General features: G+C 38.1%; 2 protein-coding genes and 3 long non-coding RNA genes across 5 annotated transcripts; 3 read left to right on the plus strand and 2 right to left on the minus strand.

Annotated features, from left to right (window-relative positions):
- Window positions 1-9249: 9249 nt before the first annotated feature.
- On the minus strand, window positions 9250-14277 carry LOC131605210 (uncharacterized; the record flags this gene model as incomplete). The annotated part of the gene is made up of 6 exons (XM_058877594.1): window positions 13511-14277; window positions 13075-13078; window positions 10962-12438; window positions 10194-10886; window positions 9761-10106; window positions 9250-9652 (listed from the first exon to the last, which is right to left on the minus strand). Coding segments are annotated over exons 1-6 (3357 nt in total), but the record flags the coding sequence as incomplete, so codon positions are not given.
- A 2218-nt stretch (window positions 14278-16495) lies between these two features.
- On the minus strand, window positions 16496-18468 carry LOC131605211 (uncharacterized). The gene is made up of 2 exons (XM_058877595.1): window positions 16985-18468; window positions 16496-16592 (listed from the first exon to the last, which is right to left on the minus strand). Exons 1-2 carry the CDS (start codon window positions 18466-18468, stop codon window positions 16496-16498), a joined length of 1581 nt encoding a protein of 526 aa, XP_058733578.1.
- Window positions 18469-26134: 7666 nt separating this feature from the next.
- LOC131602102 (uncharacterized) lies at window positions 26135-27241 on the plus strand. Its single transcript, XR_009283933.1, has 3 exons — window positions 26135-26423; window positions 26539-26602; window positions 26905-27241. It is a non-coding gene; the product is annotated as an uncharacterized LOC131602102 (long non-coding RNA).
- Window positions 27242-37669: 10428 nt separating this feature from the next.
- Window positions 37670-38716, plus strand: LOC131602100 (uncharacterized). Its single transcript, XR_009283931.1, has 3 exons — window positions 37670-37898; window positions 38014-38077; window positions 38380-38716. It is a non-coding gene; the product is annotated as an uncharacterized LOC131602100 (long non-coding RNA).
- Window positions 38717-49195: 10479 nt separating this feature from the next.
- On the plus strand, window positions 49196-50413 carry LOC131602101 (uncharacterized). Its single transcript, XR_009283932.1, has 3 exons — window positions 49196-49684; window positions 49794-50060; window positions 50140-50413. It is a non-coding gene; the product is annotated as an uncharacterized LOC131602101 (long non-coding RNA).
- The last annotated feature ends 21676 nt before the right edge of the window (window positions 50414-72089 follow it).

Here is a 72089-nt window from a genome sequence, read left to right on the forward strand (position 1 = left end):
ATGTTGAGGCCTTCCTATTTACTTATGTTTTCATAATATTTTATGTAGTGGATGTTAAATATCCTTTCTTTGTGGATGAACTTTTTTACCATGCTCATATGACTACTATCAACCACAATTATTGTTGTCTTGTTAATAGAAAAAATTGTCATCCAAAGTCGTGCACTCAAACAACTAATAAAGAAGAGGGTGAATTTCTAGTTCAAGAAGAATCAAGATGCATATGAAATTACGGTAGAAGATCCTAATGTTGAAGACACCGTGGCTGTAAACTTTGTTGCAAATGCAGTTGCGACCAACTCAGGGGTTGTTGCCAACGCAACTATCAATGAAGCAAACTCAGAAAGAAATGCAATTCATGATAGCATCAACATCGAAGTTTTTGTTTCTAGAGCTGGAACTCACGCTATTGCTTTAGAAAATCACATATTTGTTTTGGCATATCACACAATAGAATCTTCAGCATTTGCGATAAAGGCAATATACACTACAAACATAGGCACAAAGTTCTGAAAATTCTTTTGTTCAAGCCATCCTCAATGCTGTGGCATTCCTATTTATTTATGTTTGCATAATATTTTATGTAATTAATGTTAAAGGCCTCTTCTTTATGGTTGGTTTTCTTTACCCTGTTCATATGGTTGTGGCTACTGTCAACCAGGATTGTTATTGTCTTGTGCTTAGAAAAAATTGTCATCCAAATTCCTGCAATCAACCCGCTAATAAAGAAGAGGGTGTATTTCTTGTTCAAGAAGAACCATGATGCGAGTGAAATTATGGCGGAAGATCCAAATGTGAAAGATGTTGTGGCTGCAGCCTTAGTCGTAGGTGCAACTGCGGCCTACTTGTTGGGGTTACTGCCAACACAACAGTCAACAGAGGTAACTCTAAAAGAAACATAGTTCATGCTAGCCGCGGCAGTGACGCTTCTATTAGTAGAGCTGAAAACCACTATATTGCTTTAGAAAATCATGCAATTGTTACGACAAAACACACAGTAGAATCTCTAGCGTCTACGACAGAGGCAACAAAAGTTGCAAAGTCAATCGCAAGTTCTAAAAATTCAGCTTTTCAAGCTAGCCTCAACGCAAAGGCATTCCAATTTAGTTATTGTCGCACGCTCGCGAAAATGTACAGAGTCGCCACCAATATATTTATCCCATAAGGGAAAGGAATACCAGGAAACCTAACAAAGGAAGGAACAGGGTCTTGCGACCAGAGAATCAAGGTACGGGAGTCGGTTACGCGAGGGGAAGGTATTAGCACCCCTCACGCCCATCGTACTCGATGGTATCCACCTATGTTTGTTTCTATCTAAAGGGTGTAAAACTATGTCTATGTCTAAATGCGAAATGAATGCAAAATGTGGGGAAAATAAAGAATTGTACTCGCACGGGCCCTACCCCGCTGCCTACGTATCCTTTTCAGGAATCAGAGTTACCGTAGCTCGGCTTACGATTTCTGTTTGTTTTTGTGTTTTTTATTTGGGCGGAGTCAACGCTCGCGTTCTTGCACAAGGGGACAGCCTAGGATGCAATGGAACGGAGATAACGACGCCCTTAAGAAGAAGAAAGAGATTGGTTTGTGTCTTTTAGGGTAGATGAGTGATGAACAGTTCCCAATACCGGGCCACTCACCGCTTTCTCTACTTTGCTTTAGTCTGAACCAAGTTCCCAATACCGGGCCACTCACCGCTTTCTCTACTTTGCTTTAGTCTGAACCATTGTTAGATGTTTTGAAGTGTTTTTGTTTGGGTGTTTTTTTTAAGGGAAATTAATCTGCGATTCGAATCACATAAAATGTATAATGATCGAGAAGCAGATTAGGGAATGAATCCCACTCACTTCCATCCCATTATGTAATGTTTGAGAAACAGATTAGAGAATGAATCTCACTCATTTCTCTCCCATTAATTAATGTTTGAGAAACAGATTAGGGAATGAATCCCACTCGTTTCTCTCCCATTAAGTAGTGACCGAGAAACAGATTAGGGAATGAATCCCACTCGTTTCTATGCCACTAAGCGATTGAGAAATAGATTAGGGAATGAATCCCACTCACTTCTCTATCACTCTCTTAATGTGATTCGCATCTTCCGTTTTATTAACGTTTTAAAGAGTTGAAACGAAAAAGAATGCAATAGGGAACTAGATCTAACATTCTAATCTATGTTATTCTAATCTACAAATGGCCCTAAGGTCAAGGATACCTATCCTATCTCAATTCCTCTTAACAAAGAAGGAAGAGTCCAAGGGAACATGGCAAACAATAGTAAGGAATAAGCAACATTAAAGCAAGGAATGAGAGGCTAAGCATGGAAACAAGAGAGGAAAGCCCCAAGTCAGTAGCAAAACAAGGGATTGAATGTCCCAAATCAAATACAAAAGCATCACGGTATCACACAAGAGTATCCACAAGAAGTTACCAAAGTATCGCATGAATCGTTACTTACCAATTAGCGAACAAGCATCATTTAATCGAAGCAAAAAGCAAGTGAACACATGGTCTAAGCTTGAAGTCAGTAGCAAACTCATTCATTTAGTTCCAATACCCTATGTTAATCTATATTAGTTGTCGCACGCTCGCGAAAAATGAACAGAGTCGCCACCAATATATTTATCCCATAAGGGAAAGGAATACCAGGAAACCTAACAAAGGAAGGAACAGGGTCTTGCGACCAGAGAATCAAGGTACGGGAGTCGGTTACGCGAGGGGAAGGTATTAGCACCCCTCACGCCCATCGTACTCGATGGTATCCACCTATGTTTGTTTCTATCTAAAGGGTGTGTACTATGTCTATGTCTATATGCGAAATGAATGCAGAATGTAGGGAAAATAAAGAATTGTACTCGCACGGGCCCTACCCCGCTGCCTACGTATCCTTTTCAGGAATCAGAGTTACCGTAGCTCGGCTCACGATTTTCTGTTTGTTTTTGTGTTTTTTAGTTGGGCGGCGTTAACGCTCACACTCTTGCACAAGGGGACAGCCTAGGATGCAATGGAGCGGAGATAACATGCCCTTAGAAAGGAGAAAAAGAGAGATTGGTTTGTATCTTTTAGGGTAATTCCATGATGACGAGAACCCACTACAAGGTCTCGCATCACTTCCTTACTTTTGTTTTAAGTCTGAACATTTATTAGGTTTTTTTGAAGTGTTTTTGGTTGGTGTTTTTTATGGGGATTTAATTTTGTGACTTAGATCATACCAAAAGAGTTTTGTTTTGCATATTTAGAGAACGCACATCGAGGCCTACGCCACAATCGTTTCTCTAAATGGCGGTTAAGAAATACATTGAGGCTTCACACCTCAATCATTTCTTCTCCGCTAAGTAAAGGAAATACAAAAAGAAGTTTTTTAATGAATATTTAGAGAATGCACATCGAGGCCTACGCCACAATCGTTTCTCTAAATAACGGTTAAGAAATACATCGAGGCCTCACACCTCAACCATTTCTTCTCCGCTAAGTAGGAAAGAACATACATCGAGGCCTACGCCTCAATCATTTCCTTCCTACCATGAAATAAAGCAACGGTATGATCTTCATCGATTTTTATTAAGTATTTTAAAAGTTGAAAAGAAAAAGAATGAAAGGGAACTAGCCTATTTTCTAATCTAAGTTGTGAATTATTCTAAAAAATCTATTCAAGCATTCCACAATAAAGGAAAATATTCACAAAAATAAAAGGAACAAAATTTGAACTATTCATGAAAATATTCACAAGCAATTATATTTTTTATTCATGTGAGAAACCAATTTTGAATCATCAAAGAAACAACTATTTATTTATTATGGTTTATCAACCAATCAAAATTCAAGGAATCACCCATTAAAAATCTAATGAAACAATGTTCCTAAAATTCTAATTAGTCAAAAACCATTTTTTATCAGTTTTATTTAGGGAGGAAAACAATTAATGTGCAACAAAGGACACAAAGAAAATCAATTTATTTGTTTTTATTAACAGCCTGGGGGTGAAGTAGTAAAAACTAAATGAACTAATATTATGTATAAGCAGAGCTGGGCCCAGGATAGGGGTATGCGAAGAGCAGTAGCGCTCAGAGGCCCAATCCAGAATGGTGGTGCATTAGAAACGAAGGGGTGTGATTCAGAAAAGTTTCCAGGCCCAGTCATATGCGGCCCAACACTCCTATTTTATTCACCTATATTTATTCTATTTCCATTTCCAGCATGTGCATTTATTTTTATCATTACTCAGATTTTATCAGCATGTCATATTGGTGAGGACTATTATATAACGTGACATACACATGCAAGGAAATAGACATCAATTGGTCATGGTATCCTTTAAATGAATAAGACAAACATGAGTCCCTGACCAATCAGAACATGCCTTGTAGAGTCTCAATGATTATAATAAAACAAAGATCAATCAAAGGCTTAAGAAAGAACCAACCGTGATTCTCCACCTAATATGGACAAAACGTACTCTGCATGAAACCTCGCCGGAGCCGGAGATGCTCCGGTCACCGTCTTCCTTTGGCGCCACCGTCGGTTCGCCGTCAAAGCTCTCAGAAATGAAAACAAATCACGTATTCCGGCTCGGTTTTCGCCGCTAATCACCGATCCGGCCTCGGATTCTACTAATTTCTCCTCTAACTCCCTAACCGAAACGCTTCTCAAAGCCCTAACCTATAAGAACTTCACCAAACGCACATCTAAGCCTAACAGCGTGCACATGTTCACGAGTTGAGTTCACACATTAGATTAAACACATGTATCAGCAAGCATTTTATCCGAAAATGAAGTCACATAATCACAAGATGCATGATGTTTCGTTTACGGCTTATAGTGACGAAAGAGACTCAAGGAGCTTACCTGATCAAGCTTTGAACGCAGATGTATGCCTCAAGTCGCGCGCTCCGCGTTGCTATCGAAAATCTTGGAGTAGGTCTTCGAATCTTTAGCTTCAACTTTGAGAGGTAGCTTCAAAGTGTAGTATGCATATCGTAGAGGAGCAAAGCTTCAAGATGACGCCATGACTGCAGAGCAAGGGTTGGGAACGAGGTGTGAAAGTGTGGATGATGTGTAGCGGCCGGAGTTGGTTGAGATTGTCAGTTACGGTGGCCGGAGTTAGTTGTGAGGTTGGTTGCGGTGGTGGAAAGGGTTGCCGGAGTGAGGAAAGAGTGAGAGGGTGGGTAAGAATGAGGAGAGAAAGAGTGTGAAATGTGAGTGAGAGAGAGGAGAGTGTGTGAGTTTTTTGTGGATCGTGTGTGTAGGAGAGAATGAATAGTGTGTGTGTGGTTGTTTATATAGTGCAAGTGTGAGGTGAATGAGATGCTTTTTCTGAATGTGGAGCTTGGGCTATGCAATTACAGAAACTTTATTTCTTTTCTCAATGTGGGACACTTAGCTTGCAGCATGATTCTTTTGGTTTTTCTTTAGTGTGGGACTTGGTTTGATGTGTATTGTAGTGCAATGCTTAGTGAACAAGTATACCTCATGGAGTAAGTCTTATGCGTGCTTTTGTAAGCTGAATCTTTGCATGGCTATGTGTGGCAATGTGTTGGTGTTGTGGAATTTATGCTGCAGCAAGAATGTACATGCATGCCCATGATCATAATACTTCATGCACCTCACTTTGAGGGTTGATATCTCTCTCCATGTGTGATCAAATGATGCAAGGTTGGTATCATGGCAAAGAGGGCATGGAGGGAAGCAAGGTTGGTGTTGGAGGTATCTCAAAATGAGGCCTAGAAGTGTGAGAAAAATGATCATGAACACATGTAATCCCCACTGCCCCAGCCTTTGCGCGCAGACAACCTTGCTCTAGCCCGTGACCTTCAGCATGTAGTTTGGTAGGAGCACGACTTTAAGGGCTTATATCTGGATCAATGCATGTCCAAAACTAGTTACACCGGGCTCAATAGATAGGGGGCATGTCAAGGAACAATTCAACATCAAGCTTGTTCAAGATGGTGGCTTGTGGGAGAAGAAAAGTACATTTAAAATGGGCACACCATGTGTTTGACAAAAGGCCACGCGCGTGCCCTAAAAATCTGCCCAGCCAGACATGCCATCGTGACTTGGTGAGGGTACAACTTTGAAGACTTGCCCTTGACTCAATATTTGCTCAATTGTCCCAATTCTTGTTTCAATGGATAGAGGGGATGGCAAGGAAGAGATACATACCAAGTTTGCATTTATGGCACTTTTGTAGAGCTCTAAAAATGGCTGGAGATTTGGCATGCCATGTGTTTGTGAGAATGCCAGGTCATGACCTGACTTGTGACCTGGAATGTGACTTGATTCAAACGAGTTTCCAGCAACTTCACACCTCCTTAACTCTTCATGCAAGCTTCAAATGAAAAAGTGTCCAACTACAAAGTTATTCTCCTCCATGAGAGGAGCAACTTTGATGTTGGAATTTTCTTCAAAACGTGTCATCTGCCACGTGTAATCCAGTGCTGAAGTGGACTGCCCATCCTGATTCAAAGGATCAAAAATTTTTCTAAGTGTTGAAAAGTTTCCATTTTTGTCTTTTTTCCATTTTTGGAAACTTTTTATCAAACTCCCGATTTTATCCATTTTTCGACTTTTCTTGATTAATTTTCCACCAAAAGTCAATATTTGGATAATTTTCCCGATTTTGACCCAAAAGTCAACCGTTCCGATTTTTCCGACTATTAATGAAATTCCCGACTAAATCTCTTCCACTCACATCCAGTCAAACAAACACATCCACCGTCAGTATGAGAAGTTTTCCACACATAGAAGCCACTTCTGATTAAATGTTGACCAGAAAGTCAACTGGTTGACTTTGGTCAACGAAACCCTGATTTAAAGAACCAGATGATTTGCAAGCTTGTACCCTCTAATCGATGCCCTGATTTGAAGCAGAGAGACACCCCAATCCAGGAGCTTCCATGAACATAGCACCACATGATTGTACCTCAGTCTTCTTATTTTCTGATCAACAATTCTTTGCAATAAAGCTCCTCCTTGTTAATCTTTGAATAGTACCAATGGTGTGAATGCATGCGTGTGAGTTATGACCTAGGTGATGTATGTACATGAATGTAAAGCCTAAGCCAGTTAGGAGTTAAAGGGTAGGACAAATTTAGGGTATGACAGCTGCCCCTATTTAATCGTCTTAAACCTGAAGGTGAGATTGGCGCTAGCCTTTCGAACATTCGAGGTAGAAGAAGATTAAATATCCAAGTGCCAGAAATTTGTCCTGAAGAAAAGGTGGTGTGAGTGTTATTTTTGTTTGATATCTGCTGGGGAAAGAGATTTTTGTTTTATAGTGGGTAATGAGTTTGAATGGAGATAGCTTATAACGTGGTAGTGGTGCCGACACGGGGTTTTCAAAGAGAATGGTTGTATGGAACAATGACCGAAAGGAATAGACCTCGTGGCGATCTACGACTCCACATCGAGAAGATCTCGTGGCGATCCACTCGTCAACAGAAGAAAAGGGAACAAGATCTCGTGGCGATCTATGACTCAACATCGAAAGAAAATCTCGTGCGATTTTCTACACTTTGGAAAGGAATAAGATCTCGTGGCGATCTATGACTCAACATCGAAGGAAGATCTCGTGCGACCTTCCACACTTTGGAAAGGAATAAGATCTCGTGGCGATCTATGACTCAACATCGAAGGAAGATCTCGTGCGATTTTCCACACTTTGGAAAGGAATAAGATCTCGTGGCGATCTATGACTCAACATCGAAGGAAGATCTCGTGCGACCTTCCACACTTTGGAAAGGAATAAGATCTCGTGGCGATCTATGACTCAACATCGAAGGAAGATCTCGTGCGACCTTCCACACTTTGGAAAGGAATAAGATCTCGTGGCGATCTATGACTCAACATCGAAGGAAGATCTCGTGCGACCTTCCACACTTTAGGGGGGATAAGATCTCGTGGCGATCTATGACTCAACATCGACTCGACATCAGGGGACAAAAGAAGACATTGTGTCGGACGTTCATCAGAAACCGGGGGAACCTCGTATCGGCACCGTGGTTTGGGAATGTTTGTGATGTGGCAGCAGATACCAATCGGAGTTTGGTAAGGACCACCTTTTATGTGGGGTTGTCTTGATTGAGGGATGATTTGTACTGACTGGCTTATGCTTTGTATGCATGTTTGAGTTTTTCATGGCGTAATGATCCGCTTTGACGGATATGCTACGCTTTTGAGGATGCAACATGAATGCAATGAATACTATATGCAAGGTGCCAAATAAAGGCTTCGGTGAGGCGGAGGAATGGGATCACTGGGGTCCGTTGCTTGTGATCTTGAACCATCATCGAGAGTTGATATCGAAACCCTACAGTACCAAAGATTATTGGTAACTGCGTTGAGGGTTGGAACATAGCCCTGCTGGGGATGAAATGATCTTGCTCGACTTTCCTTACATCCTAAGCTGCTTGGGGAATCACGAGTCTTGAGAGACCGCTCTTCATCTGTCATGTGGAAGAGGGATATGGACCTTTTTCAGGTGCCCCATGCTCACCAGTACTGATGAATTATACTCTGGAATTTTCACGTGGGATGATGATGACCTTGGTGACACATCATGAGCCAAGAAGATGGCTAGAACCTGCAACCTGCACAGAAAACAACGTTTGGATGCAAATGGTGCCCCTTAGAGCACTTTTATGTTTATGCAACATCATGTTTCGTTTTGATTTTTGTGATTATTGCCCCCACGCTTTCAATGCAATGTTTAATAACGAATTAAATCACGTCTCGCATGCGAAAAAGAAAGGGAGAAAGCTTTTGCCTCAAAAGATCATTTTATTGATGGAATGCCTGTGAATAGGCTTCTGTACAAGGAAGCAACTCCTCAATGAGGTAGTTGCGAAAAAGAAAATAAAATGCAAAGAGTGAAATGGCAAAGAGAAATGCTCGGATTTCCATTAAAACTGATATTGCTACAGTTCCCATATCCTCGATCCTCTCAATGCTTTGCTTCAGAAGGGTAATGGTTGGATTGATCCATCCGTTCTGCCAAGGGCGTATAGTGGTCTTTGTGAAAGATATTCAGACTGCAGCCTCTCGCTTTTGATCCCTAACTTTTGCCTGGATCGCCCTTTCGGGTTTTCAATCCAGCGGGATGCCCTTTTTTTGCCTAAGTCGCCCTTTCGGGTTTTCAACTTAGCGGGTTATTCTCTTTTTTTGTTTTATCCCTAATTTTTGCCCAAACCCTTTTGGTTTGCCGGGATGCCCTTATTTTTGCCTAGGTACGTCGACCTAGCGGGTCTTTTATGCGTAGTATTTTTTGACTGAGTCTGAATTGACTGGAAGCGGAACGTCTTCCCCATCCATCTTCGTCAGGATTAAAGCACCACCTGAAAATGATTTCTTCACAATGTATGGTCCCTCATAGTTGGGGGTCCATTTGCCCCTTGGATCTGTGTGAATTGGCAAGATCTTCCTTACAACTAGGTCACCTGTGTGGAATTCTCGAGGCCGAATCTTCTTGTCATACGCTTTCTTGATCCTCTTTTGGTACAACTGGCCATGGCAGATAGCAGATAAGCGTTTCTCCTCAATTAGATTGAGATGATCAAGCCTCGTTTGAACCCATTCCGTTTCATCGAGTTTGGCGTCCATCAAGACTCTCAATGAAGGGATTTCCACTTCGACAGGTAGTACGGCCTCCATACCGTAGACAAGAGAGAAGGGAGTTGCCCCAGTCGAAGTACGAACCGAAGTTCTATAGCCATGCAAAGCATACGGTAACATTTCATGCCAGTCTTTGTATGTTCTAACCATTTTCTGGACAATCTTCTTTATATTCTTGTTAGCAGCTTCAACTGCGCCATTCATCTTTGGCCGATAGGGTGATGAATTGTGATGTTCAATCTTGAACTCTTCACACAACTCCGCCATCATCTTGTTATTAAGATTGGACCCATTATCAGTGATGATCTTGTTTGGAACCCCATATCGGCACATGATCTCTTTCTTGATGAAGCGAGTAACGACTTGCTTGGTTACATTCTTGTAAGAAGCAGCTTCAACCCATTTGGTGAAGTAGTCGATAGCAACAAGAATAAATCTGTGTCCATTCGAAGCTTGCGGCTCTATCCGTCCGATCATGTCTATGCCCCACATAGCAAAGGGCCAAGGTGATGTCAGAACATTCAAAGGAGTTGGAGGGACATGGATTCTGTCAGCATACACTTGACATTTGTGACATTTCTTCACATACACATAACAATCACTTTCGATTGTCATCCAATAATACCCTGCTCGTAAGATCTTTTTTGCCATAGAATGTCCATTGGAGTGAGTGCCAAAAGATCCTTCATGAATTTCCCGCATGATCAATTCCGCTTCGTGTCTATCCACGCATCTGAGCAAAACTGAATCATAGTTTCTTTTGTACAGGACGTCTCCTGACAAGAAGAACTTGGATGCTAACCTTCGAAGCGTTCGCTTATCACCAATCGTAGCATCTTCGGGATACTCTTGCTTCTCAACATACCTCTTGATGTCGTAATACCATGGCTTTTCATCATACACATCTTCAGTAGTGAGACAATGAGCAGGGAATACATGGGCAGGTTCCTTGTAACGGAGGATCGTTATGTCTGGTACTTCTTTAGGGGAGCTAACTCTGAACATAGCCGCCAAAGTAGCCAAAGCATCTGCCAATTGATTTTCCTCTCGGGGGATGTGATTGAAAGTGATTTCCTCGAAAGCGGGCAACAACTCCAAGATATAGTCCCTATAAGGAACTAAATTGGGATGTCGTGTTTCCCAATCACCTCTCACTTGATGTATAACCAAGGCAGAATCCCCATACACCTCAAGGATCTTGATCCTCATATCAATGGCCGCTTCGAGACCCATTATGCAAGCTTCGTATTCTGCGACATTGTTTGTGCAATCAAAGCATATTCTAGCTGTGAAAGGGATGTGAGTTTGACGAGGAGAAGTCAAAACTGCCCCAATACCATGGCCCATAGCATTTGATGCACCATCGAACGTGAGAGTCCATCGCTCTCCTGGTTCGGGTCCTTCGTTATCATCCAGTCTCATGATATCTTCATCAGGAAAGTCAAACTTCATTGACTGATACTCTTCTAATGGCTGATGAGCAAGATGATCTGCAAGGACACTTCCTTTGATGGCCTTCCGTGTGACATACTGGATGTCGTATTCTGATAAAAGCATTTGCCATCGGGCTAGTCTCCCTGTAAGAGCCGGCTTTTCAAAGATGTACTTTATCGGGTCCATTTTGGAGATCAATAGAGTGGTGTGAGTCAACATATACTGCCTCAGTCGGCGAGCAGCCCATACCAAAGCACAGCAAGTTTTCTCGAGTAGTGAGTAGCGGGATTCACAATCGGTAAACTTTTTGCTCAGGTAATAAATGGCGCACTCTTTTCGACCAGACTCGTCATGTTGGCCCAGCACACACCCCATAGATCCTTCAAGCACAGTTAAGTACATAAGAAGAGGCCTCCCAGGAACCGGAGGCATGAGAATTGGCGGCTCTTGGAGATACTGTTTAATCTTCTCAAAAGCTTCTTGACAATGATCATCCCAACTGATATCCTGATTCTTGCGCAGCAGTTTGAAGATGGGTTCACAAGTATCAGTGAGATGAGAAATGAACCTGGCTATGTAATTCAATCTTCCAAGGAACCCTCGAACTTCTTTTTCATTCTTTGGTGCTGGCATATTCTGTATTGCTCTTACTTTGTCAGGGTCGACCTCAATCCCTTGCTGGCTCACAATGAATCCAAGTAATTTCCCAGATCGCACTCCGAAAGTGCACTTGTTTGGATTAAGCCTCAACTTGAATTTACGCAAACGAGCAAACAGTTTCTCAAGATATATCAAATGTTCCTCCTCAGTTTGGGATTTTGCAATCATATCGTCGACATACACCTCAATCTCCTTATGGATCATATCATGGAAAAGGGTCACCATAGCTCGTTGATATGTTGCACCAGCATTCTTAAGACCAAAAGGCATCACCTTATAACAATACGTACCCCACGGAGTGGTAAAAGTAGTCTTGGTCATATCTTCAGGAGCCATTTTTATTTGATTATAGCCAGAAAAACCATCCATGAAGGAGAACACCGAATACTGAGCAGTGTTGTCGACTAGCACATCAATATGAGGCAGAGGGAAATCATCCTTCGGACTTGCCCTATTCAAATCTCGGTAGTCAACACACATGCGTACCTTTCCGTCCTTCTTAGGAACGGGTACTATGTTTGCAATCCAAGGAGGATACTCACACACAGATAAGAAACCAGCCTTCAACTGTTTTTCAACTTCTTCCTTGATTTTCAAAGCCATATCAGGTCGAGTTCTTCGTGGTTTTTGCTTTACAGGCGGACATTCTGGTTTGAGCGGTAACCTGTGCATGACTATGTCCGTGTCTAAACCAGGCATGTCTTCGTATGACCAGGCGAAGATGTCAACATACTCTCGAAGCAACTCAATCAACCTTCTCTTTACATCACTTTCCAAAGCGGCACCTATCTTGACTTCTCTCTTTGCTTCTTCTGAACCGAGGTTGACGATTTCTATGGCTTCCTGATGTGGCTGAATAGATTTCTCCTCTTGTCTCAAAAGTCTTGCCAATTCCTCAGGGACTTCACAATCTTCCCCACTATCCTCATCAGCTTGGTCAATTGGATTCTCAAGGATACTAAGACGTGGAACTGTAACATTATCATTTTTGATGGAATTCGAGCCAGATCTGCACGATGGATGATTTATGCCTTAGAATGCAACACATAAAAAGAAAAGGGAAAAGAAAAGCTTTGCCATTTTTGAAAAAGTTTTTAAAGTAAAAAACAAAATGAAAGAAATGGAACAGTAATTGCATGCGAAGATATGATTTTCATTCAATATTAAACAAATTTGAAACAACATGGGGGCCCTTCTTTATACAGGCGGTCAAAATGCTTAGGGCGAAGCATATGACTTATCGAAACAAGAAAATTACATCTCCATAAAAGTGACTCTGGGGACGTCCAAGATAGTCCAATTGTTGAGCTCCTGTCCAGGCGCAGTATGGCAAATGAATCTGGAGAGATCTTTTTCATCATCCTCATCCACGGCGAGAACCTGACTTCCAGAATTGGTGCTTGCACTGACGAACACTTGAGAAATGGGGGGAATCACCTTCTTTCCAGGAATTATGCTGAGCTGAGTAGAGGAAGGTGGTTGATACCCAAGGCCATATTTGTCTCGCTTCTCATGAACATCAATCAGCTTGCCCCAGGCGCCATGGGGAGTACCAGCTTCTAAGAAGGCCTTAGCATCATTCAGAGACGAGAGGGGTGCTCCGAGTTCTTTCTTATTTTCAACCACGGGGAGCTTATCAACCGACACAATCTCTAAGGCCTGAAAAGGTGTCTCTTGTATCTCTCCCTCCACTTCAACATAACGGTATGACGCCAGATTATTGACGATCAAATCCTCTTCACCAGTGATCACAACAATCTTGTCACTCACAACAAATTTCAAACACTGATGGAGGGTAGATGTCACAGCCCCAGCAGCATGGATCCAAGGACGACCCAAGAGGCAAGTGTATGAAGGACTTATATCCATGACATAGAAGGCAATATAGAACATGTGAGGGCCAATCAAAACAGGCAGATCAATTTCCCCTTCTACGGACCTTCTGGAGCCATCAAACGCTCTGACACTCATGGTGCATGGTCTCATCATAATCCCATCCATACTCAGCTTAAACAAAGTAGTCTTGGGCATCACATTAAGAGAAGAACCAGTATCAATCAGAACTCGAGACAACACAGCATCCAGACACTTGACGGAGATATGCAACGCTTTGTTGTGTGCTCTACCCTCAGGTGGAAGCTCATCATCAGAAAAACCCAAACAATTACCAGCAGCAATGTTGGTCACAACCCCTTCAAACTGAGGCACGGTAATGTCTTGAGTTACGTGAGCGGAAGCCAGAACTTTCATCAGAGCATCACGATGAGCTTCAGAATGTACCAAGAGAGACAAGATGGAGATCTTGGCTTGAGTCTGATCAAGTTGGTCAATCACTTTGTAATCACTTTTCTTAATGATTTTCAAGAGTTGCTCGGCATCTTGTGCATTACGTGTCACAGGAGGATCAACAGCAACTTGCTTTCCTTTTGCTTGTGTACTAGCCTCTTTATTGGTCTCTTTAGGAAGCGGAGGAGGGGCAGCAAAGATCCGACCACTACGGGTAATGCCACTAGTGCCAGTAATATTAGTGATGCTCGAATTACCCACTGGAGGACAATCATATTTCTTCCCTCGAATATACACGGCATTATAACTCCAAGGGACAGCCTTAGAATCATTCACAGGAGAGGGAACAATAGACGAGGTTGAAGGAATCGAAGGAACATTTGGAACCTGAATAACCAATGGAGTCCTCGGAGCTTGAACGACCAAAGGAGTACTCGGAGCATGAATGACCAAAGAAGTGCCCTGAGTCTTTGATATCTCAGCAGGGTAGTAAGGGATCTCTAAAGTAGCCACACTTTCGACAGGAACGACCCTTTCCACTCTAAGAACACCTTCATCCATTAGTTTCTGGATTTCCTCTCTCAACCTAGTGCATTCCTCAGGATTAGAAGAACATTGCAAACAGTAGTCATGTAGTTCACACAAAACCTTTTGTTGCATAAGATACTCTCTGACAACTGCTAGCGGCATCCTAACCTCATTAACATCATTAACCAGGATCTGATCCTCACATAACTCAATAGCATTGGTCGTACCAGCATGAGGAGGCATGGGATTATTCTGCACATTAGGACCAGTAGGAGCGAACGAGATAAGTTTGTCGTCAAGGAGATCCTGAACCTTCAACTGAACGCTCTACACTTTTCAATAGTATGGCCTGGGGCCCCTGAATGAAATTCACATCGAGCATTAACATCATAACCGGGAGGGAGAGGACTAGGTGGAGGTCCAAGTTCACGGAGTTGTACCAACTGACCAGCAAGCAACTGAGGGAGAAGCTGAGCATATGACATCGGAACCGGATCGATACGCCTATCTTGGAATCTTGTTCTTTGTGGGCCCCTCTGACCTTGAGGCCTAGGGTTCTGTTGACGATTCTGAGGAGCGGCGGCTTGTTGTTGTGGTACGAAAGGCTGTTGTGGTGCCATCCATGGTTGTGGAAGAGCAGCAGCATATGCCTGAGGGACATATGGACCAGGAACAGCATAAGGCATCGGATAATAAGGAGGCGGAACAGCAGAATATGCAGGAGCTCGGCTTTGGTCAACAGAAGCGGTGCTAGTCTCACCTTCCTTCTTCTTCACAAACCCAGAATACGGCTTCTTACCATTACCACTTGAGTTGCTAGGATTAGTAACTCCTTGAATGGTACCAGCTTTGACACAGTTCTCAACCCTCTCACCAATGATGACCACATCCGAAAAGGAAGGAGAAGTATTACTAACCATGTGCTGAAGATACGGCCCTTTCAGAGTTCCCATAAACAGATCAATCAATTCTCGGTCCAATAAGGGGGGTTGAACTCGAGCAGCAAGTTCACGCCATCTCTGGGCGTATTCCTTAAAGGACTCTTCAGATTTCTGTGACATATTCTGCAGCTGGGCACGGCTAGGAGCCATAGCAGTATTGTAGTGGTATTGTTTCAAGAAGGCATCAACAAGTTCTCCCCAAGTACTAACATTAGACCTCTCGAGTTTCATATACCACTCCAACGGAGCTCCAGTGAGACTATCCTGGAAGAAATGCATAAGCAGAGGTTCGTTCTCAGCATGGGCGGCCATCTTACGGCAGTAAGAACGAATGTGAGTCTCTGGGCAGGTAACTCCCTTGTACTTATCAAAATCTGGCACCTTGAACTTCGGGGGAATAACAATCCCAGGTACCAAGCACATAGCGGCGGTGTCGAAGCTTGAAGTTTTAGCAACCTCGACGGCCTTAAGACGTTCTTCAAGGGCTTGGTACATCTTAGCAGTCTCGGTCAACTCAGCAGTGAGATCGTGTTCAAGATCAATAACCTCATGGTGGTCGTCCACCACTTTAAGTGTCTCATTAATAGGAGTCTCTTTAGTTTTCACCCCTCCGTCAGCAGAATTGGTAGGAGTATCTTTGACCAAACTAGCGACACTCTTTCTGAGTTCATCCTGTCCTTGAACAACGGCATGGAGAGTCTCCATAAGTTGGGCCATTCTTTCCCTCATAACATCCATATCCCTACGGAGGGCAGCTTGATTCTGTTCAAATTGTTCCATGATTCTCTCGTTACTCCTGGTGCGGTAAGGATGTAAGAAAGTCAGCTTCGTCGTCGGGAAAGAAATCTGTTGCTGATCAGGACCCCAATTAGTTTCTTGTATAACAACCTGAAAAATGCAATGTGACAATGTGAATGTATGAGTGCATGTGTGCATATGATGTGTCGTGTCATTTTCAGGGTATCCAAAGTAAGATTGATAGTCAAGAACAAATAACAACGTGACGAGAGAGATATCAAGTGAAAACGGAAAGCAATTCATTTCATTCATAATAGCCCCCTAAGGCGAGTAGGTTCAAACATACATAACAATGTTTCAATACGAAGAGCAATAGAGACCCCATCCAACAAATCTGGTGGTGATCTACAAACAAATTCAGTTATCAATTCATCTCAATGTAGAACAAAGGCCCTCCTTGTCTGAAATGGGCGTCACTCCATTTCTTTGTTTCGTCAAATAGCTTCTTAGTCGTCTCCCGATCTCTTCCTTTGACAAGGCTTTGGATCACTTCATCTTTTCGGAATAACTGTGTGTCTAGATTCTTGCAGCAATCCCTAAGTTCTTCACACCCTTTGCATTCTGGGATATAGGTCTTCTCAAGTGCATTTGCTTCACTCATCATTCGATCTCTGAGCTTGACATTCTCTTCAGCTAGTCGGGCGGTGCGGAGGTGACTTCCTTTTAGTTGGGTCTCAACTGCTATTCTCTGAGTGGTCTCTTCTTCCAGTTTCTTTTTCATGGCCCTCAACTCATACTTGGTTTCTTTCTCCAGTCGGAGCTTGTGGGCTTTCAGGTCTTCTTGATACTCTCGTCTGAGCTTCTCTCTTTCTTCCTTTATAGCCTTTTCTATAACCTTTTGAGGATCTTCAGCAGGAGCGACAACAGCTTTTCCGTCCTTTTCAGTTCTAACCCTCTTCCTGGCTTGAGAAGACTCTCCTTTGAGAATTTTAAGTTCACGGGCCAGTTCATTCTTTGTCTGTTTAAGGAAATAGCGCTTCAAATCCATATCCCTATCTTTCTCTTTCAGTCTCAAATTGGCGACGCGGACCTGGTCAAAACGTTCCCTTGATACCATAGTTTCCGATATCTTCGGAGGTTGTGCATACAAGAGAGGGACCCTCGGGAATGGTAACAGAAGCGTCTTGACTCTCTCCTTAACCCAATCGGTATAGGGCTCCATAGCAATGGCATTCTTGGCTCCCAGAGTGGATCTCTCACCTATATGAATGTTATTCCAGGCCTTCCTGATTTCCTCAAGCGCTATAGGGTCAGCTCCTTTCTCAAAGTATACGGATTGGTAAATCTCCCTATCCGAAGGCCCACTCTTCATGGTATAGCCCAACTGACGAAGAGCTAGAACTGGGTTGTAGTTAATACATCCTCTTGTCCCAATGAGCGGGACGTTACCAAAGTTTCCGCACCTGATAATGACTTCAGATATGCCTATTCGGAATTGATACCATACGATGTCGTTTGCAGTAAGTCCCATGATTCTCTGAGACCATTTCTGAGTAGAGGTAACAAACGGACCACTAGCAGGCAAGTGAGATTTGAACCATTTATATAACAGCGGCAAGCAACCTCGAATAGCCCCTCTTTTACCATGCCGAGAGTGAATGGAATAATATGTGTCAGCCAATAGGGTGGGTATTGGATTCTTGTCCATAAAAAGACATATAGCAGCCAAATCAACGAACTTGTGAATGTTGGGAAACATCACAATTCCATAGATCAGAGCGGCCAAAATAGCATTGAAAGCCTCCCAAATTCCTTTGTCGGCAAATTCTTGAGCTTTTTCAACCAGGAAACTCATGTAGAAGCCATGAGTATCACCCTTCTTCTTCCAGTTATCATGAACATCCCCCAAGCTCAAATAAAGAGCGTTGGCAATGTAATCCAACCTAGGTTTCTCTGGGACACAAACAAAAGGCACTCTGTGTTGAATCTTGATGTTGAGGAGGTAAGAGTACTCTTCGAGAGTGGGAGCTAGCTGATAATCTGAAAATGTGAAACAACGGATATCTGGGTCGTAGAACTGAAGAAGAGTAGATAAGGCCCATTCGTCGACACGCGAATACAGAAGGGATAATATGTTGCCATAATTGTCACTGAACACTGTTTCATTATGACCAGTGACCAATTCACCCAATTGTCCCAATTGAACCATACCCTCGCGATGGAAAGTATAAGTGTGTGTGCTCCTCGTAGTTTCTCGGTTGGTGGTCACGTTGTTATCCATTCTTGACGGAAATTGATATTTTCTGGATACCCTGAAAAAATGACATGCAAATGAGAATTAACTTTTTTCTTTTCTTTCTTTTCTTTCTTTTTTCTTCTTTCTTTCTTTTTCTTTCTTTTTTTTTTTTTTGAAATGTAAACATGCTATGATGAAAATGATGCAGATTGGGTCCTCACGACATAGAGGGATCAAGGCAATAATTCCGAGCAAGAAGATGTCATAGGATCAAAGGTCCGGCATAGGTCAGAGAACCAGAAGAACCATAATCATCAATAGAACCAAATAGTCACCCACAGAACCAAATAGTCACCAACGGTACCTGTCATGTATATCCCTCCCCACTCACGGGTGTAGTCTAGGTCAGGGTAGGTCAAAATGGCAACCAGCGTTATCAGTCCTCCTGAGGCACCAATGTTGTTGCATCTACATGCCAACAATGATACCCCATTTGGACCTCGACTGGGCGTGGGTCTCATGATCGCACTAGACAAGACCTGACATCTCATCGGCGTCATGACTATCCACTCTATCCTAGGTATCCTATGTGTCACTCTGGCCTGGGTATTGGGCCTTTTACCTCATAGAACATCCCACCCAACCTGCAAAACAGAACAGAAGACCCCAAGGAACACAGAATATAATCCATATGCATGATGTGCAAACAGAAATAAACATGATATGCAAGCAGAAAAATAAACATGCAAACATATATACAAGGTATAGACATAAAAACAAATAAACACCCAGTAAATAAACAAACAAACGCAGGCTAGGATCGACTCGCTAAGGATGGACCAGCAACAGGTCTAGCAACTTCCCCAGCAGAGTCGCCAGCTGTCGCATGCTCGCGAAAAATGAACAGAGTCGCCACCAATATATTTATCCCATAAGGGAAAGGAATACCAGGAAACCTAACAAAGGAAGGAACAGGGTCTTGCGACCAGAGAATCAAGGTACGGGAGTCGGTTACGCGAGGGGAAGGTATTAGCACCCCTCACGCCCATCGTACTCGATGGTATCCACCTATGTTTGTTTCTATCTAAAGGGTGTGTACTATGTCTATGTCTATATGCGAAATGAATGCAGAATGTAGGGAAAATAAAGAATTGTACTCGCACGGGCCCTACCCCGCTGCCTACGTATCCTTTTCAGGAATCAGAGTTACCGTAGCTCGGCTCACGATTTTCTGTTTGTTTTTGTGTTTTTTAGTTGGGCGGCGTTAACGCTCACACTCTTGCACAAGGGGACAGCCTAGGATGCAATGGAGCGGAGATAACATGCCCTTAGAAAGGAGAAAAAGAGAGATTGGTTTGTATCTTTTAGGGTAATTCCATGATGACGAGAACCCACTACAAGGTCTCGCATCACTTCCTTACTTTTGTTTTAAGTCTGAACATTTATTAGGTTTTTTTGAAGTGTTTTTGGTTGGTGTTTTTTATGGGGATTTAATTTTGTGACTTAGATCATACCAAAAGAGTTTTGTTTTGCATATTTAGAGAACGCACATCGAGGCCTACGCCACAATCGTTTCTCTAAATGGCGGTTAAGAAATACATTGAGGCTTCACACCTCAATCATTTCTTCTCCGCTAAGTAAAGGAAATACAAAAAGAAGTTTTTTAATGAATATTTAGAGAATGCACATCGAGGCCTACGCCACAATCGTTTCTCTAAATAACGGTTAAGAAATACATCGAGGCCTCACACCTCAACCATTTCTTCTCCGCTAAGTAGGAAAGAACATACATCGAGGCCTACGCCTCAATCATTTCCTTCCTACCATGAAATAAAGCAACGGTATGATCTTCATCGATTTTTATTAAGTATTTTAAAAGTTGAAAAGAAAAAGAATGAAAGGGAACTAGCCTATTTTCTAATCTAAGTTGTGAATTATTCTAAAAAATCTATTCAAGCATTCCACAATAAAGGAAAATATTCACAAAAATAAAAGGAACAAAATTTGAACTATTCATGAAAATATTCACAAGCAATTATATTTTTTATTCATGTGAGAAACCAATTTTGAATCATCAAAGAAACAACTATTTATTTATTATGGTTTATCAACCAATCAAAATTCAAGGAATCACCCATTAAAAATCTAATGAAACAATGTTCCTAAAATTCTAATTAGTCAAAAACCATTTTTTATCAGTTTTATTTAGGGAGGAAAACAATTAATGTGCAACAAAGGACACAAAGAAAATCAATTTATTTGTTTTTATTAACAGCCTGGGGGTGAAGTAGTAAAAACTAAATGAACTAATATTATGTATAAGCAGAGCTGGGCCCAGGATAGGGGTATGCGAAGAGCAGTAGCGCTCAGAGGCCCAATCCAGAATGGTGGTGCATTAGAAACGAAGGGGTGTGATTCAGAAAAGTTTCCAGGCCCAGTCATATGCGGCCCAACACTCCTATTTTATTCACCTATATTTATTCTATTTCCATTTCCAGCATGTGCATTTATTTTTATCATTACTCAGATTTTATCAGCATGTCATATTGGTGAGGACTATTATATAACGTGACATACACATGCAAGGAAATAGGCATCAATTGGTCATGGTATCCTTTAAATGAATAAGACAAACATGAGTCCCTGACCAATCAGAACATGCCTTGTAGAGTCTCAATGATTATAATAAAACAAAGATCAATCAAAGGCTTAAGAAAGAACCAACCGTGATTCTCCACCTAATATGGACAAAACGTACTCTGCATGAAACCTCGCCGGAGCCGGAGATGCTCCGGTCACCGTCTTCCTTTGGCGCCACCGTCGGTTCGCCGTCAAAGCTCTCAGAAATGAAAACAAATCACGTATTCCGGCTCGGTTTTCGCCGCTAATCACCGATCCGGCCTCGGATTCTACTAATTTCTCCTCTAACTCCCTAACCGAAACGCTTCTCAAAGCCCTAACCTATAAGAACTTCACCAAACGCACATCTAAGCCTAACAGCGTGCACATGTTCACGAGTTGAGTTCACACATTAGATTAAACACATGTATCAGCAAGCATTTTATCCGAAAATGAAGTCACATAATCACAAGATGCATGATGTTTCGTTTACGGCTTATAGTGACGAAAGAGACTCAAGGAGCTTACCTGATCAAGCTTTGAACGCAGATGTATGCCTCAAGTCGCGCGCTCCGCGTTGCTATCGAAAATCTTGGAGTAGGTCTTCGAATCTTTAGCTTCAACTTTGAGAGGTAGCTTCAAAGTGTAGTATGCATATCGTAGAGGAGCAAAGCTTCAAGATGACGCCATGACTGCAGAGCAAGGGTTGGGAACGAGGTGTGAAAGTGTGGATGATGTGTAGCGGCCGGAGTTGGTTGAGATTGTCAGTTACGGTGGCCGGAGTTAGTTGTGAGGTTGGTTGCGGTGGTGGAAAGGGTTGCCGGAGTGAGGAAAGAGTGAGAGGGTGGGTAAGAATGAGGAGAGAAAGAGTGTGAAATGTGAGTGAGAGAGAGGAGAGTGTGTGAGTTTTTTGTGGATCGTGTGTGTAGGAGAGAATGAATAGTGTGTGTGTGGTTGTTTATATAGTGCAAGTGTGAGGTGAATGAGATGCTTTTTCTGAATGTGGAGCTTGGGCTATGCAATTACAGAAACTTTATTTCTTTTCTCAATGTGGGACACTTAGCTTGCAGCATGATTCTTTTGGTTTTTCTTTAGTGTGGGACTTGGTTTGATGTGTATTGTAGTGCAATGCTTAGTGAACAAGTATACCTCATGGAGTAAGTCTTATGCGTGCTTTTGTAAGCTGAATCTTTGCATGGCTATGTGTGGCAATGTGTTGGTGTTGTGGAATTTATGCTGCAGCAAGAATGTACATGCATGCCCATGATCATAATACTTCATGCACCTCACTTTGAGGGTTGATATCTCTCTCCATGTGTGATCAAATGATGCAAGGTTGGTATCATGGCAAAGAGGGCATGGAGGGAAGCAAGGTTGGTGTTGGAGGTATCTCAAAATGAGGCCTAGAAGTGTGAGAAAAATGATCATGAACACATGTAATCCCCACTGCCCCAGCCTTTGCGCGCAGACAACCTTGCTCTAGCCCGTGACCTTCAGCATGTAGTTTGGTAGGAGCACGACTTTAAGGGCTTATATCTGGATCAATGCATGTCCAAAACTAGTTACACCGGGCTCAATAGATAGGGGGCATGTCAAGGAACAATTCAACATCAAGCTTGTTCAAGATGGTGGCTTGTGGGAGAAGAAAAGTACATTTAAAATGGGCACACCATGTGTTTGACAAAAGGCCACGCGCGTGCCCTAAAAATCTGCCCAGCCAGACATGCCATCGTGACTTGGTGAGGGTACAACTTTGAAGACTTGCCCTTGACTCAATATTTGCTCAATTGTCCCAATTCTTGTTTCAATGGATAGAGGGGATGGCAAGGAAGAGATACATACCAAGTTTGCATTTATGGCACTTTTGTAGAGCTCTAAAAATGGCTGGAGATTTGGCATGCCATGTGTTTGTGAGAATGCCAGGTCATGACCTGACTTGTGACCTGGAATGTGACTTGATTCAAACGAGTTTCCAGCAACTTCACACCTCCTTAACTCTTCATGCAAGCTTCAAATGAAAAAGTGTCCAACTACAAAGTTATTCTCCTCCATGAGAGGAGCAACTTTGATGTTGGAATTTTCTTCAAAACGTGTCATCTGCCACGTGTAATCCAGTGCTGAAGTGGACTGCCCATCCTGATTCAAAGGATCAAAAATTTTTCTAAGTGTTGAAAAGTTTCCATTTTTGTCTTTTTTCCATTTTTGGAAACTTTTTATCAAACTCCCGATTTTATCCATTTTTCGACTTTTCTTGATTAATTTTCCACCAAAAGTCAATATTTGGATAATTTTCCCGATTTTGACCCAAAAGTCAACCGTTCCGATTTTTCCGACTATTAATGAAATTCCCGACTAAATCTCTTCCACTCACATCCAGTCAAACAAACACATCCACCGTCAGTATGAGAAGTTTTCCACACATAGAAGCCACTTCTGATTAAATGTTGACCAGAAAGTCAACTGGTTGACTTTGGTCAACGAAACCCTGATTTAAAGAACCAGATGATTTGCAAGCTTGTACCCTCTAATCGATGCCCTGATTTGAAGCAGAGAGACACCCCAATCCAGGAGCTTCCATGAACATAGCACCACATGATTGTACCTCAGTCTTCTTATTTTCTGATCAACAATTCTTTGCAATAAAGCTCCTCCTTGTTAATCTTTGAATAGTACCAATGGTGTGAATGCATGCGTGTGAGTTATGACCTAGGTGATGTATGTACATGAATGTAAAGCCTAAGCCAGTTAGGAGTTAAAGGGTAGGACAAATTTAGGGTATGACATTAGTCAATTAGCATGAAACAATACAAAACTCTAACCAAAACTAGACAACATTAGGTCAATACTAGCTAAACGGTTTCAAATTGTGAATGAAGTTAGAAACATGCAATCAAATGGTACAAATTAGTAGCAAATAGCCTATACTAGATGCCTAAACAACCACAAAGTCATGCCAAGAAGTTTCACACAAAATTACGGGTCATTTGTACAAGTTACGGTGCAATCGTCGACCAAAAACAAGTTATTTACATGTGATAAAGAAAAATCGGGTAAAATAGGAAAACATGATCTAAAATTTTCAATTCCAGGTCTTAGGACCTCTAGACATCCCTAATTATATGGACAAAAAGGAACCAACATTATTGCATGAATGCATTTCAATTTGAGAGCACAAACGTCACAAACGTCTATTAGGAACGCATGTTAATCAAGTCAAACAACACTAACCAAATACCAATCAAAACAAAGAATTAGGAGTTCATTTTTTATGTACATTATGATGGATTAGTCTACAGCAACCATACAAAAATTGGTGGTTAAATTCTGATCCTAAGGTATTAAAAAAAATCACTTTGCGAAATTTATCAAAACCGAAAGAAACATGAACATACCAAAGTAAATGATTTACTAAAAATGCACAACTAATTTCTAAAAATCTAAAAAAAAAAAACCAAAAACATATACACACATATATCTATCTAAAACCTATTTTTATTGATTTTTTATTGCGTGGAAAAACGAGTAACCAAACAAAAGTTAGAAGGGAAACAAATTGCACAAGGAGAAAAATCTAACCACACAAGGGGGTGCAGAAGCAAAAAAAGAAAAGCATTGGATCTACACTAGGGCGCGTTTTGGGCCTTGTCCTGGGGGTGGAAATAGAAATTTCGTGACAAGCCCAATGAACTGATCCATATCTTTATTCATCAGATTTCTTTAAGTTAATTAATCATATTAAATCCAATTAATGCTCAGACTTTATGCCAATTTAATTTATTCAGATTTGATCAAAACCTTATGTTAATTTATTTAAATTAAAAGAAATAATAGAGAAGGAGATTTAGGGTTACCCTTCAATGTGACCCTTCAGCTGCTCGTACCCCTTCCTCTCGAGCTTCGAAACGGCGCCGGCGAATTCACTCCGTCCGGCGGGATTGCGGCGAGCACCACCGCAAACCTCCTCTCTTCGTTTTCGATCATCTCCTCTCAGTCTGAAACTCTCGGCTCACTCTCATCTCAGATTCTCTCCGATCACATCAACTCTCAACCTTACCGAATTAGTATTCTCTCATCTTCGTTTATCTCTGATTGTCTCCGATTACCTCAAACCTTCCAACGTTGCAGTTTATCAGGGCACGCCTTCGCACCTTCCTTCTTTGATTTCACCTTCTTCGTCTGCTTCTGAGTTTAAATCGTGCGGCGATGATGCGATACTGATGTTGAATGTTATTGTTGCAGGTGAACGATTACGTTGAAGATAATGAAGAGCTTTTAGAGTGTGGGGAAGATGGATGGAGATCGATGGAGAATTTGAGAAAGGTAGCAGAGTGTTGAAGATTGGGGAAGGTTATGAAGTGAAGAGAGGTTGAAGAAGATGTGGCAGAGTGAGAAGTGAAGATACGTGAAGGATTGAAGAAGATAGATCGTGAGAGAGAAAGAAGCGTGATTGGGGATTGGTGTGTGAACAAAGAAACGATGGAGAAAGAGAGATGAAGAAGATTCAGATTGAGGATTATGGAGAACTCTGAAGATGAAGCCTGGTTCAGGGAAGAAGCGGTTTTTTGAAGATTGAAGATTGAGAGAAAAAATGAAGATTGAGAGAAGGTGAAGATTGATGAATGAATAGAGAGAGCTCAAGTTTGTTACAAGGTGAGTTTTTTTCTCGTCTCGACTCTCTCCCATTCCGTTATAATTTCAGTTGAATTCTGTTATGAATCTGTTAGGTGGTTTTGAAAGAGAATGAGAATCGGTTATAGGTGGTTATTTCAGTTTTGGTTGTTATTGAGTTAGAAGTTGGTTAGAGAAATGTTTAGGAATTGGTTATTTTGAAATTCTGTTATGATGGTTTGGAGGTAGTCATAGGGTGGTTATATATGCTGTTATGGTTATGTCAGTTAGGGAAAAGAAACTGAATGACTAACTGTTGTTGTTTTTTGAAGATTTAACTGAACAAGTTTAAAAGACTGTTGAAGGGGTGGCTGGTACTTGAAATTAGAGACTTGTAATTGGTATTAAAGATGACTTAGAATTCTGTCTTGACAGGGGCTGTTTTTGAACTGAGTTTTTGAATGATATGAATATGGATGTTGTAGGGGACTTGGTCTTGAATTTGAACTGATGCAGGGTTGTTTTGTTTATTTTTCTGGATGATGAATGTGTGCTTGTCCTGTAGGTATTGAAGCTGAGTTTGGACTGGACTGAATATGAATGTGACTTGTGTTTGATTTTTGTGTGATGTTGATTTGTTGCAGGTTTTGGCTTAGCTTGGAACTTTAGTGAATGATGGTGAGAATAGAACTGGTCAGAAAACGTATGGACACATGATATCGAGTATGCAGATCTTTGGATTTTGATGGTATGTCGGATTGGTGTCAATGTAGGTGAGTATGTATAAATTTCTAAATTAATTTTTCTTTGAATGTATGCCTTCTGTTAATGTTACAGATGTAGACGAGTAACGAACTGACGCTGGATTTTTTTTGAACAAATGTACAGGTTGATTTTCTGTTGTGTACTTTCACTGAACCATAATGCGAACTGGATTGTCATTGTTGTATGGGTAAGTAGATGCTTACTGAATGTATGGATGTTTGAATGAGTTTGGTAGTTGAGTACTGTAGGGGGAGGCGTTATGGAGTGATCTCTGAACTAGTTCGATGTGATGTATTAGTTAGTGTAGTGCGACGGTTCGAATGTTAAGGGATTTTGTAGTTTATTGCCTCGTACTGTATGGTGACTTGCAACTCTGTTTATGTAGGTTTGAATGTATTGGTAAGGTGCAGGGACTGGTTTGAGATTGTAACTATAATTGGTTACTGACTGTTGAATTTGATTTAGATCTGTTCTCGTTTTCTTTGACAGGTTCGGATGTGATTTGAAAGGCGTATCGAGGGGCATGACATGGTGTGGATAGGAGTGATGAAACTGAAGATGGTTTTGAACTAAAGACCTGGTTTAGAATAGGCTTTCAACATTGTGTCTTTAAATTTTTGTGAAGATGTAAGGATGCTTTGGTGGGATTGGAACGGTCGAATGTATTTGTATTTTGAAATTGGTTTCTGAATTATGTTTTGATGGACACTTGTATTTTGTAAGAGAGACTTGTAACTTGAACCTTGGATAAGTGGGAATGATGTTTATGTTGGAAGTATGAATATGTCATCAGGTCTTGTAATGAATCTGGTGGATTTGAATGAAATATTATTCAACGCATCTCAAACATCTTTCTCTCTTGCATTTCTTGTATTCAAATTCTTCTTTGATCTTTAGGACTTTGAGTCAATATCAACAAATATGACATGATGAAAACCATAAGGTTTGAAATGAATTTGAGTCAAAGAAACACGTCTCAAATATTCACACCTAATCAAAATTCACTTGATCACACCCACCGGTATTCTCGATATTTCAATCCAACAATTTTGAATAAAGTCCCAAAGCGAATGACTTGTATCAAATGATGATTAGAATCCACTTAATTAATGAACCTAACCAAAGGTTGAGCAGAAATCCCTGATGATCATAATACCAAACTCCAAGATCCCTTTGATAATCTCAAACTTATAGAGTAAGCTTTTTTTTTAAGAAACCTTAGTTGAACCAATTTGTACAGTGTAGAGATCTTAATCATTGTGAAACCTTGGCCTTTTCCTTGGCCGTTGATCTGTGGTCCCAAGTGCTTTATTGAATGAATGAATGAATGACATGTAAATGCCCTAATGGAGGTATGCAGGTGAAATGGAAAATATAAGCCAGTTAAAATAAGGGGTAGGACAAATTTGGGGTATGACAGCTGCCCCTATTTAATCTTCTTAAACCTGAGAGTTAGATTGGCGCTAGCCTTTCGAACATTGAAGGTAGAAGAAGATTAAATATCAAAGTATCAGAAATTTGTCCTGAAGAGAGGATGGTGTAAGTGTTATCTCCTCTTTTTTGATATCTGCTGGGGAAAGAGAATTTGTTTTTCTGGAGGAAGATTTGTGGTGAGTAATGGTTGAATGGTGGTAGCTTGTAACGTGGTAACGGTGCCGACGCGGGATTTTCAAAGAGAATGGTTGTATGAAACAATGATCGAAAGAAAAAGACCTCGTGCGATTTACGACTCAACATCGACTTGACAACAGGAAAGGATCTCGTACGATCTTCAGGACTGAAAGAATAAGATCTTTTACGATCTATGACTCAACATCGACTCGACAACAGGAAAGGATCTCGTACGATCTTCAGGACTGAAAGAATAAGATCTTTTACGATCTATGACTCAACATCGACTCGACATCAGGAAAGGATCTCGTACGATCTTCAGGACTGAAAGAATAAGATCTCTTACGATCTATGACTCAACATCGACTCGACATCAGGAAAGGATCTCGTACGATCTTCAGGACTGAAAGAATAAGATCTCTTACGATCTATGACTCAACATCGACTCGACATCAGGAAAGGATCTCGTACGATCTTCAGGACTGAAAGAATAAGATCTTTTACGATCTATGACTCAACATCGACTCGACATCAGGAAAGGATCTCGTACGATCTTCAGGACTGAAAGAATAAGATCTCTTACGATCTATGACTCAACATCGACTCGACATCAGGAAAGGATCTCGTACGATCTTCAGGACTGAAAGAATAAGATCTCTTACGATCTATGACTCAACATCGACTCGACATCAGGAAAGGATCTCGTACGATCTTCAGGACTGAAAGAATAAGATCTCTTACGATCTATGACTCAACATCGACTCGACATCAGGACAAAAGAAGACATTGTGTCAAACACTCATCAGAGATTGAAGATACCTCGCCTCGGCACCGTGGTTGGAAGAGATTTGCAATGTAGTAGCAGATATCAATCAGAATTTGTAAGGACAACTTTTTGTGTGGGGATGTATTATTGTCTTGACTAGGTGTGGATTTGTATTATCTGGCTTATGCTTTGTTATGCATGTTTGAATTTTTCTATGGCGTAATGATCCATTTTGACGGATATGCTACGCTTTTGAGGATGTAATGTTATATGCAGTGAACACTATATGCAGGATGCCAAATAAAGGCATTGGTGAGGTAAACACCAGGGAGAATCCCCTTAGTGTTAAGGACCATGCGGAGGTGCCAATAGGTATTGGACTTTGATTTGCAAGATGCACCTTCTTTGACTTGAAGGATAATTTCTGACTTCTCACCATGCGCCACTGCTTGGAAGATTTTCAACTTGAGGAGATTCCCTCGATTCACCATTTTGGGGATGAGAAATCCAGATAAGGAGCCTTGATTAGGGAAGTAGGACAACTCCTAGGAGAAATAAACTCCTATGCTTGGGGAATGGAACAAACTCTCGGGAGAAATAAACTCCATGCTTGGGGAGAGACCAAGGTTCCAGGAGAAATAAACTCCTATGATTATGGAGCGACAAGAACTCAGAATTGTGCCCCAAGCTTCGTGACTTATGGAGGAATTTGCCCCAAAGGATCCTTGGAGAGATTTGTCGAATCTCGACGTAACTTCCCCAGATTGGTTGAACTTGAGGGGATTTATCGACATGATTGCCCCAGATTGGTTGAACTTGAGGGAATTTATCGACATGATTGCCCCAGATTGATCAAAGCTTGAAGAGATTTATCGACATGATTTCCCCAGATATGCCAAACTTGAGAGGTCACACCTTGATTCAATTGCCCCTGATTAGGTGCATCTTACTAGAATCCTCAAGCTTTCTTTGTTTTGAAGTCAAACAAACATGGAAACAACTTTACCACGCTCAACGGAGTCTTCAAACTCTTCCCCTCAAGGTAATCAAGGAAAGCATTAACTGTTCATGCTCGACGGAGTTCTTTAGAGAACCTTCCCCTTGATGGTCAACATTAGCTTTTACTCCTCGGAGTTCTCAAGTCTCTTGTATTTTGACATGATCAAGCTCTTGACTGATTCTCATCCTTGAAAATTTCCTTGATGTTAAGCACATATTTCGCATGCAAAAAATGTTAATTCTAAGAATGATAATTCTAATGCAAAGCCTATGTTAATCTTGAAGTTGTAAAACTTTTTATGATATGAGGTTGCGACCTCTTGTGACTGAATCACTAGTTGACACAACCTCGATTTTTGCATGTAGAAGATAAAGCAAGCATACGATACCAACATGGAAATGAGTCTCGCTTCATTGGGAGTCAGTTAAATGCTATCTCATAGGAGTGTGCTTTCAAAATAACCCTACTTCAATTAGGACTTTTGAGGGTTGTAACTTGGCCAGGTTCACGGTTTTCAGAAAACAAAGGATTTTAGGCTCAAAATTATTTGGTACCCACCCCCTTCGTGATGTTCTCCATTCCTATGTTCAGTTAACTCGACACGAGTGTCCATTCCTCACAAGGAATTTTGAAATGGTTGAGGAATCAATGAGGTTTTTTGGACATGGCAGTCACTCACTTTCTTGTTTTTGGTGTCTGATCACACGACTTTGTTCCTTTGATGAGGATCCTTGTTTTTTCGCTTCTGCTTTGCTTTTCCTTTTTTGTTTCCCTAACTTTTGCCTGGACAAATTCTTTTGAATTTTATTTTAGAGTCCAGCGGGATGCCCTAACTTTTGCCTAAGTCACTCATTTTCATGTTGTTGACTTAGCGGGCTCTTTTTTTTTTTAATTCTCCTTTTTTTTTGAACAAGTCGTGTGATGTTGTGTTGCTTTTGATTTGCTTGAAAGATTGTGACTGCCTCATCCTTTGATTGATGAAGGATTACCATTGTGGTATCGTCATCTCTTGATCTCTTGATGGAATAAGGATAATCATTGCAATTTTGACATTCCTCAACCTTTTGAAGGATAACCATTGTTGTATCCTTGGATGCATACCCTTTTGGTGAGTTTTGAACACTCACTCAAGTTAAATGAACACTACCCTCCCCAAGGTTAAAATAAGGGTTCTTTAATGATTAGAAAAGAAACTTCTACTTCAAGGCTCAAAGGGGTTGACGAGGGTCTATCTCCCTTATATCTCCGGTGTTTGGGGATTTGAAACAATGCCTGTACATCCTCAGTAGGGTTTTTTATTCAAAACACATGATTAGAGATTTTGCATTTTTATTTTTCATCATTCTCCCTCAGCTTTTTGCATAAGCAAGCAATTGGCAAAGTTGGTATCGTAATGCCAAAAACATTTTATGAGTGATAACGAATGGATTGCTTCAAGACAAACATAAACAATGTATTATGATTTTCATTCAGAAATTAACAAGTTTTTACATGTATTGATGCTTAAACACACAAATGAAAAATTACAATGAGAATGCAGTAAGAAACTAAATGGGTGTCGTTGTTGAGGAGACTTGACTCCGTCTGGACTTGTTGAGCTTGAATACTTTCTGCAGTTCCTTCCAAACACTTCAGATTACTTCAAAAGAGAACTCCAACAAAGTCACCCAAGAGTTGTAAACTTTTGCCTTGCTTTAGGGATTCGAGTAATGCGAATGACGCAATGCTCAAGATAAGAGTACGTCTTGCTTATCCCTCGTGCGGGAGCCCCAAGCATAGATGTTGAAGAAGTATTCGCCTTCATAAATGGAAAGAATCTGGTATGGTCATCAAACTCAAGAGAGCTACTTGTGGTGAAGAAGACCCAAAACACGAATCTTAACCAAATGAAATTCTGACAAACGAGGAAACGAATGAGTACAAGGCAATAGAATCACATCAATTTGTTTCTCATGTTCTTCTTGTCTCTGTTAACTAGCAAGGCCACTGAGGAGGAGATCCTGAGAAAAGGCAACTGATATATGAAGTAGAACCTTGAGAATGAGAAGCATTATGAAGAACACCCTTGATTACCACACGGAAGAAGATTCTGACGAAGTCACATAGGAATTTGTAATGCTTTTAGGGATTCGAGCAATGCGAATGGCGCAATGCTCAAGATAAGACTACGTCTTGCTTATCCCTTGTGCGGGAGCCCCAAGTATAGATGTTGGAGAAGTATTCGCCTTCATAAAATGGAATAACCTTGTATCGTCATCAGATTGAGGAGATCTATTTGTGGTGAAGAAGACCCAAAACACGAATCTTAACCAACTGAAATTCTGACAAACGAGGAAGCAACTGGGCACAAGGAAATCAATTTGTTTCTTATATTTTTCTCTCTATTAACAAGCAAGGGCCACTTAGAAGGAAATCATGAGAAAAGGCAACTGAGATATGAAGTAGAACCTTGAGGATGAGAAGCATTATGAAGAACACTCTTGATTGCCACACGGAAGAAGATTCTGACGAAGTTACATAGGAATTTGTAACGCTTTAAGGGATTCGAGCAATGCAAATGGTGCAAAGCTCAAGATAAGAATACGTCTTGCTTATCCCTCAATCGGGAGCCCCACGCAACTTCCACACATGTACTAGAGAGGATTACCACTTTAGCTTCAATATCCAAACCATTCTAAACGAGCATGAATGACCTTTGCGGTTTTTTGACATCAGGCACAAACCAACAAAGTATGAATCAATGAAGTCACAACCTTTTATGGATTCCAAACTTTCTTCCAAGAGGTGGAACCTTTTGTCAATTATGTGAATGCTCATTACCAAGAATAGGAATCTCAACATTATTTCCAACATTTTGATTCATAAGACCTTCTCATGGGTGAGATTAACATTTGCATTTGGCCTTTGAGGAACTTGTCTCAATTCTTCTTGTCAAAGAGAAAAGGCTTGAATAACCTCCATACATTGATTCATGTCAGTCCCCATTTATGTTCTCATCTCAGTCAAAACCCCATGGATTCGTTCTAATGTTAACTTTTGAGCATGTAGCGGTGAGAAGTCAGCTTTGTTGTTGAAGTCAGAATCTGAGTAGAAAGGGCCTCATAAGCTTCTGAGAGGATTGAGAAATGCATGATAATATGAATGCATGTTTCATTTATGAGAGATCCTAAAGTCTTTTCACACACTTTCATTCTTCTTTTTTGGAATTTAAGCTTCTTTTTTTTTTTGTATAGAATATCTTTTCTTTCTTTTTTTGCTTTTCTATTTCCTTTTCTTTTACATATCTTTTCTTTTCTTTTCTCTTTTTTTTTTGGAAATAGACTTTAGGATCTTTCATAAATGGAGTGGACAAAGCAATGATGTTATGCAATGCAAAAGCATGGGATCCACGGTCCATATAATCATAGTAACCACTGTACAATCCTCTGAATAACTGATACAGGTCAAATGTCACAGGATCAAAGGTCCGACACCTTTTTGAATACCAGGAAAACCAATAGTCACCAACAGAACAGAATAGTCACCAACGGTACCTGTCATGTATATCCCACCCCACTCACAGGTGAATCTAAGTCAAGGTAGGTCAATGGCTTCCAGCGTTATCAGTTCTCCTGAAACACCATCATTGTCGCAAATACATGCCAACAACGGTATCTCATTTGAACCTCGACTGGTCGTGGGTCTCATGATCGCAATCAACAGAACCTGACATTCTGTTGGCGTCATGACTATCCACTCTATCCTAGGTATCCTATGTGTCAACTCTGGCCTGGGTATTGGGCCTTTTACCTCATAGAACATCCCACCCAACCTGCAAACAGTAAAAATATGTGGCCCCCACGGGGACCCATAATATAGTCCAGAATGCGGGAAAGTAAATATGATATGCAAGCAGGAAAATAAACATGACATGCAAAACATAAAATAAATAAACGCAACATATAGACAAAATATAGCACACCCAAAAAATAAACAAACAAACGGATAGGCTAGGATATACTCGCTAAAGATGGACAAGCACAGGTCTATCACATCCCCAGCAGAGTCGCCAGCTGTCGCACGCTCGCGAAAATGTACAGAGTCGCCACCAATATATTTATCCCATAAGGGAAAGGAATACCAGGAAACCTAACAAAGGAAGGAACAGGGTCTTGCGACCAGAGAATCAAGGTACGGGAGTCGGTTACGCGAGGGGAAGGTATTAGCACCCCTCACGCCCATCGTACTCGATGGTATCCACCTATGTTTGTTTCTATCTAAAGGGTGTAAAACTATGTCTATGTCTAAATGCGAAATGAATGCAAAATGTGGGGAAAATAAAGAATTGTACTCGCACGGGCCCTACCCCGCTGCCTACGTATCCTTTTCAGGAATCAGAGTTACCGTAGCTCGGCTTACGATTTCTGTTTGTTTTTGTGTTTTTTATTTGGGCGGAGTCAACGCTCGCGTTCTTGCACAAGGGGACAGCCTAGGATGCAATGGAACGGAGATAACGACGCCCTTAAGAAGAAGAAAGAGATTGGTTTGTGTCTTTTAGGGTAGATGAGTGATGAACAGTTCCCAATACCGGGCCACTCACCGCTTTCTCTACTTTGCTTTAGTCTGAACCAAGTTCCCAATACCGGGCCACTCACCGCTTTCTCTACTTTGCTTTAGTCTGAACCATTGTTAGATGTTTTGAAGTGTTTTTGTTTGGGTGTTTTTTTTAAGGGAAATTAATCTGCGATTCGAATCACATAAAATGTATAATGATCGAGAAGCAGATTAGGGAATGAATCCCACTCACTTCCATCCCATTATGTAATGTTTGAGAAACAGATTAGAGAATGAATCTCACTCATTTCTCTCCCATTAATTAATGTTTGAGAAACAGATTAGGGAATGAATCCCACTCGTTTCTCTCCCATTAAGTAGTGACCGAGAAACAGATTAGGGAATGAATCCCACTCGTTTCTATGCCACTAAGCGATTGAGAAATAGATTAGGGAATGAATCCCACTCACTTCTCTATCACTCTCTTAATGTGATTCGCATCTTCCGTTTTATTAACGTTTTAAAGAGTTGAAACGAAAAAGAATGCAATAGGGAACTAGATCTAACATTCTAATCTATGTTATTCTAATCTACAAATGGCCCTAAGGTCAAGGATACCTATCCTATCTCAATTCCTCTTAACAAAGAAGGAAGAGTCCAAGGGAACATGGCAAACAATAGTAAGGAATAAGCAACATTAAAGCAAGGAATGAGAGGCTAAGCATGGAAACAAGAGAGGAAAGCCCCAAGTCAGTAGCAAAACAAGGGATTGAATGTCCCAAATCAAATACAAAAGCATCACGGTATCACACAAGAGTATCCACAAGAAGTTACCAAAGTATCGCATGAATCGTTACTTACCAATTAGCGAACAAGCATCATTTAATCGAAGCAAAAAGCAAGTGAACACATGGTCTAAGCTTGAAGTCAGTAGCAAACTCATTCATTTAGTTCCAATACCCTATGTTAATCTATATTAGTCAATTAGCATGAAACAATACAAAACTCTAACCAAAACTAGACAACATTAGGTCAATACTAGCTAAACGGTTTCAAATTGTGAATGAAGTTAGAAACATGCAATCAAATGGTACAAGTTAGTAGCAAATAGCCTATACTAGATGCCTAAACAACCACAAAGTCATGCCAAGAAGTTTCACACAAAATTACGGGTCATTTGTACAAGTTACGGTGCAATCGTCGACCAAAAACAAGTTATTTACATGTGATAAAGAAAAATCGGGTAAAATAGGAAAACATGATCTAAAATTTTCAATTCCAGGTCTTAGGACCTCTAGACATCCCTAATTATATGTACAAAAAGGAACCGACATTATTGCATGAATGCATTTCAATTTGAGAGCACAAACGTCACAAACGTCTATTAGGAACGCATGTTAATCAAGTCAAACAACACTAACCAAATACCAATCAAAACAAAGAATTAGGAGTTCATTTTTTATGTACATTATGATGGATTAGTCTACAGCAACCATACAAAAATTGGTGGTTAAATTCTGATCCTAAGGTATTAAAAAAAATCACTTTGCGAAATTTATCAAAACCGAAAGAAACATGAACATACCAAAGTAAATGATTTACTAAAAATGCACAACTAATTTCTAAAAATCTAAAAAAAAAAACCAAAAACATATACACACATATATCTATCTAAAACCTATTTTTATTGATTTTTTATTGCGTGGAAAAACGAGTAACCAAACAAAAGTTAGAAGGGAAACAAATTGCACAAGGAGAAAAATCTAACCACACAAGGGGGTGCAGAAGCAAAAAAAGAAAAGCATTGGATCTACACTAGGGCGCGTTTTGGGCCTTGTCCTGGGGGTGGAAATAGAAATTTCGTGACAAGCCCAATGAACTGATCCATATCTTTATTCATCAGATTTCTTTAAGTTAATTAATCATATTAAATCCAATTAATGCTCAGACTTTATGCCAATTTAATTTATTCAGATTTGATCAAAACCTTATGTTAATTTATTTAAATTAAAAGAAATAATAGAGAAGGAGATTTAGGGTTACCCTTCAATGTGACCCTTCAGCTGCTCGTACCCCTTCCTCTCGAGCTTCGAAACGGCGCCGGCGAATTCACTCCGTCCGGCGGGATTGCGGCGAGCACCACCGCAAACCTCCTCTCTTCGTTTTCGATCATCTCCTCTCAGTCTGAAACTCTCGGCTCACTCTCATCTCAGATTCTCTCCGATCACATCAACTCTCAACCTTACCGAATTAGTATTCTCTCATCTTCGTTTATCTCTGATTGTCTCCGATTACCTCAAACCTTCCAACGTTGCAGTTTATCAGGGCACGCCTTCGCACCTTCCTTCTTTGATTTCACCTTCTTCGTTTGCTTCTGAGTTTAAATCGTGCGGCGATGATGCGATACTGATGTTGAATGTTATTGTTGCAGGTGAACGATTACGTTGAAGATAATGAAGAGCTTTTAGAGTGTGGGGAAGATGGATGGAGATCGATGGAGAATTTGAGAAAGGTAGCAGAGTGTTGAAGATTGGGGAAGGTTATGAAGTGAAGAGAGGTTGAAGAAGATGTGGCAGAGTGAGAAGTGAAGATACGTGAAGGATTGAAGAAGATAGATCGTGAGAGAGAAAGAAGCGTGATTGGGGATTGGTGTGTGAACAAAGAAACGATGGAGAAAGAGAGATGAAGAAGATTCAGATTGAGGATTATGGAGAACTCTGAAGATGAAGCCTGGTTCAGGGAAGAAGCGGTTTTTTGAAGATTGAAGATTGAGAGAAAAAATGAAGATTGAGAGAAGGTGAAGATTGATGAATGAATAGAGAGAGCTCAAGTTTGTTACAAGGTGAGTTTTTTTCTCGTCTCGACTCTCTCCCATTCCGTTATAATTTCAGTTGAATTCTGTTATGAATCTGTTAGGTGGTTTTGAAAGAGAATGAGAATCGGTTATAGGTGGTTATTTCAGTTTTGGTTGTTATTGAGTTAGAAGTTGGTTAGAGAAATGTTTAGGAATTGGTTATTTTGAAATTCTGTTATGATGGTTTGGAGGTAGTCATAGGGTGGTTATATATGCTGTTATGGTTATGTCAGTTAGGGAAAAGAAACTGAATGACTAACTGTTGTTGTTTTTTGAAGATTTAACTGAACAAGTTTAAAAGACTGTTGAAGGGGTGGCTGGTACTTGAAATTAGAGACTTGTAATTGGTATTAAAGATGACTTAGAATTCTGTCTTGACAGGGGCTGTTTTTGAACTGAGTTTTTGAATGATATGAATATGGATGTTGTAGGGGACTTGGTCTTGAATTTGAACTGATGCAGGGTTGTTTTGTTTATTTTTCTGGATGATGAATGTGTGCTTGTCCTGTAGGTATTGAAGCTGAGTTTGGACTGGACTGAATATGAATGTGACTTGTGTTTGATTTTTGTGTGATGTTGATTTGTTGCAGGTTTTGGCTTAGCTTGGAACTTTAGTGAATGATGGTGAGAATAGAACTGGTCAGAAAACGTATGGACACATGATATCGAGTATGCAGATCTTTGGATTTTGATGGTATGTCGGATTGGTGTCAATGTAGGTGAGTATGTATAAATTTCTAAATTAATTTTTCTTTGAATGTATGCCTTCTGTTAATGTTACAGATGTAGACGAGTAACGAACTGACGCTGGATTTTTTTTGAACAAATGTACAGGTTGATTTTCTGTTGTGCACTTTCACTGAACCATAATGCGAACTGGATTGTCATTGTTGTATGGGTAAGTAGATGCTTACTGAATGTATGGATGTTTGAATGAGTTTGGTAGTTGAGTACTGTAGGGGGAGGCGTTATGGAGTGATCTCTGAACTAGTTCGATGTGATGTATTAGTTAGTGTAGTGCGACGGTTCGAATGTTAAGGGATTTTGTAGTTTATTGCCTCGTACTGTATGGTGACTTGCAACTCTGTTTATGTAGGTTTGAATGTATTGGTAAGGTGCAGGGACTGGTTTGAGATTGTAACTATAATTGGTTACTGACTGTTGAATTTGATTTAGATCTGTTCTCGTTTTCTTTGACAGGTTCGGATGTGATTTGAAAGGCGTATCGAGGGGCATGACATGGTGTGGATAGGAGTGATGAAACTGAAGATGGTTTTGAACTAAAGACCTGGTTTAGAATAGGCTTTCAACATTGTGTCTTTAAATTTTTGTGAAGATGTAAGGATGCTTTGGTGGGATTGGAACGGTCGAATGTATTTGTATTTTGAAATTGGTTTCTGAATTATGTTTTGATGGACACTTGTATTTTGTAAGAGAGACTTGTAACTTGAACCTTGGATAAGTGGGAATGATGTTTATGTTGGAAGTATGAATATGTCATCAGGTCTTGTAATGAATCTGGTGGATTTGAATGAAATATTATTCAACGCATCTCAAACATCTTTCTCTCTTGCATTTCTTGTATTCAAATTCTTCTTTGATCTTTAGGACTTTGAGTCAATATCAACAAATATGACATGATGAAAACCATAAGGTTTGAAATGAATTTGAGTCAAAGAAACACGTCTCAAATATTCACACCTAATCAAAATTCACTTGATCACACCCACCGGTATTCTCGATATTTCAATCCAACAATTTTGAATAAAGTCCCAAAGCGAATGACTTGTATCAAATGATGATTAGAATCCACTTAATTAATGAACCTAACCAAAGGTTGAGCAGAAATCCCTGATGATCATAATACCAAACTCCAAGATCCCTTTGATAATCTCAAACTTATAGAGTAAGCTTTTTTTTTAAGAAACCTTAGTTGAACCAATTTGTACAGTGTAGAGATCTTAATCATTGTGAAACCTTGGCCTTTTCCTTGGCCGTTGATCTGTGGTCCCAAGTGCTTTATTGAATGAATGAATGAATGACATGTAAATGCCCTAATGGAGGTATGCAGGTGAAATGGAAAATATAAGCCAGTTAAAATAAGGGGTAGGACAAATTTGGGGTATGACAGTTATACTTTCATAATATTTTATTTAATTGATATCAAAGGTTTTATCTTTATGGTTGTCCTTTCTTACCTTGTACATATGGCTACTGTCAACCACAAATGTTGTTGTCTTATCCGTAGAAAAAATTAACATCCAAATTCTTACACTTGATTAGCTAATAATTAAGATGGTGAATTTCTTGTTCAAGAAGAATCAAGACGTGGATGAAAATGTGGAAGACGTCATTGTTGCAGCCTCTATCGCATGTACAACTACGGTCAACACTGTTGGTGCACAATGAATAAAAATGATGACAAAGAGAATAACGGTGCAAAGATTAATGAGAGAATAAAGTTATATATTCTACTTGCGTTGTTAATAAATGATAGCTACTACAAGGCTATTTATACAAAAGAAAATTTGCCACCTAAGCCCTAACAGACTAAACTTAGTGAACAAGTATAAAGTACAAACAATACAAAACTACAAAATACTAAAGTACCCTTTAAACTAAACAGCTACGCTATCTGGACCCAGAAAGTAACATCTTCTGGTCAACACTATCTTCTGAGTAACCATCAGAAGATCAGCCCACATCAGAACTTCTGATGCTCATCTTCTGAATATGAATTACTCTTCAATACCATCCCTTAATTCATATTCTTCAATCAAAGCTGACAACGCCAATTCCATTCCTTAAGAGCAGAAATTGATCCGTCTTGATCGCCTTCGTCAGAACATCTGCCATCTGCTTCTGGGTGCTATAGTGCACAACTTCTAATGTTCCAATGTGGACTTGGCTTCTCAAGAAATGATACTTAGTCTCAATATGCTTGCTTCTTCCGTGTAACACCGGATTTTTAGCAAGATTGATTGCAGACTTGTTATCAATCATCAGCTTCAGAGGCTTCTTCACTTTAATATTCAGATCTTCTAATAAGTTCAGAAGCCACACAGCTTGGCATGCAGATACAGCGCCTACAATGTACTCAGCTTCACAGGTTGATAGAGCAATAACAGCTTGCTTCTTGGAACTCCAAGAAATAGGACCTCCCAGAAACATAAACAAATAACCAGAGGTACTCCTTCTATCAACTCTGTCTCCACACCAATCAGAGTCAGAGTAACTCAATAACTCTGATTCTTCCTTTCTCCCAGAAGGAAACAATATGCCAAACTTCAGAGTTCCCTTGATATACCTCAAGATTCTGACAGCAGCTTGGTAATGGGACCACTTAGGTTTACTCATGAACCTACTAACCAATCCAACTGCATAGCATATATCAGGCCTGGTATTACATAAATACCTCAGAGAACCCACTAGCTGTTTGAAGATAGTAGCATCAACATCTTCACCTTCAGAGTCAGAGTCCAACTTTTGATTCGTTTCTGACGGTGTAACAACAGCTTTGCAGTTCTCCATCTTGAATTTCTTCAGAAGTTCTAACTCATACTTCAGCTGATGCAGAATGATACCATCTTATGAGTACAAAATCTCCATCCCTAGAAAATATGACATTTTCCCAAGGTCTGTAATCTCAAACTCATTCATCAGCACCTTCTTGAACTTCATCAGATCTTCTAGACAACTCCCTGTAAGCAATATGTCATCAACATACAGACACAACATAATCATATTGCTTCCAGAATGTTGCACATAAACTCCATATTCCATTTCACACTTCTGAAACCCCTGCTTCTTGAAAAATGAATCAATTTTCAAATTCCAAGCTCTGGGCGCTTGCTTCAATCCATACAGTCTCGCTTTGTGTTTACCAACTGATCCATCTGGCTTCAGCTTTACCTTGAAAACCCATCTGACGTTGATGGCTTTCTTCTTCTTTGGAAGTTCTGTCAACTTCCAAGTCTTGTTTCTTTCTATAGCCTCAAGTTCTTCTTTCATGGAATTCAGCCAGACTTTCTTCTTGAGCGCTTCTTCAATACCCACTGGTTCAGAATCTACTAACATGGCACACTGATTGACATCTCCTTCTGAGTCAACTTCTGTGTCTTACAACATGTCAAAATCTGTAAACCTTCTAGGTATAGTTCTTACTCTTTATGGCCTTTGAGCTACTTCAGAGTCAACTACTCCAGAGTCACCACCTTCATGATCATCTCCAGAAGCGTGTCCTCCAGACTCTACATCTTCAGAGTTTTCCCTTCCAGAATCATGACTACCACTAGACTCTGGATCATCATCAGAATCTGGATCAGAATCAGATTCACCATCTGAATCATCTTCAGAAGACTCTTCATCTTCTGACTCTAACTCTTCTTCAAAAGTTATCTCTACATCAGAAGTTGGTTGAGACTCTCTCCACTCCCAAATTTCTGATTCTTTCACAATGACGTCTCTGCTGACTTCAACTCTATTAGTTTCTGGACAATAGAGCTTGTATGCACCTGTACTGTGGTACCCCACCAATAACATCACTTTGCTCCTATCATCCAGCTTCTTCCTTCTAGCTTCTAGAACGTGTTTGTAACACACAGAACCAAAAACCTTCGGATGACTAACACTTTGCTTCTCTTTAGTCCACTTCTCTAAAGGAACAATTTCCTTCAGCCTCTTTGTTGGACACCTGTTGAGCACATATGCTGCAGTAGCAACAGCTTCTCCCTAGAGATTGTGAGGAAGCTTCTTCTCTTTTAGCATACTTCTCGTCATATCAAGCAAAGTACAGTTTCCACGTTCAGTAAGACCATTGTGTTGAGGAGTATAAGGAGCAGTAATCTCATGCTCAATTCCATTATCATCACAGAACTTCTGGAATTCTGTAGAGTTGTACTCACCTCCACCATCCGTTCTGAGAATCTTTATCCTCTGATCACTATGCTTCTCAGCCTTCACCTTGAACTTCTGGAATTCTGTGAACACCTCAGTCTTAAACTTGATAAGTGTTACCCACGTCATTCTTGTGAAATCATCCATAAAAGACACAAAATACCTATTTCCTCCAAGTGAAGGTTCTGGAAATGGTCCACACACATCAGAGTGCACTGCTCCCAGAGCATGCTTTGCTCTTGGAGCAACTTCTGATACAAATGGCAATCTGGGTTGATTGCCTTTTATGCATACCTCACATGACTTCTCAGGCTTCACAATCTTAGGAATGCCATGTACAAGCTTCTTAGAACTTAGATGTCCCACACTTCTATAGTTCAGATGCCCCAACCTCTTATGCCACAGCTTACTATCACCTTCTGAGCCTTCTGCACTCAGACACTCTGTTTCAGCTATTTCTACATTCACCTTGAATGTTTTGTTGCTTCCCTGTTCAGATTGCATAATCAACTTCTGATTGGAATCATACAACTTCAAGAGGTTGTTCTTCATAACAACTGAGAAACCTTTTTCAATGAGCTGACCCACACTCATCAGATTGCTTTTGATTCCAGAAACATACCAAACATCTTTGATCAGAACATTCTTCACTCTAACTTTGACATTTCCCATTCCTTCTACATAAAAGTACTTATCATCAGCACATCTGATCTTTGTCCTCCTTTCAGAGTCAAAGTCTATCAGCCATTGTTTGTTTCCAGTCAAGTAATTTGAACACCCAGTGTCCATATACCACCACTCTGACAAACATCTTTCGTCAGACTCTAAAGCCATCAATAGCACAGGTTCATCATCTGAAACTCCTCTGGCTATATTTGCTTCTTCTGATCTCCTTCCTTTATTTGCCAAACAATCTCTAGCAAAATGGCCAAACTGTTTGCAACAGTAACATTGAACTTTCTTCTTATCCTTTCCCTTATGATATCTCTTCTCATCAGAAGTTGAGGCTTCCTTCTGGAATCTATCACCACGTCTATGCTTCTGGTCCTTCTTGACAAAAGAAGCCTTCAAAGCTTGCTCAACTTCTCTCTCAGAAGTTCTCTCAGTCAGACGCAACTCTTGTGCTTCTAAACTGCTTTGCAACTCTTCTATTCTCATGGTTTCCAGATCTTTAGAATGTTCAATAGATACAACAATATAATCAAATTGAGGAGTAAGTGACCTCAATATCTTCTCTATGATTACTTGTTCAGAAAGGGTTTCTCCACAAGCTTTCATCTCATTAGTGATCAAAATCACTCTAGAGATATACTCACAGACTTTCTCATTGTTCTTCATGTTGAGATTCTCATATTGCTTTCTTAGGGATTGAAGCTTCACCTTCTTCACTGATATGTCACCACCGTAACACCTGACCAGTATATCCCACGCCTCCTTTGACGTCATAGAGTCAACAATCTTCTCAAACACATTCACATCCACACACTGATGGATGAAGAACAACGCCTTTTGATCTCTCTTTTTCGTCTCTCTTTGCGCTTCTCTTTGTTCTTCCGTTGCATCCGCTGCAACCGGAACATATCCTCCAGTAACAAGATCTAGAACATCTTGAGCACCAAATAATACACGCATTTGAATCATCCATCTATTCCAGTTTTTGCCATCAAGAACTGGAAGTTTGGTATTCAAGTTGCTTCCACTCATCTTTAAACTTGTGCAGAAAAAAAGATTTCACTCACACTCACACAGTATTTCCAAACCCACAAACAACCAAGAAAAAATATGATTAAACACAACTTTGTTTCCCAGAAACAAAATCAATCACACAGTCACACAAACTCACGTTCACTCGTGTTTCCCTGTGTTTGGAATCGGAGCTCTAGATACCAATTGTTGGTGCACAATGAATAAAGATGATGACAAAGAGAATAACGGTGCAAAGATTAATGAGAGAATAAAGTTATCTATTCTACTTGCGTTGTTAAAAAATGATAGCTACTACAAGGCTATTTATACAAAAGAAAATTTGCCACCTAAGCCCTAACAGACTAAACTTAGTGAACAAGTTTAAAGTACAAACAGTACAAAACTACAAAATACTAAAGTACCCTTTAAACTAAACAGCTACGCTATTTGGACCCAGAAGGTAACATCTTCTGGTCAACACTATCTTCTGAGTAACCATCAGAAGATCATCCCACATCAGAACTTCTGATGCTCATCTTCTGAATATGAATTACTCTTCAATAAACACAACAAGGGTTGCTATCGGCTCAATTGTCAACGCAACAAACTTGGAAAGAAACCTAGTTCATGCTAGCCTCAATAGCGAAACTTTTGTTTATTTAGTTGAAACTAAAGCTATTGGTTAACAAAATCACGCAACTATTTTCGCGAATCACCAATTGAATCTGCAGTGTATCGGATAGTGGAAACAGACGCCGCAAACACAACCACAAGTTCTAATTGTTAATTCTCTGATTATATGGTTGACATTAATTTTAGTAAAACAAATTAGGAAACAACATGTTAGATAGAATGTTTCAACATTGCAAAAAATATATGTTGATCAATATGTTGAACAAGATGTTCTATTTACTACAACTGGTATAACATGTTGAATAAGATGTCCTATGCAGGATCATCCGACTTTGCGACTAAGTGTTAAGTTGGGCTTTTGGACTCTGGATAAGTGTCATACCCCAATTTTTGACCTCTGAGATCCCATCATTTTTCTAAGTATTATGATCATTATCATTATCATTTATCATCATGCATACTTTTATTTACTAACAAACAAAAAAGTTTATTGCTTGTGTGTTAAAAAGACAGGAGAATGATCAAGAGAAAGCTGAATAAATTAGGGTTTTGAGGCCCACAAGAGGTTCAACATTCTCTCAAGACTCAAAGGTTCCTTCAATCAATATTCAAGTCCAAGGATGGCTCAGTTTAAGGTAGACAATTCTCAAGATCGCCAGAAGCGCCAAATTAGGGTTTTGACCTAATTTCACCAGAGGATTGACTTTTAATTAGGAGATGATTCCAAGACTCAAAATATGATTCAAAGGCCTTTAAATCAACATTATAGTCCATTCATGTCATTCAATTGAGGAGAAGACCTTGATTCATTGAAAGATCGCAAAACTGCAGTTCATCGGAAAAAAGTCAACTGCAATCAAAAATCAAAATTTTTAGTCAACATCAATTATTTGAAGTAATATTCATCATTTGATCAAGGTTTGATCATAATTCATCAAGAAAAGTTCAGAAATAAACAAAACTCAAATTTGCAAAATTAGGGTTTTTGACCTAAAAGTCAACTGAACTTTAACCAGCCATAACTCTCTCCTGATTTATCAGAAAAATTCCAAACAAAGCTCATTTTAAAGGAAATTAAATTATCTACCAAATGCAATTTGTCCCATGATGACCAGATTCACCATTTGGGAGATATGAGCCAAAACATTACAAGTCATTTTCAAAGTCAACAAAAAGCAGTTTTTTGTCAAAGCCCATATCATCAAGATAACTTCTCCAAATGCAAAAAAGCTTCCAAAGTGGCTTGTAAGGGACATCTTGGGCTTTCCAAAAAATACAAGAACACTTTCATAGGATCAAAATTGAGGGAGATATGCCTCGATGAAGTTGACCTTTTTTGGGAAAATGCATGAAACAAGTAATGACCAAAACTTGATTCTTCTTCAAAAATGGGCAATTCTTTTGTGATTCCATCTTGGTTCTCATATGGCTAAGGGCATTCAAGAACTATCCATGGTTCATGACTTTTTTATTCCATTTTTAATTGAATTTTACTCATTTAAAGTTTAGTTAAAGTGAGATAATTCAAGGATAATTCAAAGATGCTCATGTGATGCAAGTAATGACCAATGCAAGATGCTTAAAGATCAGATTTTCCAAGGGGAATAAATGCATTGAGTGCTTAAACCATGGTTAAGCTTTTAGCCTAGAATAATGAGAATATTCCATATTTTTTCCACAAAATCAATCATGACAATTTCCACTTGCTTGGGCTTCAAGATCAGATCCTTGGCCTATAAATAAAGCCTCAAACTTCATTCAAAAGGAGCCACAAACAATCAACAACAAACACAACAAAGCCATAGCTTAAGCATATCCTCCATAATAAATAAAAAATTCAAGAAACTTGTAAAAATCAAGGCTCATTCAAGTAGCCATCTTCAATCCATTCAAATCACTCTATTCCACTCCTGGGATATCATAGAGTAAGCATCATGTAGCTTGTAACCTGTAGTAGTGTTAGGAGTTCATGAATTAAAAACTCCATATTTATGCATATTTCAATTTTAATCATATTTTTATTATTGTTATATTTTGTTGAAATCTAATCACACTAACATGTTCTTGGGAACATTTAAAGAAGTTTTGAACGTTAGCATGGAGCTTTAATGGTCAGAACAAAGAGTACCATGTTAAAACACCATCTTAGAACATAACCATGGCCATGCTTCGAATCCATAGTTACGTTGCTTTAATGGAAAAACTAACACTGCTATCATGTTCAGAAGGGTCAATTTAGGTGATCTGGATGGCCCTTGTATTTGTTCATCTTCATTTTGTAGGTCGTTCAAAATCTTGGAAATTTGAAGAAAAATCCGCAGGTAAATCCGCAACAGAATCCGCAGGAAAAAGGAAGAAGAAGATGAATAGTAAAGGGGACTTTTTGACCAGCACGTGTGGCATTTCCCCTTCCTCCCATTGGTCCACGCAGGTTATAGTGGGACCCAGTTTGACTTTGGTTACCACACAGTGTTGCACCTTTTCCCAAGATCATGATGCACTCTCTCTCATAGTTATCAGATCTTCCAGCACTTCAATCCAACGCATGTAAAAATGCAACCACACCATGAACCCTCAGGTTCACACCACACTGGATCCAGTTTATTTTAATTTCTTTATATTTTCTTATTTAATCTATTTTCTTTGTAAAATTAATTAAAAATACTTAAAAAAAACCCAAAAAATATTTTAATTTTAGTTTTAAGTTGATAAAATGTTTAACTAATTTTTAACATAGAAATATTTTATTTTGCTTAATTAATTAGTAATTATGTAAATATTGCTTTTTAATTAATTCAACCAATAAAAAAAACTCCAAAAATATTTTCCTTTTAGATTTAGGTTTATATTTTTATAATCTAATTTTTAACATAAAAAAGAATATTTTTCTTGTTAATTTTAATTATTTGTATAATTATTTGTTTAATTAGCTTTTAATTAACTTAAAATCAATTCCAAAAATCACAAAAAAAGAGTGAATTAGATTAAAATTAATTTAGACACAGGATTATTATCTTCTTTTCTAAATTTCATTTTCCATTCATCATCCAACTTTCAATTTCAATTTCAATTGCAATTTACTGCTTTATTCTAAATTCCAGAAACAAAAATTGTAATAGCGTAGATTCAATTTTCTCACAATTTACTTTTCGCATCAATAATCATGTAAATCTCCCAAAGTGATGTAATAGCATAGGATTTAATTTCCTGTACATATTTAATTGCGTGTATGGTAAGATAATTGAAGCTCTAGATCACTAAAATCAAAAGATAAAATATCTGAATACTACACTTCGCACACTTGCACCTCTAGGGTAATTCCCTCTTGTTGATTTTCAATTAAAACAAAATCAATTTCAACTGGGCCTCTCCCTGAGTATAAGACCCAACACCTCTCATTTTCAAAAAAAACGTATTTTCAAAACTTCTCGTCTATTTTCAAAAACTTTCATCTGGTATTTGAAGGACATTATTCCCGGTGAAACTCTTCAGAGACCTATGTGACCTAGTGTCCATCTTCACTTCTTCTATTTTCAAATCAATTTCAAAGTTGTTTTAAATCAAACTTTCAATCACTGTTTTCACAAAAACAAAATTCAAAAGATAAAACTTTGTAGGCATCCGCCAAGGATCATTACAAGGTTTTTCAAATCAAAAGTTCAAATACTTTTCATACCTCGTTGTCAAAACAACTTAAAAAAAAAATGATATTTGTATACACCCGCCAAGGATTATTACAAAGTCAAAACCATTTTCCAACTGTAACTCGGTGAACTGACTTTTATTTTTGTAAGCAAGCAATGTTGCGGTAAGCATGAGTCGCCACCGACTTTTATTTTGTCCAATATCTTGGAAGGGTAAAAAGAACAGAAAAAGACCCTTTCTTAAGAAAACAGGCTCGGGGGGTAGATTATGAAAAGGGAAGATGTTAGCACCCTTTTCATCCGTAGTTATCTACGGGCTCTTAGTTTGCTTAGCTCGTTTTGTTTTTTTGAAAAGCTTAAAAAAACATAGTGTGTGTGTTTTTGAAAAAGGTGTCAATCCTAAGCATACATCTAGCAGGTATATCAGCAGTTATAAGGGTGCAGAAAGCAAAAGCGGAAAGTAAAGCCCTAAACTATTACATGGCTTCGGGATGGGGATTACAAATTTAAACGAATGGGGATAGGAAATTATTACAACAATCAAATTAAAATAAAATGATTAAGTGTGAAAATTAAGTAACTTGTAAATGCCCATGAAAATAATCCAAAACATCAAGTGTAGTACCTCGCAAAATAAAGAAGTGTTAGTACATATATATAAAATGATAATGCCATAAAATTAATTAGAATACTAAAAACTAACAAACTAATGTCATAAAATTAATTACAATAATAAAAACTAACAAACTAATGCCATAAAATTAATTAGAATAATAAAAACATGATATAACAAAAATTGTACATGTGAGGACCAAATCCTCATCGTCTCTCTATTCCAATGGGCTGTTTTTTGTTCTATTTTTTATGGAATTAAAAAAAATCAAAATAACATCTAAATAAAACAAAATAAACAAAATAATTAATCAATAAAAATGGGGAGAGAAAAAATGGTGGCTGAACGGCCTGAACCGCATCCCACCCTTATATATCTCTTAAATTTTTTTATACTATATCTTTTAATAAAATAAAAACTAAAAAAAAGGAATACCAAATCAAAATAACAAAAGAGGCTTGCTATATATACACCACTTTTCTCTACACCTAGCTTACACCGTATAAAGACAACAAAGAAAAATTGGTAGGCACATAAATCAAAGTAAAATATATTATTAAAAAATAAAATTGGTATGCATAATGTATAATGTTCAGGTGTAGGTGTCAAAAATAGTGTATGGATATCTTTTCCCATAACAAAATTAGATACAAACAGGAATTAAAGAGCACGATTTCACTTCTTCTCTAACACATTTTCCCCCCTTCCATGGCCGTTTTATCCCACCATCAAAATTCAACCGAAAACGCAAATTGAAAGTATAGTTTTGTTTAGATTTTCCTTCTCAAATCAACTTCCCAGCCCGAATTCTCAGAGACAACACCAATATCCGAAAATATACAAATTCAAACATGAACCCTAATTCTTATGAATAAAAATTGAATGGTAACGGTTCATCAGATCAAGCAATTAGCATAAGGTTTTTATTCAGCACATCATAAGCAAAACATCAGTGTTAAAAAAAAAAGGAAAGAACCAACCTCGCCGAAGCAATGTCCAGCGGCCCTCTTTCCAACGATGGCGATCAATTTAGGTAAGCTTGCAAATCTTCTCTTCTCGGATCCTTTGTCTGTCTCCTTCTATTTCTCTACGTTTCAAAGATTGTTGCGGTTGAGATGTTGTTGTGGTTGTCAATTTGTAAGATGAAGGTGTGTTGATGTGCGGCTTCGATCTCAGAGGTATGGCTCCGTGCGGCTGGGTGGTGGAGTTGAGTGGTTGTGAGGCTGTCTCACGGTGAAACTGTTCGCGGTGGATCGGTTGGTCTGAGCCTCAATCGGAAACAGCACCCGGATGGTTGCCGTGTCGGTGTTGGTGTTGTCTGATGCGGTGACCCAGCGACTTTGATTTGATTCCACCATCTGTATTCTCTTGCTTTCCTTTCCCGAATCTGAAATTGAAATAAACAAAGAGTAATATAATTGTTGTGAATTCTTATAACTTTGAGATTCTGAAATTTTAAATTATAACTGTGTTCATATGTTTTTGCAGATTGCTGTGATGTGAAAAGATTGAATTATCTTGCTAACTAGTAGATGACCCGTGCGTCCGCACGGGTATTGACCATTCTTAAGGTGAACAATGAATCACTATAGAAAAATTTAATTTTCTAATTGATGAATGATTTCATATAGTGATAACACATAACTCAGCACATAGTAAGTAATAACAACTAATAGGAACTAAATCAAATTTTATTGATAGTAATAAACTATTATTGTGGTGATAGTGTATCGTTTGAAAAATTATATCATGTTTCTCTTAATATTTTTTCAACTTATACTTTTCTTAATTATTTCATCTCAAAGACAATAAAATATTAAATTAAACATGATCACTTCAATAAAATAGGCATTGTGTTGATAGTGTCCAATGTAAAAGTTTATACCATGTTCTTCTTGATTTTTTCAACTTATACTTCTCTTAATTATTTTATCTTAAGACAATAAAATATTAAATTAAATATGGTTAGTTTAATAAAATAGGTAATGTGGCGATAGTGTCACTTGAAAGTTTATATCATACTTCTCTTAATTATTTCATCTTAAGACAATAAAATGTGATCAATTTAATAAAATAAATATTAGTGATAGTGTCATGTATGAAGTACCTTGTAGCAAAGCAACCTTTCTTCCTTGTTTAATGTGAGAACACGATGGCTTGAGCAAAAGTGATATGTTGGCAATTAATACATTTTTTTACTTCGAATGCAGTGTATGACAAAAATCAGAATATGCAAAATGGAGTAGAGTCTTAGCATAGATTTCAGTCTTGATAATATTGATAAACAGTTATGAGAACAGCTAGCATATAAAATCGATAGGTTTATTAAGTTGAGCTAATTTTCACACAGCACCGTTAGCAGGCATAGGTCCTTCCTACGTATGGAGCATAGGTTATTTTATGAAGTACAACACCTATAATAGGCAATTTAGTTCAACTTTATCCAGCATTAATGTAATTTTAATGCAAATGCAACACATGAATCACCTATAGCCTAGTATGACTAATATATGATAAAAAATAATTGTTTGGCTAATTTCAATGCAAAATTCGTCTTTCCTGTTACATCTTTAAAAATCTTATCATTTTCATTATCAAAATCTAGTATGGCTATAGCCTATTATTCATACTATAGCCTATTATTTTAATTTTAGATATTTAATATTATGATTAATAGTCATTTATCCCCTGCAATAATAGCGAGATTTGGCTTACCCCTTTTAAAAAAAAAATTGCATTATCCCCGTATAATATTAAAATTGTAAGTCTTTTGCCCCCTAACAGGGAAAATTATCCCCTGTAAAATATATTTTTTTGATTTTTCCCCCTGATTTTTACACGTTTAGGGGGGTATCCAAATATTACAGGGGTAATCCAAATTTTTTATTTAAAATGAGGTAAACCGAATATCGCTACTATTGCAGGGGGTAAATGACTATTAACTCTTAATATTATATATATATATATATATATATATATATATATATATATATATATATATATATATATATATATATATATATATATATATATATATATATATATATATATTATGTCAAAAATAATAATTTACTATAAATTAGAGTTGTAGTTGTAAACATATCAATAGAAAATATAATATATGTTTGGTTCAATAGATTAAAGAAAAATATATAAAAATTGATCGAAACACCATGGATTTCATATATTATAAATCTATCAGAATTTAAAACTAATTTTCCTATTTAAATAAACAAAGTTACAAATATATTAAACCAACAAAGGATGGCTTTTGATATATTTTGAGAATTGAAGGATGGCATCCGATGACCTATATTAAACCAACAAAGTTACAAATCTGATTAACTTGGCCAAAAGCAAAGTGCATACAAAAAGAAGCATAATAAACAAAAGAGCTAACTTAGTACATTTTAGGTTGTGTGAAAGATGGTTCGTCAATCTCATTGTGGCCAAATCGACGATAACACACCAAGTCCACAACCACATCTGAATGGAAAGTTTGGCGCCACTCAGCAGCAAGTTCACAGGCATGAACAACTGCTTCCACATCATCACTGTTAACATGAAAGATGGGACATTCTAAAGCTTTAACAACATCTGTGCAATGTGAACCTGCCAGACATTGGATCAGTTGTAAATGCAACTTGATTGTTTAACACAATATGGATAGTCCCACCAGTAGTGTAATTTAGAAGAGCACTTAGATGTAGTGTTTCATAGACCACACCCTTACCAGCAAAACTACCATCTCCATGAAGTAAAACACCCATGTTTTTTGTCCTGTCCACATCATTTGTATAATACTGCTTAGCTCGAGTTTTCCCAACAACAGGGTTGACAACTTCCAAGTGACAGTTGGAAAACTCGAGTTTTCCCATCAATTTCATATAGTTTTAAAAGCAATGCCACAAGTCGAAATATGAAATTGCAAGGAGTTGGATAACTAATTACAAAGAAAACTGTGAGAAATTAAATTAAGATGGAACTAAGGGAACCAAATACCATCTTATTGACAGGCATTAAGTCTAGCAGAAAATATTTTAGATAGGTACAAAAGTATTTCGTTAAATAGTGATAGTTGATTGTACTTTCAATAAGTTAGTGTATTAGCTACCTTTAATGTATTACATAGGCATATGATTAGCTAGCTCAAGAAAGAGAAATGACAGACACAACTATAAAAAAAATGAAGGTAGCTAGTACTTTTTGATTTTGACTACTCCATTGCTAAAAATTAATATAAAAGTATAGGACCTACATTGATAGTTGTATGCTGCAGTCACATTTAAATGCATATAAACAGCCTGAGTTGCAGAACCTACAGAAAAAAGTCTAAAGACTTGTGGCAATGCATAAGGCATAATGGCATATAATATTTTGAATATATAAGTTTTAGAAGTGACAAGTATTAATGATGGATCTAAGATGGCACTGTGATATCAAATGTACCATGGATATGGAAAAATGTAGTACATATGATTTGAGTTAAGTATAATTAAATAAAGAACAATTTGAGTAACTTAAATTTGTTGCAGACAAAAGCAACTAATAAAGTGTCAATTAAAACAGTCAATGAAGCACAGAGGAATAGATATACTCTGCCATCAATAGGATGGTATTCTAATTACAAGTATGGATATAAATTACAATGTGAGTTCAAATCAGACATAAAAAACGAAAGTGAGACTTCTATTGTTGTAAAAAGTGAGCATCTCATTATTGTTTGAAGTGAGACTTCCACATGGAACCCAATACAAACCCTTCACTCCAACAAAATTATTGTTTGAAGTGTATGTAATATAGAGAAAATAATTACTTTTCTATGCAAACAGTGAGCATCTCATTATATCAACAAACTATTTAAGATGTCTTGCTATACCAGAAATTTAGTCGAACCAGTTCTTCCTTTTAACAGTTCTTTATTTGCTTTGATTACTTCATTTAGCTTCTTTGTTAAGTCATCTTCCTTGCTGCAGCAAATCAAGAAGAAAACACCGGTTAGTTTCTCAGTAAAAAATACAAACACTAAGCTGGTAAGAGATGCATTCCCTCCTACACACATGTGCCTTCTCTTTCAGCAACATAGAAAAGGTCGAGAAAGCAAACTTTCAGCGTAGCGCAAACTCATTGAAACCGCACCATCTCGATCCACACAGTGCCAAAACAAACTCAAAAACCCTGGCAACAATTCCAGAAATATGAATCTGAATGAACTGAACTCCAACAAATCAAACTGACTTAATTATGACCAGGCAAAGGCAAGAAAAAGGACCAGGATAACGCCTATGCCGCATACGCTAACCTAACTGAAACAGAGGAAACTATACTGTCACAAAATGCTAGATATTTAATGTTAGTTCACATGAAACTATACTAAGGAAAATACAATTTAAGCTTTAAGTTTTCAAACAGCTTGATAGAAGCATAAGAGCCTAAAGTGTACACTACTACAATAAATTCATGGTTCGGACACTATGTGACAAAAACAACTTTCAATAGAAAATTTGGCAATGTTTAAAAACCAAATTACCATGAAAGTTAAAAACAAATTTGACAAGAAAACCATGATATCATATCACATTACAGAACTTATCTTGATAGAGTACATCCAATTCATACTGAGTTAATACATTACTTGTACAGTAGAAAAGTAAAAATATGTCAACTTCCTTGGTTAAGAAAGGACGATTTTTTGGCACTGTGACAGTGACTTAACATTTCACGGGTATAGAAAAGAGTTGTACCTGGGAAAAAATAAAATGAACACAGTCAAATACTTTAGGTGCGCAGAGTTTGCAGACTTAGGTGCCATTAGGGCCGGCTGGATCTGTTGGGAACAGTTAACTAAATGACAAATGTAATATCTGCAGAGTATGATGTAGTTTTTAGGGCTATAAACTTGTAAGAAAAAGTAATAATTTAAAATAGAAGGCTCAATTACACACAATCTCAAGTACACACAGTCCCAATTTAAAATAATTTAAAAGTTCCAACATTTTAATATGGGCATTTGTTTATTAAATCTCAGGCATCAAGGTACCACTTTTACAACATTAAATATGAGAATGTTAAGACCATTTGATCTCATGTCAACAAAACTTAAAAATTTTCCAAAATTAATTACCTGAGAGACTTATGTAGGCTTATTCTTGAAACTTCACTCCAAATACTTGTTTTTCTTAAAGTTGAATCCTGAAAAAACAAAATAAAAATATTTATTAGTGAATATCCTGAAACCACAACTAAGTTATACATATGAAAGATATGGTTTCCACTTTGAGACAAATCCTCAAGTGAATATCATATCTATTAGCAGTGGTTATTTTATATGAACATGCATACATGTTGTTAATGAAAATACAAATTAGATAAGCATAAATAAATAATCACATTAGTCATGAAATCCAAGAGCAATTTTTTTTGTTAACTTAAGGTTGGATACTTAAAAGCATCATAAAACCATTGCATAAAAGCATCATAAAACGACGACACATTTAAAAAAAAAACTAATTAAGGTTGGCTATCCTTACAGTCCTAAAGGTTATAGCAACCAGGTATATGAACCAATAGATTGGCTATTCACATACATATACAGACTTCGTTTGGTTTCCAAGCTTGACAATAGATAGCTGATTTCAAAATTGAATCTTCTTATTAGGCACAGTCATGCACTGTCTTAAAGCAAGTTAAACTGAAATCACTTGGGACAAATCCATGTTAAAATCAATTGAAGAAGGTTAAACATGATAATAACAAATTCTAAGAAATTATACACTCATTCTAACAATGGAAACTAAAATTAATATTTCTATCCATCGTTGAGAAGCTATGTTACAGTTTGTTCCATGTTTTTTTCTTCTCATTATAAGTTCCAGCTCTGCTAACTCTGCCTTTAGTGTCTAACAAAAACATAAAGTCATAATTTAGTGCATATGATTTAGACTGATAAATGAATTTCTAGATCAAAAAAACCACAAAATCTTTATAACTGGGTGGTTGTCTGGTAAAAGTAAACAGTAAAGAGAACATTGTTTAATCAACTAAAAAATAGAACAATCTTTCATTGTCATTAGAATAAAGTGGTTTACACCAGACCTGGTTCACAAAACGCCCAGGTTGATTTACCTCTTCCACTGCTTCCAAGATGATCCTGGCATTGTTGATTTCAAAAGTTAAATACATTTCATTTGAGGAACACACATCATGTAAATAAGTACAAAGTTTACTATAAATGAAACTTTCTATACAGGAACACACATCATGTAAAGAATACTATAAGAAAAGAACATCAATAGTTTAAAAATCAAAACTTTGACATTTTGTTTCAATATCCTTAAAAATATAACAACAAAGTTTCCAAAACCTAATGAATAGTCATGAAAAACCAACCAAGCAAATGGAAAACACAGGTTGAAAAAATATATACTGATGAAACCATAGTAAGTTTGAAAACCTAACAGAAAAAAGTGAGACCTTTATGGAACGTAATCTATAACTTCATGTGGAAAGAGAACTATAAAAATCGAAACTTCATGTGTTTTCAACATGAATACATCATATTTTGGAAAATAAATCCAGTAAGTCTATGCATACAAAGAAATTATTAACTACAAAAAATAGTATAAAAATCTAAACTTTGTGTGTTTTGAACATCATTAGACCGTCTAAACTTTGATTGTTTGTGAAGAACACTATAAAAATCATAACTTTAACATCATTCAATAACATCATTCAACATAATAAGAAGAAAGAGAACTATACGAATCAGTACTTCATGTGTTTGAAAGAAATGTTAAGAAGAAGAAAAGAAATGTTAAGAAGAAGAAGATAACTATATAAATCGGTAATTCATTCATTTTGCAGAAATGTGAAGAAGAAGAAGAAGAAAGAAGGGTTAAACTGGGATGTGGTACCTGTGGTATGCGCAGAGTTGTGGTGAAGAAATTGGCCAAAAGAAAGAGAGAGAAGGATGTATGAAGAATGAATGAAAAGGAGAGATTGAGGGGGAAATATTGAAAATTGGTTCTCGTGTTGTCTAGTGTGTAAAAGGGTTCCCAAAATTTTATTATTACACAATGGTTAATTGTTGTTTGATTTAGCAACTACAAAATTGAAAAAAATGGTGCCACTTGGAACAATGGGTACATTTGATTGGTTTAGTAGAAGTTTGATTTAGCAAATTACCAAAATGGACATATGTTAGTGTAAAATTAAAAAAGCAAAAGGGCAATTAAGGGAGTTAATAGGTATATTATAATCTTAGTTAGGTAGTTGATGTATGGAAGAAAACTTTGATTTTGGCTTTATAGTGACAGTACTGAAGATAAGAGTTAAAAGGTAGTGCACTGACAGTGTAAAACTATTTTACACTGTCATCCAATAGGGAGTCATGAATGTGTCATGTTATTAAAGTTTTTTTTAAATAAAAGAATGTTTTAATTGGATGCATGGTGGTGATTGGTTGACAGTGTAAAAATATTTTACACTGTCAGTGCATGATCCATTTTCTCATAAACAATATATTAACAACAGTTAGAATAAAATATAACATAAGAAAAACTTGAATATATTAACAACAGTTAGAATAAAATATAACATAAGAAAAACTTGAAGAATGAGTCATTAAGAAGTTTTAAAAAAAGATTAAAAAAATTGTGGGAGGCCTCATATTGAAATCATCGACCAAAACAAAAAGGTTTAAAAAAAACTTATGAAAAAGATTTGTAAAAATTGTGAATGAGAAAGGATTAGAATTTGTGAGAATTGTTGATGGAGGAAAGTTTCAGGAAGTTGTTCTTTATATAGACTGAGATTTAGGTCAAAATAAAAACATGGAAATGTACCAAGCGAGAATTGAATCCATGACCTTTTGTTTACCAGTCTTACTTCATAAGTAACTGAGCTATGTTATTTATTTGAAATAAAAAGTCAAGTGAAAGTGTATGAAGCATCAACCGGTATTTTCTATTTATTAAAATATAAGCAATTTAAGAGTAAATTACTATATTTTAAAATAGACTTTAAATCGAATATTTATAAAATTCCGGATGACTATATATGTAAATGAATCAAGATTTTATAAAAATCAAATTTAAAAAATAATTTCGAAAATTTTTGTCACTAAAAAGTGTGGGCAAATTTTGGGGTATGACACCAACACACACCCACACCCACTTTTCAAGCAAACAAGACAAAAGTGATCTAAGTAAAATTAAGAGCCCACGGAGAACCATGGATACAAAGGGTGCTTAAAACCTTCCCTTTGTATAACCACCCCCCGAACCCAAAATCTGTCAAAAGGTCTTTCCTGTTCTTTTATGCCTTTCCTATTTGGATAAAATAAAAGTCGGTGGCGACTCTTGCAAAAAAAAAAATTAAAATAAAAATGAAAAGGAGTCAGTTCGCAAAAAAACCGAGTTACAATAAGCTGTTAATCTAAGGATAAAAGATTTTATATGTTTAAAGAGATTTCATTGGTTTCTAAATATGGAGAATATTTAGGAAACTAATGATTTAATATCTATTTTCTTGGAGAATATTTTGCAGATCTCTAGCAGTCTCCTCCCTATTGCATTTTGAAGCTCAAGTCCAGACCAGATGTGTGCTATAAATAACAAGATACAAACCTTTTTGAAAAGCAGAGCTTATGGGATTAGGTTAGAGTTTGTCCTTTCATTGTGAGCCTCTCTAATATCATGTTGATAGAAGAGTAGGACTGGTTTTTGAGTTGTAAGTTCTGTCGTGCATTTAGAAGCTATTAACTATTAAATGTATGTGTGTCGCTTAGGGATCATTAATACAGTTATCTAAGTCTGTATTGCTTTTGTTTCAAGCTATTGTTCTTGATCAAATCTTTTAAGCATTATCAAGTATTTGTTGATTAAGGGAGTCTTAATCGTGTATTGTTTGTAATTGACAATTATGGTCAAGAGTCGTCAATATCAGTAGCTAGGGTAGTTATTGTGATACATCACTGCGGTGATTGGAAGTGAGAGGGGTTTCTCTTATCTAGGAAGTTCTTAGGTAGAAGTTACACTGGGTAGGGATTAAGTAAGAAGTCAGTAAACCGTAGGTTGTTTACGTGTGAACCGGAGGTTATTTGCATAGTACTTTGAATTTATACCGATAATATTGGATTTACTTCCTGGCTTGGTAGCCCCCAGAGTAGGTATTGTTAATACCGAACTAGGTTAATAATCGTGTGTGGTCAATTACTTTCCAACATTGTTTTAATTCATGGATATCTATCTGTTGTATGCTGTGTCAAATCAGATGTCCCAATAAGTCATAGGACATCTTGATTCTGAAGACCAGAATTTAAATTTGTATCAGAGTAGGCATCCTATTCCGTATCTAGGTGAGACTCAGGGAAGATACTTTTTGGTTCAATGAGAATGGAAGAAGGATTTAATGATAAAATCCATGAAGAACAAGGAACACAAAATAGTGTATGATTGAGGAAATCATGTGGAGTGGCTTTAAGAAGGAGAAAATCATCTTTATTGTGTAGCATAGAGTGTCTGCAAGGACATCAACCTCAGACAAGATGTCAAGACATATTTGAGAAAAATTGGGAGAGGTTATGTCCTTTCACCACATGCCTGCTGGGTCATGAACAATCTTCATTCTGGATAAGAAGAGATGACTATAAGTAATGGCCAGGGTTATTATGTTTGATTTATTTTCAAAACAATAGTTGATTTTTAAGGACAACTGGACTAGAATACCAGAGTGTAGAAGATTTTAAGGCGCACCTAAAAGTTTTTGAGAAGCTTGAATATTGATATGTTCCGCTGCATGGTAGTGCATTATGTCTCTGGTTGTGAAGGGCTCTGAAGATTGCTGGGATGCAAGGATGTCAGATATTGTGTTGTGATATTCATCAGACTAGTTAAGCGCATTACATCTCTTAATTTTGATGTGTGCAGATGCTCTGGGTGCTAAAAAAATGTGTAATGGACACGTATGTTTAGAACCTACTCCTGGTTTGGAAGATGAAACATCTAGGCTATATATCTAAGATACTTTATCTAGAAAACATGTCTTAGATGGGTGGGTTGGCTGAATAATGATCAACCTATTAGTTACTTCGTGGTTCAGTTAACCTCTGATCCTAGTTAGTATCTCAGCCAGATTTCTTGAGTATGAAGGTCAAGCTCATATATCAAGGGTATTCCTTCTGCCATCTAGAAGATCAAAATAGCATGTTATGATCTTTTTCATTTGAAATAGGTTCTGATGGAGTTGGAATAGAGATAATATTGTATGGGTGTGCACTAACCACAGTCCATACTGATATTAAAGGGGAGAATGGTTAATTCTCAAGGTATTCCTAGCAGTTGCTGAAGAAGAATTCCTGATCTGTAGTTTGAGGTTCTTGAAGAGATGTCGGAGATAATTTCTTGACATCAATGGAATTGAGAATTTATTTTTCTCAATATGTTTGACTGGTGTGGCTCTAAAACAGGATAGAGGTTGCTTACTCAAACTTGATATCATCTATCAAGTCTATGAGAACATGGAACTCTTTCTCTATTATAAGATACATCCAAGGGGTGGCCTATAATGGAGAGATGTCAACCTAAGGAAAGTTGTTGATTGATACCTACAGTGATGAAATGCCTTCCAACCCACTTAGAACGAGCATTTAGAATGTATCTGGAGGAATTGGTAGACTTTTTAAGGACCAAAGGATCATGGTTCTTGAGAAAGGAAGTATGATTATTTCCTCCCTTTCATCTATATGGGAAGGTCCTCCTTAAGCATAGGTTTCAGTTATGTGGTTTCCTCACATGATGGAACAATTGTTTTTGCAAGGATTGAAAGGCGTTCTTGTGTTTCGAAGGATTCAGAGAAGCAAACTTATTCTGAATAGTCTTCTTGTGGCCTATGATGATCATTCAATGCCATTTTTGTTGTAGTCTTCTCTAGATACGTGTTAGATGGAATCCCATCTTCAGGTGAAGAAGGATGACATATAACACCTCAAATTCATACAGGAGATCTATGAATTATGGTGTTAAGAAGAACCATCTTGAGGTGTGTAGGTTACCATGTCCTGATCGTAGAGGTTGATCAGCTGACACTGAGAACTCTTGGGTTCCTTTCAAGAGTAGTGTTTTGGATTACTATGAATGGTGTATCCAAAGTCATGGTAAAATGGTTGAATCTATGTGATTTAGACTAATGTGTGAACTGATGTTGGAACACAATTCAGTTGGTCTGCTTCTTTAGAAAAGGAAGTTGTTCAGGAATTTATAGTGGAGTATGAAGACAAGGCACTAGCCTAATTTTGCATAATGAAGGAGACTGTAAGGCCTTGAGCTCTATCATGTGTGAGAACTTAAGATAAGCTTTGAAGATAGGAACCTGAGAAAATGTTCCTCTAATGAAGAGATGCATATGAATGATTGCAAATATTTTGACGAGAGCTGAGTATTTTTTTGAGGAATGTGTAAAGTCTGCTTCATGAGATTTATACTAGTGTTCTAAAGTCCATCATTAGTAGGAGATTTATTTGTCCTAGACATGAGGAGTTAAGTTTTGTACATGGATAATTGCCTCAATATTTTTGTCCTAGAGGTCTTGTGTGTTGATCAAGCTTATGGAGATGATGTATCTCATGAGATTATAATGTCTAACTATATGTCTTGACATAAGGACTACCAAGGTTTGTGTACTTGTTGATGTTGTAATATTGGGAGGATATGTATGGTTCTAGCCATAATTATATCATGTATACACTCACCTTTTTGGAATACACAGAGGGACAACATTGAGCATAAGAGAACTTATTTTTCTCTTCTATTTGAGGAGTGACTGTATAAAAGTCAACTTGGAGCATGGGAGAAGTCACACATGATATCTTATCTTCGTGGGCTATGTCATTGATTATGGGTGAATTAATAACAGTATCCATTGGATGGCATAATGGTTTTCTTCATGTCACATGATGACTTCTTAAACCATCCACTACTTGACTGAAGAAGTCTTGAGAATGCAAGAGAAGGTAGACAATGTCTGAAAAAGATGTCAGGACATTGTTCAGGACTTGTGTCCCTCAATACCAACAAGAGAATATTGTGGATGGTGCAATCAAGAACACATCATAAGTGTGTAAAATGTGTCTAAGCGTGCCCATTGATTGGAATCAGCAGTTCAAGAGAACCAGTCCAATATAACGCTTAATCTAAGGATAAAAGATTTTATCTGTTTAAAGAGATTTAATTGGTTTCTAAATATGGAGAATATTTAGGAAACTAATGATTGAAGATCTATTTTCTTGGAGAATATTTTACAGATCTCTAGCAGTCTCCCTACTATATTTTGAAGCCCAAGTCCAGACCAGATGTATGCTATAAATAGAAAGCTACAAACCTTTTTGAAGAGCAGAGCTTACAATATTAGATCAGGTTTTTCCTTTCATTGTGAGCCTCTCTAATATCTTGTTGATAGAAGAGTAGGACTGGTTTTTGAGTTTAAGTTCTGTCATGCATTCATAAGCTGTTAAGTATTGAATGTATGCGTGTCGCTGTTGGAGCGGTAAAGCGGCAAGCAACAAAAATTTTGGAAGTATTTATTCGGGAATTTATCATTTCCACGGAGATTAGTGCTATCGAACTGCCGTTCAACAGTTTTTATGGTTTCGAGCTCGAGTTAAAATGGCTTTAAAGTAAATGCGGGAATTTAACTTATGAACATAAAAAGAATTTCATTATTCGGACAATAGAGACTCTCGAGATTTGGAACTCATATACCCGTTAAATACTTAAACTTACTACTCAGTTGAAATCAACCTAAACTACTCATCAACATCATCACGTACCACTCACACAGAGGTTATGTCTAACGCAAAGTGAGAAATCAATCGTTTTGCTCGCGTCAACGATTTCTCAGCACAACACGAACAACACAGAAGCATTAAAATTTGATACACAAGTGAATACTAAGCCTTAATCTATATCTAGAATTAAAACCCAATAAATGTTCTTCCTAAACCCGGATTCGAATTGTAACACCCTCCTAAACCCCCGCGGAAATTAATTAAATAAATCAGAGTAACATGCACAAGGGCGTCACAATTCATAATAAAATAAACATCATCAGTCGTATGTCATGCATTCACTGAAGAAACATCTTAACATAACTCATAAAGCAAATATCTCATGTTTACATAGCGGAATAAATCATCAAAACTAGCATTACATCGTCAATGCTTTCAATCCTCAAAATAAATTAAACAAAATAGAGGTCTTATCATAAACTTAAAACAACGTTTCCCCCAGTGTTACATCTATCAGAGCATGACCCGACGCTAAACAACCTATCGACTCATGAGCTAATCCTCACCAAGTCGAAGCCGCTATCCTCAATCTGAAAAATATAGTGTAAGGGTGAGTCCATTCGCAATTAACAAATATTATTGCATTATAAATAACAACACATTAATAGTTATATTATTCACCCAATTCATCTATATTCAGATAGTCCACCATCACACACAACACATATTACCAATCATAAGAATGAAGTACATTCAGTCATGTTATCAAATTCATGCATATGAATGCAACTGACTCTATACATGTGGTACCAAACATCATTAATGGGAATAACCCACCGACCGATCTAACATCATCCAGATACGGCCCTGCCAGCACAGATTCCACACAATGGGAATCTTGCCCTTCACTGAATCCTCTCATCATTAGGATTCAGCCCTCATCAAATGGTCATGAATGCATGCAAACATATATACAACATACTTACATCATCATTCTATGAGTACCATCATCCTATACTCATTTCATCATCATCATCATCATCATTAAGTATGTTTATATGTATCAGCATCATTCATCACCAATCAATCATCATCACCATCATTACAGAACATACATGTATTACACTAATCATCATCATCAAAGTAAGAATATACATGTATTCACATCTTCCAAAACAAGTCAATCATCATTGCACAATTCTTAACAATCATTACATAATCAGGTTTTCAAACACATCTTATACTGTCACATCCCATCATATATGTCAACAATATATCATCCATTAAACGAACAAAGTATTCACATCATACTCATATCATCACATGAAATATATCATGAGCTCCATTACACGATCAAACAAATCATCATACGAATCATGTTTAAAACATAACATGTATTGTCATATCTCATCATATATATGTACAATACATCATTCATCAAGCAATAAATTCATAATTCAAAATTAATTGAAAGCTACACCTCATTTCATCATTTAAACACATAGGTTATCTCATAAGGTTCATCATACTCGAAACGACACTAAAAATAGGCCAACGATTCAAAAGTTATACGTCATTAAACTTTCAAGAAATCACAAAACGTAAAATCATGCACACAGCACAATCATACGCGTACAGCCACACCCATACGCGTATCACACAATTCCATACGCGTCACAGTAGAAATGGATTTTCGCAAAAAGCTTCCCATACGTGTACTGTCTATTCCATACGCGTATGACTTCCCTTCATACACGTATCATACGCGTTCCAGCAGAAGGCTGGTATTCTGACGGGACGGGCTGCGTATCATACGCGTACGACCCTTGGGAATGTCCCTCATACGCGTATGGCCTAGCCCCATACGCGTATCATACGCAAATGGCCAGTGTTCCCAAAAACCTGCAATTCGTATCAGTCCGTTTTTCTACTCGTCTTCACCACTAACAGCCTGCGATTTTAAGTCTAAAACATCATCTTTTCATACATTAACATATGATATTCATCTAATTTTATCAATCTATTATCATATGTCAGTTTTACACATTAAAACCTAACTTTCTATCCAATTATTGGAAACCCATAACTCATAACTTCCCTGACACGATTTAATATACCAAATCGAAGGAAATTTCGTGTAGAATCCGAATCTTCAAGAATTACCTAATTTGGAGCTACGACCAGAGAGTTATGACTCGTTTTGTGAAGGCTGCACCATGAATACGAAAATAGGTCTTTGTCCATGAGCTCTCTCCTTCTTCCTCTTAGGTTTTCCTCTTCTATTTTCCAATTTTCTTTTTTTCTTCTTCTTATTTTATGAAAATAAAGCAAAATAACTTTAGTAATAGGGCCTACCAATCACTCCCCCTCCATTACTAACCACAACTTGGCCCAATAGCTTATTTTATACAATTTCCAACTTAAGTCCAATTAAAATACCAATAATCCAATACATTAATTTAAACTCCCATTAAATTAATAAATGTAAAATATGGGGTGTTACACGAATCATCCATGTCTGAAACAATCCAAATCCACATAGAGAAAGCAATCACTAATGAAGATTTGTAATGAAAGCATTAAACAACACCATGAGCAATAAATATACATATAAATAAAATATACTTACAACAAAACCCCAACATAAATGGTTACAAAGAGAAGAAAAATCAATTTCTCGCGGTGTCAAACACGATCCACTAAGCTCCCAACTCCGGATCATACATGAGCAAGCCAAAAATGTTGTCTTCTAAGCTCTAATGACCAAAAAATGAAGGTTTGATGGATTGGGAACAAATACCCCAAAGCCATAACCTAAAAATGTGTTTTTTCCCCTTTTAACGAGTTGCTGTCCCAGGCGATTTCGCTTAGCGAGCTTAATCTCGCTAAGCGATAGCAGAAAAAAACCAAAATTTGTTTTTGCCATAACTTGAGAACCGTAACTCCAAATTGCGTCCAGTTCGAAGCATTGGAAATCTTATTCAATGATCTATCTAACAATGACAAAATGGAAACCAAATTGATGATTTTTATCATCCTTATTTTAAGCCTTATTCTTTGATGAATTGATTTCGTTGCTCAAATATTTTAAGCAAGATCAAATATTTGTTGATTAAGGGAGTATTAATCGTGTATTATTTGTAATTGACAATTGTGGTTAAGAGTCGTCAATATCAGTAGCTAGGTAGTTATTGTGAGACAACACTGCGGTGATTGGACGTGAGAGGGGTTTCTCTTATCTAAGAAGTTCTTAGGTAGAAGTTACAATGGGTAGGGATTAAGTGAGAAGTCAATAAACTAGAGGTTGTTTATGTGTGAATAGGAGATTCGACAAGTTCATGGCACATATAAGTTTCATTAGAAGTCAGTTCGACCACTGCGTTTACTTCAGATTTCGACCTGGTAATTCATTTGTTATTTTGTTGCTTTATGTGGATGATATTCTCATTGCAAGCAACAATGTTGAAGATGTGATGAGGGTGAAGGCTGAACTCAATAAGGAGTTCGATATGAAGGATCTGGGAGCTGCTTCCAGGATTCTTGGAATTGACATTCGAAGAGATAGAAAGAAGTCGAAGTTATGCTTATATCAAGAGACATATCTACGAAAGATTCTCGAAAAGTTTGGTATGTCGAATTCGAAGCCAGTTGTGACTCCAACAAACCCTCAATTCAAGCTGAGTATTGATCAGTGTCCCAGTACTGATGTCGAAAGAGCCTATATGAATAGCATCCCATATGCTAATATAGTTGGTTCTTTGATGTATGCTATGGTCTGTACTAGACCCTGTAACACCCGGTATTTAATTAATTATTTAATTAAATACTTTCAAATTCTTTTGAATTTAATTGTTGAATTTGTGGAGTGTTGATAATTGTTGACATGAGTTTTATGATTAATTAGTCGATTAATTAATTGATTAAGTTGTAGAAATAGTATTGAAGAAATACTAGATTTGTTATATGGACTTAATTAAGTGATGGTGGTAGTAAAAGATGGAGTGTGAATGTTAGGCCCAATAGGTTTAATGAAATTAAGTTAAGATAAGGATTAGGTTAATTAGAAGAGAAAAAGTCTTGGAAAATTGGTCATGGGAAGTTGTAGAGAAGAGAGAAAAGAGGAGAGAAACTCATTCCCGTTTTTCTTGCAACAGTCTCACTAAATCGAAGATCCCCGATTCGTTAACCGTTGGATCGTCACCAAATATTGTGGGTAAGTTCGAAACACCTATATCTAACTTTTGACCGTTGGGATCTTCAAAATAAGGTCTGAGTTGTGAGATATCATCATCGCACTGTAGCTGCATATTTGGAAAAAAATTCAGCTTTTGATTCTGATTAAAAGAGGCAATGGATGGGAGCTAAGGCTAGATGGCTTCGATCGGTAGAATTATAGAGTAATCTCCAATCCAAGGTAAGGGTGGGGTTCTTGCTCTATAAACGGGGATATGATGGACCGTATGTGGGGTTGAGTTATAATTTTATCGTCGTGTTTGGTATTATTTGGTGTTCGCTATTTTGTGATTTTCTGGAAAATTATATATGTTGTTATTGAGTGTGGAATATTGATTAATGGTGTTGATTTTTGATGTGGTGATATTAAGTTGTAGGCCTATGGCCAGCGACGATGCAATGTTATGATTTGGCGATAACTGCGAAATGCAGGAAATAAAGCGACGTTGAGTTACCCTAATGATCGGTAACATTTATGATATAGGCGTATGCCTCGCGATGTTGTTTTGTGATGTTTGTGATTTGTTGCATTTCATTAGTGTCTCATAATTTGCATGTTTTAGCGACGGCCTGGATTGGCAAACAGCGACGAAGGCTTATGCCTGTTTTGATGCCTCTATTTATTGGCAATTGGCGATGGGGGCTGAAGCCCTGGGTACCACATGCATGTGCATTAGTTAGAGTCGCATTTCATTTATGTGATTATGATTTTATGTGTTGTGATGTGTGAACTTATGTGAATTATTGTGAAATCTGAATATGAATTTATGTGAGATATGGTGACGTGTGTTGTTTTGATTTAAATAGTGAAGTAAACTATACGGTAGTGATTATACCGCAAAGTGATGAGTATTATGACTTAAACCGTATATATACTGTTTATCGTCGCCCTGTTTATATTGTTTGATATCTCACCCCTTTTATTTGTTTTGTCGTTACCTTTAAACTGGTAACGTGCAGGTGATAGCCTTGAGGAAGATTTAGACGATGTGAGTCGAGTCGATGGTCGCTCTGATACGTAGCACTCGGGGGATAAAGGCGTGTTTTAATTATTTGTTACTTGCTGAATTTTTAATGATGCTTTATTGTTGAATTGTAGCTTAAAGCTATTTTGCGAAGATGTTATGATTAAATTGAAAATTGTGAAGTTTTGTGAATTCCGCTGCGAGATAAAATAATTATTTTGATAAAGTAATTTTTAGGATTAATTTTAAATTCCTGTGCTATGTATATATATGAAGGCAAGTAAGTCGAGAATATTTTTGAAATAACGAATATGTGATACCTCAAATGAACTTGTTTGAAATTTATACTCGAATTTTCTGTATAATTTATCGGGTAGATTTGGGGTGTTACAGACCCGACATAGCATATGCAGTAAGTCTTGTAAGCAGGTACATGGCGAACCCTGGAAAGGCTCACTGGCAAGCATTGAAGTGGATTTTAAGGTACATAAATGGGTCTCTGAATAGAGTCTTAATTTATGGTGGAGCCTTGGGTGAAGATAGTAAAGCAGTAATCGAAGGATATGTCGACTCTGATTATGCAGGTTGTATGGATTCTAGAAAATCTATTTCTGGATATGTTTTCACTATGTTTGGCACAACAATTAGTTGGAAAGCAACACTTCAGAAGGTTGTTGCTCTATCAACCACTGAAGCGGAATATATTGCCTTAACTGAAGCTGTGAAAGAAGCATTGTGGCTTAAAGGTTTTGCGAAGGAGCTGAAACTTCAAGGTCGAGGTATCACTGTTAAATGTGATAGTCAAAGTGCAATACACCTGTCGAAGAATTCAGCCTATCATGAGCGAACTAAGCACATTGATGTGAGGCTGCATTTCGTCAGAGGAGTAATCGAGCGCGGAGAAGTCCAAGTGCTGAAGGTTTCAACTGAAGATAATGCTGCTGATATGATCACCAAGACATTGCCGAGTTGCAAGTTTTTCCACTGTATGCAGTTGATAAAGCTGCATGAAGAAAGCTAGTTTGTTCTCTTGATGTTGTAGAGTTAGATCCAAGGTGGAGATTTGTGAGATATTGGATCAAACTCTAGTATGGTCGAAGGGTAGCTTCTTGGTTCGACAGGATTAAGCATGAAGTCGAAGGTTGTTCACATGCTTGTGTCGAAGATGCTAGGGTCGTTAGCATGTTAAATTAGGTTTTAGTGTTTAAACCCTAATTTATTAAGTTAGCTTGTTTATTAAGTTGGCTTGTGTAATGGGCCTTGTGGAAAAAGCCCATTAGTTAGTATGTTAGGTTTTATTATAAATAGCATACTAGTCTCTCATCATTGCTAAGCTGCAAATCCTAATTTAGGGTGAGAGAGGTTATTTGTTATTCTTGTAAACTTGTAATCTTTTTTTAAGAGAAAGTAAAAGAATAGCAGTTATAACCAATATTTGTGTTCTCCTCTTCTTCCTTGTCCTTTATTCATCCCTTATTTTATACTTTGTTTGTGGCATTAAATTCACAACAAATTGGTGCGGTGAGCGTGGAGAAGATGCCTTCAACAAAGTATGAGATTGAAAAGTTAACCGGAGTGAATGATTTCGGTCTATGGCGCTTGAAGATGAAAGCCCTACTGGTTCAGCAGGGTTGTTTGGAAGCGTTGAAGGGAGAGGCAGCCATGAATGCAGAATTGACGACAGCGGAGAAGACGAATATGATCGAGAAAGCACACAACGCAATTTTGTTGAGCCTTGGTGATAAGGTTCTCCGGCAGGTATCAAAGGAGACGACAACGTCAGGGTTATGGGTGAAACTTGAAAGTTTGTATATGACCCAATCGCTGGTAAATCGACTCTACCTGAAGCAAGCTTTGTATTCATTCAAGATGATTGAAGACCGAGTATTGGCTGAGCAGTTGGATATGTTCAACAAACTGATTCTTGATCTTGAAAATATTGATGTGAAGATCGATGATGAAGATCAAGCGTTGTTACTATTATGTTCTTTGCCTCGATCACATGCTCACTTCAAAGAAACTCTCTTGTATGGAAGGGAGTCCCTGACGTTTGAAGAAGTTCAATCAGCCTTGTACTCTAAGGACTTGAATGAACGAAAGGAGCATAAACCTTCGACTGTTGGCGAAGGTTTGGCCGTTAAAGGAAAACTCTTACGAAAGGATGGTAAGTTCGACAAGAAGAAAGGCAAAAACCAGTCGAAGTCTTACAGTGGCGAAGCATCTGGTATTCGATGCTACCATTGTAAGAAGGAGGGTCACACAAGAAAGGTGTGCCCTGAACGCCTGAAATATCATGGAGGTAAGGATAATGGCAACGCTGCCATTGTTCAAGATGATTTTGAATCATCTGATGTTCTTGTGGTTTCAAGCAGTGACTCTAAGAAGGAGTGGATTATGGATTCAGGTTGCACTTGGCACATGACTCCAAACAAAGACTTGTTCGAGGAATTATGTGATCAAGATGGTGGATTAGTATTGCTGGGAAACAACAAGGCTTGCAAGATTGCAGGTGTTGGATCTATGAGATTCATGCTCCATGATGAGTCAATAAGGTTGTTGACTGAAGTCAGGTATGTTCCTGATTTGAAGAGAAATCTGCTTTCTCTTGGGGAATTCGACAAGAAAGGATATGTTTTCCAAGGAGAGAAAAGTATCCTAAGAGTCATGAAGGGTTCGAAGGAAGTCTTGAGAGGCGTGAAGAAACAAGGCTTGTATACCCTTGAGGCTGAAGTTGTGAGTGGTTCGACAAATGTTGCATCCACGAAACCTTTGTCAAAAACAGAAATCTGGCACATGAGATTGGGCCATGTCAGTGAAAGGGGTCTGGTCGAATTAGGGAAACAAAATCTGCTTGGTGGAGACAAAGTCGAAAAGCTGAAGTTTTGTGAACCCTGTGTACTTGGAAAATCTTGCAGAGTGAAGTTCAACAAAGGCAAACAAAGAACACATGGATCCCTTGACTACATCCATGCTGATCTTTGGGGGCCTGCAAGGTGTCCATCACATTCAGGAGCAAGGTATTTTCTATCCATAGTAGATGATTATTCCAGAAAATTATGGGTATTCATCCAGAAGACTAAGGATGAAACTTTTGAGAATTTCAAAAGTTGGAAGACTCTGGTTGAAAATCAGACTGGCAGAAAGGTCAAGAGGTTGAGAACCGACAATGGCCTTGAATTTTGCAATGAGGCATTCGACAGTTTTTGTGCTGCCTCTGGTATTGCAAGGCATAGAACTATTGCAGGTACTCCACACCAAAATGGTTTGGCTGAAAGGTTTAATCAAACTATTTTGGAGAGAGTCAGATGTATGTTGACTAGTGCTACGTTAAAGAAGGTGTTTTGGGCTGAGGCTGTTTCGACAGCAACATATCTAATAAACAGATGTCCTTCGACAGTGTTAGATATGAAGACACCTGAAGAAGTTTGGTCGGGACATCCACCAGATCTCGACAAACTGAGAGTATTTGGCTGCATAGCCTATGCTCACATTAGGCAAGACAAGGTCGAACCTAGAGCTCTGAAATGCATGTTCATGGGATACCCTGAAGGAGTCAAAGCTTATAGGCTATGGTGCCTAGAGCCAGGTCACAGGAGGTGTATCACCAGTCGAGATGCAGTTTTCAATGAAGCTGAAATGGCTTTTAAGAAAACTGATGATGTTGGTCGAAGTACAGAAACATCTGACGAAGATCTGGAACAGGTAGAGATTCCTGTTGAGGTGGAGCATGTTGATGCTGAATTGCATATCCCTGATGAAGTCGTAGAAGAAGTAGAAGATACTGAGGAGGATGAGGAAACTATCGATGACTACCTATTGTTGAGAGATAGGTCGAGAAGAGTCATCAAGGCACCTCAGAGACTTGGGTATGCAGATCTTATAGCTTATGCCTTAATCTCTGCAAGTGAGGTTCTAGACGAAGAACCTAGACACTACAAGGAAGTTATGAGGAGTCGAAATAAGACTGAATGGTTGAAGGCCATGGATGATGAGATGAAATCTCTTCATGATAATCACACTTAGGAACTGATCAAGAAACCTGCTGGGGCAAGGTTAGTCAGTTGTAAATGGATTTTCAAAGTTAAGGAAGGAATCGAAGGAGTGACGTCGAAAAGAATCAAGGCAAGGTTACTTGCAAGGGGTTTCACTCAGAAAGAAGGTGTCGACTTCAATGATGTGTTTTCTCCTATTGTGAAGCATAGGTCCATTCGAATGTTGCTTGCCATGGTGGCACAGTTCGACCTTGAACTGGAACAGATGGATGTGAAGACTGCGTTCTTGTATGGTGATCTAGATGAAATGATCCTGATGAGGCAACCTGAAGGGTATGTCGAAAAGGGGAAGGAAGATTATGTGTGCAAGCTAAAGAGATCTTTATATGGGCTGAAACAATCTCCTCGACAGTGGAATAGGAGATTCGACAAGTTCATGGCACACATAAGTTTCATTAGAAGTAA

The sequence above is a fragment of the Vicia villosa genome, linkage group LG5 (genome assembly GCF_029867415.1).
Source record: "Vicia villosa cultivar HV-30 ecotype Madison, WI linkage group LG5, Vvil1.0, whole genome shotgun sequence".
Lineage (NCBI taxonomy): Eukaryota > Viridiplantae > Streptophyta > Magnoliopsida > Fabales > Fabaceae > Vicia > Vicia villosa.

Bases quoted from the DNA above. Each gene is read 5' to 3' on its own strand.
- LOC131605211 (XM_058877595.1), bottom strand. From the start codon at position 18,468: ATGGATAACAACGTGACCACCAACCGAGAAACTACGAGGAGCACACAC. The intron at 16,593-16,984 runs GTATGAGTTGAG...ATTTGTTTGTAG, and splicing joins CGACTGGAGAAAGAAACCAA to ATCACCACCAGATTTGTTGG.